A 59,129-nucleotide genomic window follows, 5' to 3' on the forward strand; every position below is an offset into this window, starting at 1 on the left:
CTCTTTCGTACTCCTGGACCACCCGGTATACTCCCTGTTTTTGGTGTGAGGGAGTGGAGTCAGTACCCAAATGCAGTTGCTGACACCAGTCCTCCATTTGTTTCTTAGAGCCGTTACCTTCCTCTGGTTGAGATGGAGGCAAGGGTTCCACGGCCTGTACAGAATTTTGGTTTATGGTGAACAATTTGGCTACCGGGGCAGGTGTACTTCTCTCTCCCCGATATTTACGATGCGGACAGGTACCCTACCATGGCGTACATCGACTACTCCCCGTGCTGTCAAAATGGTGGGCCTACTGTCTGAGTAGACGGGCTCTACCATGGCTTGGTAGTCTCTACCTCTTAGACCAATAGCTGCCCGGCACCATATCATCATCTCACTTTTCGGGGGCATGGCAATAGGGAACGGGTCACACATTCTCACTCTACCAATCTCACCACCAGATATTTCCACCTGTTGCCGTTTCATCAGTGCCCGGATCTCTTTTTGGAGGACACGCTGCTGGCTGGAACTGGCGTTCTTGGCAACCTGCTGTAAAATGAGAATCACCTCTGCAAGACAATTTTCAATCAGGTTAGTTCCCAAGGTTATTCTAGGGTGACTCTCAGGACGGTCAATGTCCACAATGATCAGTCCTTGTGCCGCCAGTTCGACTTTACCGATTTTAATGGTCACCTCTTTGAACCCCACCTGCGGCACGGGCTGACCATTGCTGGCGATGATACTCAGGTCGTCATCTGGGTAGCGGGTTATGTCCGAGTCATTCCAGTACCCCTTAAAGAGCACGTACGGGATGGTAGTCACCTGTGACCCAGTGTCTAGTAGGGCACTCATAGGAATGCCATCCAGTACCACAGGCAAGACCGGACGTCCCCTTACATATTTATCACGCCAGTTCGATGGGCCTGATGATCTTATGCCTGGGGGTTGGCCCTCTGCCCCAGGTTCTGCCCGTTTAAATGACAGTACCTTGCCATATTTCCAGGTTGATTGCAGCGGCAGCAGATGGGTTGTCCGTCCTCGTTGTATCTGTCGCTGGGTCTTCCTCTGGACGATGGGATCCTCCTCTGTCGGTGCCACGGGACGTCCTCCGGTCCGGATACCAGCTGGATCTTTCCTGGAGGAGAGACCTGTAAAGACTGTACAGTTCGGGTTAGCGCGGCTACGCTTTTAGTTAGCTCTTGGACCTGATGGTGCAGGTCTGTAGCCGGGTTATTGTCCAAAGCCTGCGCACCAGCTCCTACAGGCTCTGCAGACAAGGGCGCTGCCTCTTGATAATAGGTAATAGCAGGGCGCCGGTGGGTTACAGCGCTACCCGGTGCCGGTTCTCGGAGCACCCGGATGGCCCTGTCCTTGAACTTTGCAAAGTCTAAACCAGGGTTCTGCAAGGCCATTGCACGCAACTGGGTTCGGTGGGCGTTGGACAGCTGACCCTCAATGAATTGCTCAGTTAACAGTTCATCTGCGTTCCGCACACTGTCAGGGTCTGCCTGTTTAATGGCTCCCAGGGCCTCTTGCAAACTCAAAGCATAGTCTCTTATACAGTCTTGGGCCCGCTGCTTGCACCCATAAAATCTCATTTTGATCTCGGCTGAGGTGCGGTTATCAAAAGTGTCCTTCAGACGGGCTAAGATCTCCTTCACAGTCTCCTTGTCCCTGACTGACCAGGACTTTACTTCGCGTTGGGCTGCGCCAGTTAGCTGGCCTATCAATATGCTCACTTTCTGGCCCTCCGTCAGGGGGTATACCTCAAATAGGCTGTACAGTCTCTCTTTAAAGTCGCTTAGGGTATGCGACTCCCTTGAGTATTGGGGCAGCCAGGCCGCTCCGGGGATGTAAGGCATTGTAAATGGCATTACTGCGGCAGTGGCCGCGCTGGTGGTAGAGGGTCCCTCCGTGTCCGTCATCTTCCTCCCCCCTAGTTAAGGGTGGCCTACCTTCCGACGATCCTCTTCTGTAGGCCGCGGCTCCGCTGGTGCTTCTCCGGACGAGGATCTTGCGTCGCGTCCTGGTGACGTCAGTGTCGCTCTCTCTCCCTTCCAGGACCTTGCGCAGCGTCGGTGCGTGGGGCGGAGCTTCGGTTCTCGCGCGCTTTCGGCGTCCACGCCCCTCTTCTTCCCGTGTGGCGTCCCGAAGATGGCGTTCCTATGGCGGGAAAACGACTGCGGATGGCGGGAAAACAGCTGCTGATGGCGAGAAACTTCTGAAGATGGCGGGAAACGGCTCCGGATGGCGGGAACCTTCACCACGGCAGGTATGACAGTCTTTTGAAGGCGTGCAGTACCCGGTGGTTGCGGGCACGAACTTCTGCCGACTACGCCAAAGTTGACGCGCCCCCTGGGCCGTGTGTGCACGTGCGTGGGTTACCCGGAGCCGGGTCTCTGGGGGTTGTAGTCTCCGTGGCGGCGACCCGGTCCCGTGGCTCAGGGTGGTCAAACCAGTGGCAATCTTTATAGGGTTTTTGTGGTTTAATGTCCGACTACGCCACCCGTGGATTGCGGTCAGGGTATACCGCCGCTGCGAGGCAGTCCGCTGAGGCTGGTGTGCTGTGCGCAGCTAAAGATGGGATAACTCCCCACGGGAAGAGTATGGCCTCAGGACAGGGAATGTGGATGATGGGAGTGATGGTGTGCGGGCGTCCCAGTACTAGTAGTGCTGTATGCAGTGAGAAAGCAGGAACGACTCAGAGTCTTTGCAGTGCAGTTCAGGGTCTTTACTGATGATATTAAGGCAGACCCTCCCGGGAGTACTGGCTAGCATAAGGGGCCTGGTCAGTCTGCGAGCAAGCAGGAGTTCCCCTGGCCAGATGGAGTTGTAGGCCTCCCCGTCTATCTGCACTCTTCCTGGCTACCTTGCTGTAAGCGAGTGGAAGTAGCCCACGTCCCTGGGTATACCGTGTGGTGCTCACCCGTATGGCTGGTGACTTGGGGCCTTCTGATAGCCTCCGCTCCTCGATGGCGGTGCTGGTACCTTCCTTGTGACTGAGCCTCCAGGCTTCTATGGCCAGAGGACCTGGAATCCCCTGCCGACTGGGTTCTGCTGCTGGACTTAGAGGTTCCCACAGCCTCGGACTCCGTTGTCCGGTAGTAGTCTCTTCAGCCAGGACGAGCAATATATCTGCTTCCAGTCCCTGGCACTCAGCTCCTGCTCCTACAGAGCTCCTGCTGTTTCTTGCCCTGTGTCTGGAACTTCACTACAGGCTCTGTCTCTAATCCCACCCCAGACCCAGTTTATATAGGGCAGATTCCTCCCCTCCCAGGTCTGGGCAGGAGGTGTTGCATGCTTAAGCGCTCCTGACCAGAGAAACCTCCCACTTGCTCTCAGACGTAATATTTCTATTACTGTGGTAACCAGACCCCTGGGGTGCCACACCTTCCTACAAAACGCAGATCTCTGCTGTGAAAGAATATCTAGCTTGTAGTGTTTGCAAAAGGTAGTATGTCCTGACCATGTGGCTGCAGTACATATCTGTTCAATGGTAGCCCCTGCTCTAGTAGCCCATGAGATGGAAACTGCTCTGGTAGAATGGGCTTTAATAATTTCAAGGGGAGACTGTCCTTCTGAAAGGTACGCTAGTCATGGATGTGATCCATCTAGCTAAGGATGGTTTTGAAGCCTACCTGCCTCTATTTTCCCCCAAAACTGTATGAAAAGATTAGAGTCTAATCTCCAGTTCCGAGTGACTTCCAAATAGGCCAATACTGCTCTGCGGACATCGAGATGGTGGAATTCTTCCTCCCTCGGATTCCTAGGGTTTTCGCAGAATGATGGAAGAACCACTTCTTGGTTTAAGGTCATCGATGACACCACCTTCGGGGAGAAACTTGGATCCAGTTTGAGAATGATGCAATTGACGCGCCCCCTGGGTCTGTGTTGTGCAGGGGATACCCGGAGCCGGATCGCTGGGGGTTGTAGTCTCAGTGTGGCGGTGACCCGGTCCGTGCGCAGGGCGGTCAAACCAGTAACAGTCTTAGGTAATAACAATTTCCGACTACGCCACCCGTGGATTGCGGTCAGTGGGGACCGCCGCTGCGCTGCAGACAACTGAGGCTGATGTTGTATGCGCAGCCAAGTATGGGATAACTCCCCACGGGAGAAGTATTGCCTCATGGCAGCTAGTGTGGATGATGGGAGTGATGGTGTGAGCGTCCCAGTAGTAATGGTGCTGGTGCGGCGATGAAACACAGAGACATGTGGTGCAGTTCAGGGTCTTTACTGATGGTATAAAACAGACCCTCCCGGGAGTACTGGTTAGCAGTAGGGGTCTGGTCAGTCTGTGAGCAAGCAGGATCTCCCCTGGCCAGGTGGAGTTGTAGGCCTCCCCGACTATCTGCACTCTTTCCTGGCTACCTTGCTCTATGCGGGTAGAAGTAGCCCACGTCCCTGAGTATACCGTGTGGTGCTCACCCGTATGGCCGGTGACTTGGGGCCTTCCGTTAGCCTCCGCTTCACGATGGCGGTGCTGGTCCCTTGCTTGTGACCGTGCCTCCGGGCTTCTAAGGCCAGAGGACATGGAATCCCCTGCCGGTTGGATTCTGCTGCTGGACCTGGATGTCCTCACAGCCTCGGACTCCGTGTCCGGGTTTAGTGTCTTCAGCCAAGGCGAGCTATCTAGCTTCCAGCCTCTGGCACTCGCTCCTGCTCCTACAGCGCTCCTGTTGTCACTTTCCCTGTGTCTGCTGTCCTCCAGACCTGACTGCATCTCTGTCTGGGACTTCACTCCTCTGCTTGTTCTGCAGGCCCTGTCTGTCTTAATCCCGCCCCAGACCCAGTTTATAAGGGCAGATTCCTCCCCTCCCAGGTCTGGGTGGGCCGTGTTGCATGCTTAGGGCTCCTGACCAGAGAAACCTCCCACTTGCTCTCAGACATAATATTTCTATTACTGTGGTAACCAGACCCCTGGGGTGCCACATTCCCCCCTAGTAAATTTTAGTACTCCGGGACTAAACACATTTTTTTTTTTAAAGAAACATAAATGCAGGGTATAACAATAACACAATAACATATTTACAAGTAGCTTTAGTTCTTTAAAGGTCACGACGTGTCCGTAACCGGGTGTCCATATCACCCAAGGTGAAGTTTGTGAAACAAGAGGGCGTCCATGTCACCCAAGGTGAAGCTTTAAGCGAAGTAGGGGACCTGTCCAAAGCAAACCTCTTGCGTTGGCCCTGGGCGTGGCTGCAAGGCTGAAGCTAGCTACTTTGGGCCGCAAGTAGGCCACGCCAGACAGCTTTTCTCTTCCGCGGCCGTCTTCGCAAGAGGCACCAAGGTGCAACTATCTACAAGAATTGTTCCGGTTATCCAGTGTCCATAACCTGTTAGTCCAAAGAAATCTGCAGGGTAACTGAGAAACATAATTAATAACAGGCAACAAACATAAACCATAAACAGTTAAACAGATAAATTCACAGTGCATTAGTTTAGATTTTCCAGCGAGCGGGCATCTGACCTCTAGTGACTCTAGTGGACCTACGGAGCTCACTAACTGGTCTTGCACTACAGGGTGTAGGAGGTGTTATGGGCAAGCTGGGCAGCTGTCTGCGCACTCTTTGGCTCACTAGGGGCACGGCAGGCTCACTACTAGCAGAGGGTTGATTCTCCTGTCCTGCTGGTGTGGACTCTTCGGCCTCCTGGGCCGGCTGCTCTTCCAGCTCTACCTGGTCTTCTGTAGGCACTTGAGGGGCTGGCTGGAGAAAGGTGAGGAAGGGCACCACGATAGCGTTGTTTACTTGTGTCCAGGACCGGGGAAAGTCTCCGAGTACGGTGCTGATCATTTCCTCCTTTTCCTCTACGGGTTGAGGGTCTTCCTGATCTTCATCCGTGCTTTGCAACTTCTCGGGGCACTTTTTCAGGTGGTCTCTGGAGACAGTGGCTGTGGTCTCTCCTCCATCCTTGCTGATGACGTACACCTTTGGATTATTGTGGCTTGAGGGCAGTACGGTGTACGGGTCCTTTTCCCACTGGTCGTCCAACTTATGGAGCCGCCTTTTTCTTTTCAAGACCTGTTCTCCAGGTACCAGGGGAACAGCGGGAGCATGTTGGTTATAAGTCCTCTCCTGCCTTTCTCTTGATTGACAGAGACTTCGCTTGACGCTCTTCTGTACTTTCCGGTACTGCTGTTGCCGTTCTGTATCCCAGTCTGCCTCTGGCGAGGTGTCCTCAGGTGTCAGGACTCCCATATCCAGGTCAACAGGCAGCTTACCAGGTCTTGCTCGCATTAGGTAAGCCGGGGTACAGTTGGTGGAACCTACCGGGATGTGGTTGTACAGGTCCACCAGATCGGGCAGTTTCTCAGGCCACAGACTGCGTTCTTCCAGGGGCAATGTTTTTAGCAGATCTATCACCTCCTGGTTCATCTTCTCGCAGAGTCCATTGGTTTGGGGGTGATAGGGCGCTGTTCTTATCTTCTTGCAGCCATACAGGTTGCAGAACTCCTGGAAGACCTCCGCTTCGAAGGCTGGTCCTTGGTCCGTCAGCACTTGGTCCGGGTACCCGTGTGGGCGGCAGAAGTGCAGCTGGAAGGCTCTGGCTGCTGTCTGAGCCGTCAGGTCTTTGACAGGGACCACCACCAGGAACCGGGAGTAGTGATCCACGATGGTTAGGGCGTAGACATACCCGCTTCTGCTTGGAGCCAGTTTAACATGGTCCAGAGCGACCAGTTCCAGCGGCTGCCTGGTGATGATAGGCTGCAGGGGAGTCCTCTGGCTGGCACGGTCCCTTCTTCTTAGATTGCACGGGCCACAGTCTCTGCACCACCTCTCAATGGCTCCTCTCATGCCTATCCAGTAGAACCGTTCACGCAGCAGGAACTCCAGCTTCTTCCATCCGAAGTGCCCTGCCCCATTGTGGTAGGCCTCCAGCACCATAGCTGCGTCCCGTCTCGGTACCACCACCTGCCAGATCAGTTCATGTGTCCGGGAATTGACCATTCTGCGGCACAACTTCTCCTTGTAGAGAAACAGTCTGCTCTTCTCCGTCCACAGTTGCTTGGTCTCTTCCGGAGCGTCTGGGTCCAGGCGGGCGTCAGCCTGGGTCAGCATCTCCTTCACCAGACGGACTGCGGGGTCACTGGCTTGAGTCTCCGCCCAGTTGTAGTGGGGTAAGGGGTTGAACGTAGCGGATCGCTGGCCCCTCACACGGTGGGAATACTGCGTAATCCCATGACTGTGAAACGCAGGGAGTTCGATCTCTTCCAATTCTTCTGGGTCCTCCCCTTCGTCCGGTAGGTTTGGCATCCTGGACAGGGCGTCCGCATTGGTATTGGAGCGTCCTGCCCGGTATTTGATTGTGAACTCAAAATTGGACAGGCGGGCCATCCATCTCTGCTCCAGAGCACCCAGTCTTGCAGTGTCCAGGTGTGTCAACGGGTTGTTGTCCGTGTACATGGTGAACCTGGAAGAGGCAAGGTAATGCTTAAAACGTTCAGTTACTGCCCACACCACTGCCAGGAACTCTAGCTTGAACGAGCTGTAATTCTCAGGGTTTCTTTCCGTGGGTCGCAGTTTTTGGCTGGCGTAAGCAATTACCCGTTCTCTCCCCTGCTGGATCTGGGACAGTATGGCTCCTAGCCCGATGTTGCTTGCGTCCGTGTGGAGGATAAAGGGCTGGCTGTAATCAGGGTACGCCAGGATTTCATCCCCCGTGAGGGCCATCTTCAGCTGGCGGAAGGACTCCTCTTCCAGCTTCTCCCATTTGAAGGGTGGCTTCTGGTTTTTGGCCTTCCTGGACTGACCTATCAGGAGGTCCTGCATAGGAGCTGCCTTCTTGGTAAAACCGGGAATGAATCTTCGGTAGTAGCCTACCAACCCGAGGAACTGCCGCACTTCCTTTATGCTGGATGGTCTTGGCCAGTCCTTAATCACAGTGATCTTGTCAGGGTCGTGGGCTACTCCGTCAGCACTCACCACGTGTCCCAGGTACTGTACCTTTGGCTTCAGTAGAAGACACTTTGAGGGTTTTACCTTTAGGCCATAGTTTGCCAGGGCTTCAAACACTTCTGCCAGGTGTTCCAGATGGTCCTCATAGGTCTTGGAATAGACGATGACGTCGTCCAGGTATAATAGGACCGTCTCGAAGTTCCGGTGTCCCAGACAGCATTCCATTAACCGTTGGAAGGTTCCTGGTGCGTTGCAGAGCCCGAACGGCATACAGTTAAATTCGCTGAGTCCCATCGGGGTGGTGAATGCGGTCTTCTCCCGGTCCGCCTCTGCTACAGGAACCTGCCAGTACCCGCTAGTGAGATCCAAAGTAGAGAAGAAGTTAGCAGATTTTAATGCAGCTAAGGACTCTTCTATCTTTGGTAACAGGTACGCATCTTTGTGTGTGATACGGTTGACCTTCCTGTAGTCTACACACATTCTCATGGTGTTGTCTTTCTTTTTCACTAAGACTAGTGGAGCTGCCCAGGGGCTACAGCTGTCCCTAATTACCCCAGCCTCCTTCATGTCTTTTAGCATCCCCTTGGCGTGTTGATAGTGTGCAGGGGGTATGGGTCGGTATCTCTCCTTTATAGGAGGGTGGTCTCCCGTGGGGATGTGATGTTCTACCCCCTTTACTCGCCCGAAGTCTAGCGGGTGTTTGCTAAACACTCTCTCGTACTCTTGAACCACCCGGTAGACTCCCTGTTTTTGGTGTGAGGGAGTGGAGTCAGTACCCAAATGCAGTTGCTGACACCAGTCTTCCATTGCTTTCTTAGAGCCGTTACCTTCCTCTGGTTGAGATGGAGGCAAGGGTTCCACGGCCTGTGCAGAGTTCTGGTTGATGGTGAACAATTTGGCTAGCGTGGCATACCGGGGCAGGTATACTTCTCTCTCCCCAATATTGATGATGCGGACGGGCACCCTCCCATGGCGTACATCGACCACCCCCCGTGCTGTCAAAATGGTGAGCCTACTGTCTGAGTAGACGGGTTCTACCATTGCTTGGTAGTCTCTACCTCTTAGACCAATAGCTGCCCGGCACCAAATCATCATCTCACTTTTTGGGGGCATGGCAATAGGGAACGGGTCACACATACTCACGCTACCTATCTGACCACCAGATAGTTCCACTTGTTGCCGCTTCATCAGTGCCCGGATCTCTTTTTGGAGCACACGCTGCTGGCTGGAACTGGCGTTCTTTGCAACCTGCTGCAAAATAAGAATCACCTCTGCAAGACAGTTTTCAATTACGTTAGTACCTAGGGTTGTTTTTGGGTGACTCTCGCGACGGTCAATGTCCACAATGATAAGTCCTTGTGCCGGCAGTTCAACTTTACCGACCTTGATGGTCACCTCCTTAAATCCTATCTGTGGCACGGGCTGACCATTGCTGGCTATAATGCTCAGGTCGTCATCTGGGTAGCGGGTTATGTCCGAGTCATTCCAGCACCGCTTGAAGAGCACGTACGGGATGGTGGTGACCTGTGACTCGGTGTCTAGTAGGGCACTCATAGGAATGCCATCCAGTACCACAGGCAAGACCGGACGTCCCCCTACGTATTTGTCATGCCAGTTTGATGGGCCTGATGATCTTATGCCTGGGGATTGGCCCTCTACCCCAGGTTGTGCCCGTTTAAATGACAGTACCTTGCCATATGTCCGGGTTGATTGCAGCGGCGGCAGATGGGTCGTCCGTCCTCGTTGTATCGGTCACTGGGTCTTCCTCTGGCCGGTGGGGTCCTCCTCAGTCGGCGCCATGGGACATCCTCCGGTCCGGATGCCAGCTGGATCTTTCCTGAAGAAGAGACCTGTAAAGACTGCCCAGTTCTGGTTAGCGCGGCAACGCTCTTAGTCAGTTCTTGGACCTGATGGTGCAGGTCTGTTGCCGGGTAATTGTTCAAAGCCTGCGCATCAGCTCCCACAGGCCCTGCAGACAAGGGCGCCGTCTCCTGGTGATAAGTGATAGTAGGGCGCCTGTGGGTCACAGCGCCACCTGGTGCCAGTTCTCGGAGCACCCGGATGGCTCTGTCCTTGAACTGTGCAAAGTCCAGGTCAGGGTCCTGTAAGGCCATTGCCCGCAACTGGGTTCGGTGGGCATTGCACAGTAGACCGTCTATAAATTGTTCGGTCAACAGCTTGTCTTCATTTCCCACGCTGTCAGGGTCTGCCTGCTTAATGGCTCTCAGGGCCTCTTGTAGGTTTAGAGCATAGTCTCTTATACTTTCATGTGCCCGTTGTTTGCACCCATAAAATCTGAGCTTTATTTCGGCTGAGGTGCGGGTATCAAATGTGTCTTTCAGCCGGGCTAGTATCTCTCTGACAGTCCTCTTCTTCCCAGGTGACCAGGACTTTACCTCCCTTTGGGCTGCCCCGATTAACTGGGCCACCAGAATGCTCACTTTTTGCTCTTCTGTGAGGGGGTATATCTGGAAGAGGCTATCAAGTCTTTCCCTAAAGTCACTCAGGGTATGTGACTCCCCTGAGTACTGGGGTAGCCAGGTTGCCCCCGGGATATAGGGCATGGTGAATAGCATGACCGCTGCAGCGGTTGCGCTGGCGGTGGCTGTGGCAGTGGAGCTCCCCTCGGTGTCCGACATCCTTCTTCCCCCCTAGTGGACCGTGGCCTACCTTGCGATGCTCTTCTTCCGTAGGCCGCGGTTCCGCAGTCAATCGTCGGGGTCGAGGACCTGGCGTCGCGCTCCGATGACGTCAGCGTCGCTCTTTCTCCCTTCCAGGACCTTGCGCAGCGTCGGTGCATGGGGCGGAGCTTCGGATCTCGCGCGCTTTCGGCGTCCACGCACCTCTTCTTCCCACGCGGCGTCCTGAAGATGGCGTCCGATGGCGGGAAGCAGCCGCGGATGGCGGGAAGACGGCAGAAGACGGCGGGAAACGGTCCAAGATGGCGTCCGATGGCGGGAAACGACTCCGGACAGCGGGAAACTTCACCACAGGTAAGTATAAAAGTCTTTTTCAGGCACGCAGTACCCGGTGGTTGCGGGCACGAAATCCTGCCGACTACGCCAAAGTTGACGCGCTCCCTGGGTCTGTGTTGTGCAGGGGATACCCGGAGCTGGATCGCTGGGGGTTGTAGTCTCAGTGTGGCGGTGACCCGGTCCGTGCCCAGGGCGGTCAAACCAGTGGCAGTCTTAGGTAATAACAATGTCCGACTACGCCACCCGTGGATTGCGGTCAGTGGGGACCGCCGCTGCGCTGCAGACCGCTGAGGCTGATGTTGTATGCGCAGCTAAGTATGGGATAACTCCCCACGGGAGAAGTATTGCCTCAGGGCAGCTAGTGTGGATGATGGGAGTGATGGTGTGAGCGTCCCAGTAGTAATGGTGCTGGTGCGGCGATGAAACACAGAGACGTGTGGTGCAGTTCAGGGTCTTTACTGATGGTATAAAACAGACCCTCCCGGGAGTACTGGTTAGCAGTAGGGGTCTGGTCAGTCTGTGAGCAAGCAGGATCTCCCCTGGCCAGGTGGAGTTGTAGGCCTCCCCGACTATCTGCACTCTTTCCTGGCTACCTTGCTCTATGCGGGTAGAAGTAGCCCACGTTCCTGAGTATACCGTGTGGTGCTCACCCGTATGGCCGGTGACTTGGGGCCTTCCGTTAGCCTCCGCTTCACGATGGCGGTGCTGGTCCCTTGCTTGTGACCGTGCCTCCGGGCTTCTAAGGCCAGAGGACATGGAATCCCCTGCCGGTTGGATTCTGCTGCTGGACCTGGATGTCCTCACAGCCTCGGACTCCGTGTCCGGGTTTAGTGTCTTCAGCCAAGGCGAGCTATCTAGCTTCCAGCCTCTGGCACTCACTCCTGCTCCTACAGCGCTCCTGTTGTCACTTTCCCTGTGTCTGCTGTCCTCCAGACCTGACTGCGTCTCTGTCTGGGACTTCACTCCTCTGCTTGTTCTGCAGGCCCTGTCTGTCTTAATCCCGCCCCAGACCCAGTTTATAAGGGCAGATTCCTCCCCTCCCAGGTCTGGGTGGGCCGTGTTGCATGCTTAGGGCTCCTGACCAGAGAAACCTCCCACTTGCTCTCAGACATAATATTTCTATTACTGTGGTAACCAGACCCCTGGGGTGCCACATTATCATCCCTAATCTTCATACATGGCTCGACAACAGAGAGAACCTGGATTAAACCCAACTGTTTAGCCATGGCAATTGCCACCAAGAAGACTGTTTTCAGAGTCAAGTTCTTTATTTTTAATTCATGAACTGGGCCGAAGGCAGGTTTGCAAGGGACTTTCAGGACAAGACTAAGTCTCTGGATTGCCGTGACAAATCTGATTATCCAGGGATGCGAGGACAATGATGTATCGAAGAAAGCACTTAGTGCCGCAATCTGTACCTTCAAGGTACTAGGTCTAAGACCTGTGTCAAATCCCGCCTGCAAGAAATCAAGGATCGCAGGGATGTCTGGTTGAAAGATGTCTACCATCCTGTTGAACTGACAAAAGGTCCTCCAGACTTTTTTATATATGGCTTGGGTTACAGGTTTTCTACTAGCCTGCATAATCTGGATCACTCTGGCGGATAAGCCTTTGGTCTGCAGGAGCCAGGCTGAAAGCTGGAGTTGTTGAAGATTCCAATGCAACAGTGGAACTTGCGCCAGAAGATCTTCCTGTAGTGGTAAAATGATTGGGTCTTCTAACACTACATGACATAGAAGGGAGAACCAACTCCTTCTTGGCCAGAATGGGACAATTGCTATGACTGTCGCCCGATCTTCCTGAATCTTCCGCAGCACTCTCGGAATTAGGGGAACAGGTGGGAAGGCATATGCTAGACCCTCAATACTGTGAGAGAGCATCCACTGCCAGAGGATGATCTCCTGGGTCGCGAGAGAAGAAAGATGTCATCTTCGCATTCGTTCTGGATGCAAACAGGTCTAGGTGAGGCTGACCCCATCTGCGAGTCAGTTGTTGGAACACCTCTTCGTTCAGTTCCCATTCCGAAGCCTTCATTTGACGCCTGCTGAGGTAGTCTGCCTCTTGATTGTCGGATCCCCGAAGGCAAACTGCTGAAATGGAGCTCACTATCTTCTCTATGCCTAAGATTATCCTGTTGGCCAGAGACTGGAGAAGTAGATGTCTTGGTCCGCCCTGAAGTCTGATGAAGGAGACTGCCATGATGTTGCCATGACAGATCTTCACATGTCTGTCTCTCAAGACAGCCCGGCTTCTCTGTAGGGCTTCCCAAATCGCCTGTAGTTCCCGAAAATTCGATTATCGGGTCCGAATCTCTGTGGACCATGTTCCTTAAAGATAACAATCTCCCACTCGAGCTCTCCATCCTGAGAGACCTGCGTCTGTGGTCACTAAAAGACAAGGTTCCAGAATCCACTGCACTCCCTTCTGTAGATTCTTCTGGTCGAACCACCAGTGTAGATAGTCCTGGGTGTCTCTGAACAAAGACATCTTCATGTCTAGGTAATTCTGATGTCTGTCTGTCACTTCCAGGATGGATTTCTGTAGAGGCCTGGAATGGAACTGGCTCCATCTGACGCAGGTGATGCATGACGTCATGATTCCCAAAATACAAATTTCCTTTCGAATCTAAGGTTTTTTCTCTCTTGCAAAATAACGAATCCTTTGTGGGATTGAGAGCATCCTGTCTTCCGGGAGATAAGACATTCGCATTCGGGAGTCGAGATAGACTCCCAGGAAGATGCGTGAAGTACTTGGGACAAGACTCGATTTTTCTTTGTTCACAATCAAACCCAGGCTGGTTAATGTCTGTAGGACAAATTCCAGATGTTGAGTCATACATAGAGGGCATCCAGCCACCAACAGAAAGTCGTCCAAGTACAGAATGATGGTAATATCCCTGAGTCGGATATAGGCTACCACCTCTGCCATGATCTTCTTAAAGATTCTGGGAGCAGATGACAGGACAAAGGGAAGACATTGGAATTGGTAGTGTAGAATCTGACTGCCTGATGGTAGTGCAAGCCTCAGATATGGCTGACTTGAGGAATGTATCGGCAGGTGGTAATATACATCCCTGAGGTCCAGGGTGCACATTACCGCATCTGTGTCTATTAGAGGAATGGCTGATCTCACTGATTCCATGCGGAATTTTTTGTAGCGGACCCATAGGTTTAGGGGTTTCAGATTGATAATTGAACGGAACTCCCCTGATGGTTTTTTTTACTGAAAACAGAGAGGAGTAATGGCCCCAATGTTGGTCGTGTTCTGGAATTGGAACAATAACCTTCTGTTGTAGAAGCTTCTCTATGACTGCATGTAGGCGGGAAAGTGAGGTAGGGGAACCCTTTGTCAGGCGGAATTTTTGAGGGGGATTTTGAGAAAACTCTATCCTGTAACCCTGCGCTATAGTTGTTAATATCCAGGGATTTTGAGTGACCCGATGCCAACTGTTTTTGAAAAACCTTAATCGCCCCCCTACTCTGACATAGTCATTGCCGTTTTGAACGGGAGCTAGTACTGAGCTGGTATTTTTTATCTTTGTTCCCCTTATTAAAACTCCAGCTCGTGGACCCCCCTTTTTTCTGAGTGTTATGTTTTCGGAAGGGGAAAGGTTTGCGAAAGGGCTGCTCCTTCTTTTTCTCCTCAGGGAAGCCCTTCTTTTTATCGGACGCTTTTTCTAGTATGTCATCTAACACTGGTCCGAATACTCTGAGCCCTGAAAATGGAATGTAGCACAGCTTGTTCTTAGAAGCGGTATCCCCAGACCATGTCTTTAACCAAACAGCTCTTTGGGCTGAGTTGGAAAGCGCATTATTTATGGCAGCAAATCTGACCCATTCTGCCGAAGCGTCGGCCATAAAATTCGTTGTAATTTTTAATAGGGGCAATGATTGAAGGAGAGATTCCCTCAGGGTGCCATCCCGTAGGTGACCCTCTAGCTCCTCTAGCCAGACTTTCATGGATCTGGCAATAGATGTAGCAGCGACATTAGACTTAATAACTGCCACCAAGGCTTCCCAGGCTTCCATCCACCTTTCGATCCATAGGATCTTTAAGTCCTGATGAATTCTCAAAGGGGATAGAGGTTTTCTTGACCACTGGGATGTCAATCTTAGGAATGGTGTCCCAAACATTGGTGTCTTCGGGATCAAAGGAGAGTCGGGTGCAGAAGTCTTGTGGAATAGAGAGCCTCTTCTCCGCATCCTCCCATTCCTCCAGTATCATGTCTTTCACATGAGCATTAACAGGGAAAACCATGGAACTCTGGGTTCTAAGTCCACCAAACATCTCATCTTGAATGTTTCTGCTCTTCTCCGTCTCTTCTACCTGCATCGTGTTTCGGACGGCTCATAGAAGAATATCCATACCATCTGAGTGGAACATATACTTTTTCCGTTCCCCGCCCTGAGGTGGACTAATGGTCTCACGGTTGCCAGAGTCGCCAGATGGGTCGATTTCACCCTCAGAAGATGGTGCTATATCTTCTCTGGGTCTTTTGGGTCCCCGGACATCCAGGACCTCTGAACCTGGGGGCTGCAGAGACGTAAGAGAGGCCTGAACTTCTTCTTTGATTATATAACCCCTGGCAAAAATTATGGAATCACCGGGCTCGGAGGATGTTCATTCAGTTGTTTAAAAAAAGCAGATCACAGACATGGCACAAAACTAAAGTCATTTCAAATGGCAACTTTAGGGCTTTAAGAAACGCTAAAAGAAATCAAGATAAAAAATGTGGTACTCAGGGTAATTTTTTTCAGACCAAGCAGAGGGAAAAAATTATGGAATCACTCAATTCGGAGGAAAAAATTATGGAATCATGAAAAATAAACACACAAAAGAACACTCCAATACATCACTAGTATTTTGTTGCACCACCTCTGGCTTTAATAACAGTCTCTGAGGCATGGACTTAATGAGTGACAAACAGTACTCTTCATCAATCTGGCTCCAACTTTCTCTGATTGCTGTTGCCAGATCAGCATTGCAGGTTGGAGCCTTGTCATGGACCATTTTCTTCAACTTCCACCAAAGATTTTCAATTGGATTGAGATCCGAACTATTTGCAGGCCATGACATTGACCTTATGTGTCTTCTTTGAAGGAATGTTTTCACAGTTTTTTCTCTGTAGCAGGATGCATTATCATCTTGAAAAATGATGTCATCATCCCCAAACATCCTTTCAATTGATGGGATAAGAAAACTGTCCAAAATATCAATGTAAACTTGGGCATTTATTGAAGATGTAATGACAGCTATCTCCCCAGTGCCTCTACCTGACATGCAGCCCCATATCATCAATGACTGTGGAAATTTGCATGTTCTCTTCATGTAGTCATCTTTATAAATCTCATTGGAACGGCACCAAACAAAAGTTCCGGCATCATCACCTCGCCCAATGCAGATTCACGACTCATCACTGAATATGACTTTCATCCAGTCATCCACAGTCCACGACTGCTTTTCCTTAGCCCATTGTAACCTTGTTTTTTTCTGTTTAGGTGTTAATGATGGCTTATGTTTAGCTTTTCTGTACGTAAATCCCATTTCCTTTCGGCGGTTTCTTACAGTTCGGTCACAGACATGGACTCCAGTTTCCTACCATTCATTCCTCATTTGTTTTGTTGTGCATTTCCTGTTTTGGAGACATATTGCTTTAAGTTTCCGGTCTTGACGCTTTGATGTCTTCCTTGGTCTACCAGTATGTTTGCCTTTAACAACCTTCCCATGTTGTTTGTATTTGGTCCAGATTTTAGACACAGCTGACTATGAACAACCAACATCTTTTGCAAAATTGCGTGATGATTTACCTTCTTTTAAGAGCTTGATAATCCTCTCCTTTGTTACAATTGACATCTCTCATGTTGGAGCCATGATTCATGTCAGTCCACTTGGTGCAACAACTCTCCAAGGTGTGATCACTCCTTTTTAGATGCAGACTAACGAGCAGATCTAATTTGACACAGGTGTTAGTTTTGGAAATGAAAATTTACAGGGTGATTCCATAATTTTTTCCTCAGAATTGAGCGATTCCATAATTTTTTTCCCTCTGCTTGGTCTGAAAAAAAATTACCCTTACGCAGTACCACATTTTTTATCTTGATTTCTTTTAGTGTTTCTTAACCCCTTAACCCCCGAGGGTGGTTTGCACGTTAATGACCAGGCCAATTTTTACAATTCTGACCACTGTCATTTTATGAGGTAATTACTCTTCAACGCTTCAACGGATCCCCCTGATTCTGAGATTGTTTTTTCGTGACATACTGTACTTCATGATTGTGGTAAAATTTCTTCGATATCACTTGCATTTATTTGTGAAAAAAACAGAAATTTGGCGAAAATGTTGAAAATTTTGCAATTTTCAAACTTTTAATTTTTATGCCCTTAAATCAGAGAGATATGTCACACAAAATAGTTAATAAATAACATTTCCCACATGTCTACTTTACATCAGCACAATATTGGAACCAAAATTTTTTTTTGTTAGGGAGCTAAAAGGGTTAAAAGTTGACCAGCGATTTCTCATTTTTCCAACAAAATTTACAAAACCATTTTTTTAGGGACCACATCACATTTGAAGTCACTTTGAGAGGTCTTTATGACAGAAAATATCCAAAAGTGACACCATTCTAAAAACTGCACCCCTCAAGGTGCTCAAAACCACATTCAAGAACTTTATTAACCCTTCAGGTGCTTCACAGGAATTTTTGGAATGTGGAAGAAAAAAAATGAACATTTAACTTTTTCACAAAAAAGTTACTTTAGACCCAATTTTTTTTACTTTCACAGGGGTAACAAGAAAAAAATGTACCCCAACATTTGTTGTGCAATTTCCCCTGGGCACGCAGATACCCCATATGTGGGGAAAAAACACTGTTTGGGCGCACGGCAGGGCTCGGAAGGGAAGGAGCGCCATTTGACTTTTTGATTGTAAAATTTGCTTGAATAATTAGTGGACACCATGTTGCGTTTGGAGAGCCCCTGATGTGCCTAAACATTGGAGCTCCCCCACAAGTGACCCTATTTTGGAAACTAGACCCCCCAAGGCACCTATCTAGATGCATAGTGAGCACTTGGAACCCCCAGGTGCTTCACAAATTGAAAGTGTTTTTTTTTCACTTTTTCATTTTTACGAATCAATTTGTGAAGCACCTGGGGGTTCCAAGTGCCGTGCAGGCTGTCAGCGCTGGACAGGGAGAAGATAGTTTGGAGATGCACTGCAAATGTCCAAACAATCTTCCTGTTGTCTGGTGACCCGGATGTTGTCATGAAGACATCGGGTCATCATGGCAACATCCTGGAAGCCACGGCAGACAGCGCTGGAGGCCGGAAGAGGAGGTGAGTATCTGCGATCACCTCCCCTTGCCACAACAATGCTGCGATCGACTTTGATCGCAGCATTGCGGGGGTTAATGTGCTGGGAGCGGTGCGGGACCGCTCCCTGCACATAGTACCAGGTGTCAGCTGTGTCAATCAGCTGACACCCGGCGGCGATCGAGCCCGCACAGCCTGTGTGCACGCGCGATCGCGATGACGTACTAATACAGGTCTGGCTCTTAAGTCCCAGGGCACAGACGCGTATTAGTAAGTCTAATGTTGTTAAGGGTTTAAAGTCCTAAAGTTGCCATTTGAAATGACTTTAGTTTTGTGCCATGTCTGTGATCTGCTTTTTTTCAACATTAAACAACTGAATGAACATCCTCCGAGCCCGGTGATTCCATAATTTTTGCCAGGGGTTGTAATAAGCATCTCGTTTAATAAAGCTCCGTGCGCCTCCTTTAACATGGAGGCTCTACATTCAGCACATAGACGCTTTGTATACAAGTCGGGAAGTCTGATGTTACAATCCAGGCACCTCTTGGATTTCTATGTGGCCTTTTTCCCTGCATCCTCCTTTTTTTCAGAATGAGGTGGTAACTGCACAGAGATATCCTATAAAAAATATGGAAGGCCTGGTAAGGGCAAGTTCCATTAACCATATGAAAGGTAATGGTACACTTACATGACTGTGGGGCAATCCAGGGAGGGTATCAGGGTGTATCAGCCATTGTACTGCCAGGGGTGCCAAAGCTGTAAGCCTGCTTTTGATGCTCCCCAGCTCCCTTTTTATACATTGAGGTGGTTGGCGGTTTGAGGGCTTTTAACCTCTTGTGCTTCCTGTCCCTACAAAGGATATGGGATTACTCCTCCTATGGTGCTGTCATGGGGACGTACTGGAAAAACTTGTTGCATCATTCCCAAGAAGACTCATGGCTGTACTAGCTCAGAAGGGGGCTTCTACTCAATACTGAGCAAAGGGTCTGAATACTTATGACCATGTGATATTTCAGTTTTTCTTTTTTAATCAATTTGCAAAAATGTCTACATTTCTGTTTTTTTTTTCAGTCAGGATGGGGTGCAGAGTGTACTTTAATGAGAAAAAATGAACTTTTTAGAATTTACAAAATGGCTGATATATATATATATATATCTCTTTACAAAATCCATTGCATGAACTTGTTATAGCAGTAAGTAATTGTTTTCTGCAAGCTCCTTTCAGATCCAGGGCCTTTTTACACAGTGGTGCAGTAAATGCTAGACGTCAAGGCAAATTTCTTTACTTAATTTTTCACAAAAGGCAAAAAAGGAGGCGATGAGCTGTGACATCACATATTGAGAATGGTGGATCCGGTGTTATCCATGTCTACTTGTCATTACAAACCTACATTTGATCACAATGAGAAGATTGCTCAAAAGTCACCTCAACTGAAGAGCAGTCAGCACCCAGTGACTGCAAACGGCACAGTTTCAGGATATTTTTTATTCTTAGATTGGGATGGTAAGAATTATGCCGTTGCCTTACTTTCTTTTCCCATCGTTGTGTCCAGGGCTGTGGAGTCGGAGCCCATTTTGGTGGAGTCAGTATAAAATGGACCGCCTCAGACCATATATAATAAATTGGGTACAGTAGTTCAATGTAGTTTGTGGGGAATATTTTGCTCTTAAGAATTTGGGAAAGTTATGAAATGTCCTATAAATGTCTGTCCTATTCCTGATCTAAGGGTCTAGACTTTTAGCGGAGATGATTCTGAGCTACAGTAAATTTATCACTTAAACATGAGCCGTGTATGAGGGAGTCGGAGTCATGGAAATGGAGGAGTCGGAGGTTTGGCTTACCGACTCCACAGCCCTGGTTGTGTCTGCACAGCAGTTCATGTCATCAGTAGTGAGGACTAGTGTTGAGCAAGTATGTTTTGTTAACCCTTTCGCCGAGTACGCTTGGGCCGAGCTCCGAGTATTTATAGCTGCTCGGTGATATGGTTGAATCGCTCCCGTGTGCTTGATTTGCAACTGTTTGACAGCTTTATTACATGTGAGGAATGTCTATTTCTTACACATTCCTCACATGTAATAAAGCTGTCAAACAGTCACAAATCATGCACACGGGAGCGATTCAAATACATCACCGAGCAGCTGTAAATACTCGGAGCTCGGCCCGAGCATACTCGCGCATCACTAGCGAGGACTCTTCCACATGCTCAGCGAGCGTTAGGCGTTAGGAGTCCTCAGTTTTCACTGTGGCTGAAATACACTATAGAGGTAGCGAGTGACCTCTGAACAAACAATGGCTGTACAAGCTCCGGTGCAAGCGCAGTCCGGCTCCTACTGTATATACCGGCAAAGGCAGTCTGCGTTTTGGCTCAGTATGATGTACGGATTCACTGTTAAATCAAAGCTTAAAGGGTTAAATTAAAGTCATATTTATTAGCACAAACATATAAAGAGACAAAACAGTGACAATTAAAAATATACAAGAGTGCTGCACATCAGATCTTCTCCATCTTTAAGATTAGGTCGTCGCAGATTTTCGTCAGTTCATCGTTTTCTTTTGTCTGAAATAAAATATAATGATTTAATAAAACAGAAAAAAAAAAAAAAGTCACTAAAAATCAAGGGTTAATAGCAGTCACTCTACAGAACTTAGATCTGTGGGAGTCGCATCCAGACGTCTGCACCCCGCGGTCCGAGAACATAGCGCGATATTCCTGAGGTCCGTGCTCTGCCCGAATTCATGCGTCCATATGTCACAAAGCGGCAGATCATGCACTGAGAGCTGGTGTCCACCGTTATCAGCCACATGCAAGTCATGGCAGTTATATCCATGCTTTTACATTGCACATTTGTTGTGCTTTACTATAAAGAGCAGTCAGGAGCCCACGCCAAGATGGGGGAAGAGGTCCAGCATGTGAAAGACAGCACCGCCTTCAGTTAATGCCCCCAAGAAGTAGCCAGGACTATAATCAAAATCAGGAGGGCCGAAGGCGCTGCCCAGATGACCCTTATTAATTCCCAAGGTATAGCTGAGAAAGTCTTCATTTTGCACTAGAACCTTAAGGTATGGTCATTTTCTTCAACATGTTGCTGTGACACTACAAGTCCCAGCAATGCATGGTAGAACTTAGCCTTAATATCCAGCAACTTGAGCATAACGCTGCTGCAATGGATGGATTGGTCTAAGAAAATTTACACCATTAGAGGGCGCCATAACCAGCAGTCATCAGAAGTACAATAAGGGGCTGTCCGGGGATAAGAAAACCTCGCCCGGGGGAGGATGGGGACGGACCGGACGTGTAAAACGTAATATTAATCCTTAACTACCAGCGCCCACATGGTACCAGTACAGGCAGCTCAGATGTCTGTGCCGCCGCACGAAATGAAGACATTGTTAAACTAGGGTGCGGACTGTGATTGGCTGCAGTGGTCAGGTGAGTGAACAGCACTTCATTAATAGAAAGAAAAACATCCATTGACCACTGCACCTGATCACAGGCCTGGCAGCTTTCTGACCCGAGTGATCTCCACTTCCTGTGTCTGTGCAGACCTCAAGACAGCCTGCGCTGGATCCAGGTGGGTGCTGGTGAGCATAAAAGAGGTACTTATTACACACACACAGTCATAACATTCCACAACATTCCACAACATTCCACAACATTCCACAACATTCCACAACATTCCACAACATTCCACAACATTCCACAACATTCCACAACATTCCACAACATTCCACAACATTCCACAACATTCCACAACATTCCCACCCGGCAGGCATCATTAGTGAGCCCTCACCTTCTGCTCCAGGCTGCGTTCTAGGGACTGCGTCTTCATCTGCTCCTTGCGTAGTGTGGCCTGCAGAGCTGTCGCTTCAGCTTTGGCTTTGCTTCGTACTTGAGCAATTTCCTCATTAGCCCTATAAAAGATTGAGACCATGGATACAATTCCAATATATCTGAATGTGTAGGATCTGGACTTTACAACCGTGAGACATTAAGACAAATCCATTAAAAAAAAAATAATGGAAGAGCCAAAATGTCCTTTAACCCCTTCCCGATGAGATGTAATCGTACATCATGAGTGGGATTAGGCATTCGGAAAGGAAAAAAATAAATAAATCTGACATGTGCATGGCCCCACAAACTAACATTGGTCCAGGTGCGATCTGATGTTTTTTTTGCACAGAAAATAGTCATCTGCACGAGCCCCAAACTGATCACTTACCGGTTCAGCTTCTCTTCTGCGTGGGCCTTAAGGGCCTGATAGCGCTGCTCCTCTTTCTTTATCCTTACAAGATAATCTTCAACACATTTCTTCAGGGCCTCTTCATTCTATTAAAAAAAAGTGGAATAAAACCAGATCAAAAAGACAAATGTACTGCTGAAAAAGTCATCGGGTCCCAAAATAAACAAAAAAAAAAAAACAAGCCGCCATAAAGCTCCGTCAGTGTAGAAATAGTTACAGCTCTCAGAATAAACCAATGCAAATATAATAGATTTTTTTAAATTATGTAAAAGCGCAAAAGTAAATAAAAAGATACCAGTGCGGCATCTATGCAATTACAGACCAAGAATAAAGTTGTCAGAACACTTACCACACAGCAAAAGGCATGTAATAAAAAATTCTGAGCTGCTGGTTCTTGTTCATTCTGTCTTCCAAAGAGCTCAGTAGCTCACATTTATCCTGTGCTCTGCGCTGAGCGCTTACACCGGGGTTTCCGTGAAATCTCTGAAATATGCGATTCAGATGGAACTACTGGCGGAAGATTCCCTATAATCAGGGAGATTGAGACACTGGACGATGTCTGCCCCATGATCCGGTGGTGTCAGTCTTTTTATTAGGTATGCATAAAAGTGCCGTCTGCCACAGTTTTGTGCACTTCTGAAAAGGACAATGCTGAACTGAGGCCAGATGGAGTCCAGAGTAACTCTGCTGCCTCAGTGAATGGATCTGTCGGGGGTTTCATATGAATCACGTCACCAGGAAATTTCGATGGAAACCCAGATATCAGCGCAGAATAAATGTGATCCAAAATGCTATGTAAAGTGTTACCAATAAAAGCTTCAACCCAATCATATCATCATATCTATATCTATGACAGACCACTCAGGTTTGTGATCTGTTAATGGAAATCTAGGGGGCTTCCACATTACTGGTAGCACAAAGGCTCTGGAAATGCGAAATGGCTCCTTGCCCTCCAAAAGAAATTCAGCAAACTCTGCGCTCCCAAATCCAAATGCCCTCTCCCTTCTGATTCCCAGTGTGCCTAAACCACACTTAGTGTACACGTTTGGCATTTCTGTAGCGATGAGAGCCCGCCTAATTTACAGGTGCATGTCTCCAGAAGCACGAGCTGGGCATAATGTACTGGGCACTACAATGGCAGATTTGCAATCTTCACTCCGCAACATCCGCTGCTGCTTGTTTCTGGAAAACACCCATGGAGTCAAAACAGTCACTACACCTGTAGATAAATTCACAAAGGAGTATAATTTCCAAAATGGGGTAATTTAAGGGGGGATTCTGCTCTTCTAGCACTTAGGGACTCTGTATATGAAGTCCGCAAACTAGTCTAGTAAAATGTGCTTCAAGAGTTCAATAGCGCTCCGTACCTCCCGAGTCTTGTCGTGTGGCTAAGCAGTACTGTACTGCCACATATGGGGTATTGCCACATTCAGTAAAAATTGGGGGACAAATCTGATCCATTTTCCTGAGCGAAAAATGTAAAATCTGGGGCCAAAGAAATATTTTGGTGGTAAAAATGAAATTCTCTCATCACTGCCCAATGGTATAAAATTCTGTGAAAACCTGTGGTGTCAATATGATCACTGCACCCCTAGATGAATTCATTAAGACGTGTAGTTTGCAAAATGGGGTCGCCTATTCTGGCACCTCATGGGCTCTGCCAATGTGACATGGCACCCTCAAACCAGTCCAGCAAAATCTGACCACCAATATGGTGTTTCTTCCCTTTTGAGCTTTGCACTAAATTTTTTAATGACTCAGTTTACTGTTATACAATTCTGTGAATCGCCTGAGGCTCAAAAATGGCCACTACAAACCTAGATTAAATTCCTCCAGAGGTATAGTTTCCAAAATGGGGTCACTTGTGGGGGTTTCTGCCGTTTTGGCATGTCAGGGGCTCTTCTGCAAACTATTCCAGCCAAAATTGCATTCCAAAAATCAATGGGCTCTCCTTCCCTTCCGAGCCATGCGCCCAAACAGTAGTTTTCCCCCCCATATATGTGGCATCTGCGTGCTCTTGTATGGTTTGTTGGGGGGAAAAAAAAAAAAAAAAAAAAATCAGCAGTTTTCTCAAAAGTTAGGGTTAAAAGTTTAGGTTTCAAAAATGACGCTGATGTAAAGTAGACTTGTGGGAAATGTTAAGTATTTTGTGTGATCTTGCCCTCTGGTTTAAGGGCATAAATACTGCAAATTTTTTTTAAAAATTTTGGCCAATATTTTCACACTAAAAAAAAAAAAAAAAAAAATTTAACTAAAATTTACCACTACCATAAAGTACAAGGTCACAAAAGAAAAAAAAAAAAAAAAAAAAAAAAAAAAAAAACTCAGAATCACCGGGATCCACTGAAACATTCCATAGTTATCACCACAAGTGACACTGGTCAGAAATGTAAAATTTGGCCAGGTCATGAATGTGAGAACAGACTTGGGGGTGAATGAATTCAGGATCTCTTAACCCACCGCTCCCTCCTTCATTAAGACTGGAGGGTCTTAATGAATTGGCCCCATTGTCTTTTAAGGGGAGGAGTGTATGGTGCCACGCAAGAATTGGGCCTTAATGCAAATTTATGGCGCATTATATCATTGCGGGATATTACTGCTGACAGAGGAGGCTCAGGAGTTACCTTGCGATATCCTTCCAGAAAGTCCTTCTGCTTCTCAAATCTTTTGAAGAGCTCTGAGAAGGATTTCTCCATGGAGTTGAGGTCCATCTGCACCTGCTGCTTCTCCTCCACCACTTTGTGTAGTTCTTGTTTGCTCAGCTCCTTCTGTCTTTGTGAATCCACTGTAGAACAGAAGACGTCATTTCCAAAAGTGGTTAAAATGTAAAGCCCTAAAGAAGGAGCAACTAATGTTGGAGGGAAAAAAAGTGGCATCAGAAGGGGCTGGCTGGAATTTTCTATACATGATTGCTTGGAGTTTGCAGGGTCCAGACTGCACCAATCAATACAACCAAGGGCCGAGTCACAGAACCAGGTACAGCTACATCTGTACATACACTGCATGGTCCGTCCTAACACAATGTTGTCATAAGAGGAATTATCTCTGACCATATGAAATCCACCATACATTCGTACGCACCCAGCATCTGTGTGATTGTGCTCTCAAACTCTGCAACAATTTTCCTAAAGAAAAAAAAAAAAAAAAGTGAAACAAAATTTAGATATAAAAAAATAAAAATACAAAAAAAAAAACAAACAAAAAAGCACTGAATAATCTTGCTTGCTCCTAGGCTGGACTAAGATTTGTCCAAGCCTGGCTTAAAAGGGGTTGTCCAGTTTAGAAAAACTATTTTTATCTACTTCTATTAGAAGACAGTCCTAGTCTCTTGGCTAGAAATCCCCCCCTCTCTGGAGGACCTGTACTGTTTTACCATGCACAGACCATCCATTAGTATGAATGGCCACAGTGTAATGTTTTATTTCCCCTGTGATGGCACTGCAGGGAAAAATGAAAAAATAAATAAAATAAAAACATTTTGGCCTCTAGCTAGTGATTACATGTTGGAAAAAGCTAGTGGCGTATACTATAGGTAAACTGCAGCAGTGGAGCTCTGGCTGTCAACCATTTAGCTGCTGCTGTCAACCATTTAGCTGCTGCTGTCAACTGCTGACTGCAACATTTACATAGAATGCTGGAAGGTGAGAGCAGCGTCTCACAATCGTGCCTGTCCCTTGAGATGCACTTACAGGGCACCAACGGGTTATCATGGCGGCTGGGGGATCATGGTGAAGACCCTCGTAGTTGCCATCTTGGTATTCCTGTAAGGCCAAGCCACAGGCTGAGCTTTATAAATAGACCATGATTTCCTCTATCTCTAGATTAGATTTTTTTTTTTTTGATTTCCATAAGGGGTTTGAACCAGATTGCTTGCATCAATTATGTATTTCATGCAGTGGTGCACGGAATCTGGAAGTGCGTATAAAGCGCCAATCTTGATGAATTGGGGGACCTTCGGCTTCTTCTCCTGAAAACGTACCCCATTTCTAAATATTCCAAGTAGAGTTTCTCATGTTTATTCTTCCACTCCAAAACTTCTAAATCTTTTTCTTTAACCTAAATCCATGAAATGACAGAAAGAAAAAATATATTATAAAAAGAGATAGAAATACACAAATCTACAGCAGTTTACACTGTAGTGTATAGTCACAGTGCATCCTGGTTACCCGAATTGAAGGGTCTCTGCCAGATCCAGTCACACGAGTCTGCAGCAGAAATTTAAGAAAAAAAAAAAAAACCCTATCATATGATAATATACTCAAAACATTGATGCCTGGTACATTCCAAGAGCAATAAAAAATGTGTGGGAAAAAAGTTAAGATTTGATATCTTTCCATTTACAGAGTAGTGTCGGGGATGGAATTGTGTGGTCACATGTAGGTTACTACAACAAATTTGGAGGTACACGTCATTTTAATCATTCACTGCATTTTTTTTTTTTTTTCCTACATATATATATTTTTTTAAATAAAGTGTATGCATATATCATCATTTTATGTGAAATTCCTTTAATCTGGGATTCTATAATAAACAGCTCATAGTCCAGCAAAAGACCGCAATAAAATGTGCAGTTTTCTGCTGGATTGCATCTGGCACTGTGGTATGTACTATGCATTTTGATGCATAGGTCTGCGCTATAAAATACCAGAAAATCTATGGACAAGAAATATATATTATAATGTACAGCTACATGGGACTGAAAAAAACCAAAAACAAAACAAAAAAAAAAACTTGCAGCGAGCAATCACCGAAATCTGAATATTCAGTAAAAATCGCGATTTTTGATCTGCACGCATTTCAGGTCAGTAGGACACAGGTGTCTGATCCAGACATGGGACCTGGCCACCGCCTCCTCCATAAATCAGGCACAGTCACTCACCTCCAGCCTGACTTGCTCTATAGCGGCGTCCATGTCTATCTGGCTGTATTTCAGCACTTCCACGATGGCCCCCACATCAGACGGCAGCAGGAAAGGGTCAGGAGCCGGCACGATGTTTGTGGGGTCTGGAATTAAGGGAGCGTTGTCCTGTGGAGTAAGAAGACTATTGAGCCGGCTGTGGAGTGTAACCGGATACCATGGTGCGGTGACTGCTGCTATAGTGACAGGAGGAGACGGCTGCACCCAGGAGGGAAGCTGCAGGTACACGGACGCTGAAGACATGGGCAGTGTCACTGCTTCCTTCCTGTGCAGGCAGTGTGCAGGACACTGGAGCTCCAGCAAGCGTACAGGAACAGCTTTCATGGGCTGTTCTGTGAGCGGTGACTGTAGCAGCTCTGTGCACGCCTCTAGGACTGAAAGCCGGCGGCTCCTGGGAGGAAAGAAATTAATTTTCTACCAGTAGCTGCACTTTCAGTATAGAGGCCAGGAAGAGTTGTAAGGCTATATACCTGCAGGTTAGAGTTGTCCCAAGGTGACAGGTCCCATTAAGATATAGAGGACCTACCCTTAGGATATCAGATTGGGTACAAACACCCAGCACCTCCACCGATCAGCTCTGGATTAAAAGTAAACGGGGGCCATACAGCACAGCCATGTATTGTAGTCATTCCCAGGTACCGCTCAGATCATGTTCACTTCAATGGGAGCTGAGCCACAGTACGCAGGAGTGACCACATCATAATTTATGGAGATGTGGTGGGATGCCAGACCCTATTCCGATGGATATCGATATGTCCCATGGACAGATCAATGGCAAACCTAGAAATACATTTAAAAAGGGGTATACCCATCTCCAAGATCCTATCCCAATATGTAGTAGGCTTAATATTAGCAAATACCTCCAATTAGAAATGTAGTATAATAGTTCTGTTTCGCTATGTCGCTTACCCTATGTGCAGGGCATTGCAGGACCTTAGATATCCATGGTTATGGCCATTAACAACTAAAGGTCACTGTATGAGTGGTCGTAACCATGGATACCCAAGCTACTGCAATGTCCTGCACAAGGGGTAAGCAACGTAGCCAATCAGAAGAACTATCCTACATTTCTAATTAGACGTATTTAATAATGTTACTACTACACCTACTACATATTGGGATAGGATCTTAGAGATGGGAATACCCCTATAATGTCTGAGAAGAGAACACTTTAAAGTCTGCAATAAACTTGTTTAACAGGACTGACGCTGGCATAACTTACTTGCAGGCACAAAAAAAAAAAAAAAGTGTTACTTACAGAGATGGTAAAAGTCCCCAGGAGATCGAGTCCTTTAGGCTTTTCCTCGTTTTCAAGGCACAGAGTCAAAGGAAACGATGATTCAGGAAAAGATCCGAAGAGCTCTGTCCTGAAAGGGTTGAGTAACGTTACGTGTCGGCCTCACCTTAGACGTCTGCCACCACCTGGCGCCGTGCCCCTTACCCGCTCCGTAGCGGCACATCGCACACTATGGCTGTGCTGGGAGCCGCAGACTTCTTGGGTGACTCTCTGAGCAGGGGGTCGAATTTCAGGTACAGGGACTGCTTTCGGAGAGCAGATTCTTTGAACTACAAAAGACCAGAAAGGGCGAAGGATTTTTTTTTTTGTAAATTCCATGTCAGGACGGACAGACAGACAATAGCCGGGACAGGTCATAAATAATTCACTGACAATGGGAACAGAGATGTGAAAGTGGAGGAGACTTACTGAAGTGGAGCCGAAGTTCTCCAAATAGTCAATTTCAATTGGTTGGCCAAAGCCTTCCACTGTAAGAAAGGAAGACAACAACGGTTACCCCGAGAAGTAAAATAAGCAGAAAGCGTTCATCTCGATGGACCAACCGCCACTCCTTACATTCAGTCGCGGGCTTGAAGTCAAACTCCTCTGCAGGCCTGAAGTCAGTCTGAAGGGCGGCACCGAAATCTGTGTCCACTAATCCCACGTTAGCGGGTAGCGCAGTATATTCTGGGGTCATAAGGGTCTTAGAGGATTGGTCTTCAGTCTGTGCAGCAGCAATTTCTTCAGTTGCCATCTTCACATCATCATCAACCTGAGGAGGTAACACAGGAACATGTCAGGACGCTGTTATAAGGTGATTAGCAGACAATCCCACCAGAGCATTACTCCACATCAAGATCTCTGGAGATGACTTGTTACCTTGAGATTGTTGATTATTGTTCAACAATTTTGGTTCTCAAGTCCTCAGACAGTTCTCTTCTCCTCTTTCTGTTCTCCATGCTTAGTGTGGCACGCACAGACACACAATGCAAAGATTGAGTCAACTTCTCCCCTTTTTATCTGGCTTCAGGTTTTTATATTTCCCACACCTGTTACTTGCCACAGGCGAGTTTGAACGAGCATGACATGCTTGAAACAGTTTACCCACAATTTTGGAAAGGTGCCAACAAATTGTCTGACTCATTTTTCAGGTTTTGTGAGATTATGTCCAAGTTGCCTGTTTTTTTCTTTTTTAGATGCGTTGTTCCAATACACAGAGGAGATGAATATGTAAGCAGAGCACCAGATGGTGTGCCCCCCCCCCCTTCCTCAGGCTGACACGAAGCACGGGCATATCATTATCTCCAAATTGAAAGTAAAGATTACACAAGAACCACAGGACAGATTTCATCAACCAAGATATCATTTTAATCAGTGTAATGTCACCCACCTCACAGTATATGTGGTTTACTGAGCACAATCCTACTGACAGGTGCGCTTTATATGGGTAAAATTGCAAAGTGCTTGTAAAGAACAAGAAACTTTTCAATATTCTTATTAAAAGAAAAAAAATCCCTCAATTATTGAGCATACAGTAGTTTTATTTTTGCAGTTACTGCTAGTTATTTAGGTTACAGGCCACCTCTGCGGTCCATCAGCAGAGGCCGGTCTCTGTGGCAAGGAGCGCTCAGCTGCAAGCTCTTTGCATTACAATTTAGAAGTGCAGCTAGCCAGATGGCTGGTATCTGACTGGCCTCAGTGCCCCTGCACTCCTCCCATTCTGCTGATCTGAACTGTCAATCATTAGGAGCGCACTGCCCCCTGACAAGCAGCAAGCCAGCAGACAATGGAGCGATGCACTCCTGAAGAAAGGAGCCTAGACAATCACTTGGATATTAGTCCTCCTCCCAGGCAACCAACTAATCAAGCGCCTCAGCGGTCAAGTGTTGTACAGAAGTCACAGTAGAGTGCAGCGATTGGCTGCAGCGGTCACAAACAAATTAGGAGATCTTGTTACTTCCAGGACACGCATGGGCCACGAGCGACAGCAATGAAGCAGTAGGGATTAAGTCATTCTTAGATAAATGAAGACTTCTCACCTTGTTCTCCTGTGTGACATCTCCAGTCTTGTCTTCAGCTGCACCGGGCTGCTCGACAGTTCTACAATACAGAAGCAAGGCTTAGGCTGCACTGTAAAGTCACAACTAGATTTCATGCAGAAACTACTTGAGATATTTTCATAACATCTTCTGCTTAAACCCTGAAGACCAGAGTCAGACCTCTGCCCCCTGAGCCGTGGTAGTGGCTGACTTATTGGTCTGACTTTTTGCCCTCCAGCCCCCATACATAGTCTAATTCACAAAGGTCTTACATCTCAGTGTTTCCCGATGTATCACCATCAGCCTTCTTACTCGACTCCAAGTCTTCACCAGCGTCTGCTTTAGGTGGACTGTCCTCCATCTTCACGCATAGGGCATTGCCGGCCACTTTCATCGCTTCGGGGGAACCGGTAATCTTTGTCCCTCCGCTTCCGAACGGATTGAAGTTGGGATCGTCAAACTTGTCCCAGTCAAAGTTATAAGAAGCTTTGGGAACAATGATGTCTTCTTCAGGTTCTGACAGCTGAGGAGGAGCTTGTTCCTTAGGTTTCTCTGGCACGGTTACCTTGGGTGCAGCTTTTTTCTTGGGCAACGATTTGACACCAAGACGCTTTCCCAACAATTTGGGTGGTGGCTTTTTGACAGCAGCATCACCTCCTTCTGCAAAGTCAAACTCCAGTTTTAACGGCTCACCTTTAGGATCGTCCGTATTTGCAGAAACTGGTTTCTTAGGGGAATTTTGCAGCTTTGACCCACCAGTATTAAAGGGATCAATACAATCAGTTTGGTCAGGGTCAAATTTGTAGGCAGCTTTTGGGAGTGGGGGAGAACTTGGCACATCTGGTGGTGATGTATAGTCATCCACACCATTAGGGTTTTGTACCACTCCTGCAGCAATGGTGTCCACACTAACACCTTCTGCCTCTTTTAGAGGACTACTCTTATCTACAGTGTCACCTGCTGCCATATGTGATGGCTCCTCTGGGGCAGGGTTAGACTCCTCAGTTAGAGGAACTGTATCATCTAGAGAAGCTTTACTGGACACCTCATCACTTCCAGGGCAGAGCTGTACCGTGACTGGAGAATCTGGATTTAATTGGGTAGCCCGCAATACAGACATCGTTTGATCAACGAGAGTAGCGTCAACAGGAGCCTCTGACACGCTCTTCACCTCCAAGTGTGGGGGAGGCTCGGCCAGGAGACCGGCAGCAGGCTCGGCCAGGAGACCGGCAGCAGGCTCGGCCAGGAGACCGGCAGCAGGCTCGGCCAGGAGACCGGCAGCAGGCTCGGCCAGGAGACCGGCAGCAGGCTCGGCCAGGAGACCGGCAGCAGGCTCGGCCAGGAGACCGGCAGCAGGCTCGGCCAGGAGACCGGCAGCAGGCTCGGCCAGGAGACCGGCAGCAGGCTCGGCTTTCGCAGGCGAATCCATCATTTTATTCCCGCTTTTGAAAGGATTGATATCACCTAGGTTGTCAAAATCAATTGTGTACGCTCCCATGCTCATCAACTGAATCTCATCTTCAGGAAGGGTGGTGAGCTCACTTGTAATATTGGGGTCTCCTGAATTCAAACTGGGAAGGGAATGGAAATAAAAAATAGTAAGTCAGTAATTAGTAATACATGAAAATCTTGTCTTTTAAAAAAAAACACACAACTACGCACACCGTAATTTACCATCTTTAAAGGGTTTGCTCACTATATTGAAAATCGGTGGCCAATTCTTAGGATGTCCTCAATATCAGATCATTGAGGGAGGGGGGGGGGGGGGGATGGGTGGTGGGATCTGACACCCAGCATCCCCACCGATCAAGTCTTACAAGCTCCAGTACTTGACAATGACCACCAGAGTGTCCTGGCTCTGTACAATGTATTTTCAGCCGCCACTGGACCCGTTATCAGCTGATCGGTCATCCTGGACCCCCCCCCCCCTTTAAAAACCTGACTGTAAATACTGCCGTGACTAAGTGTTCGCTCTTCTCTTTATGCCAGCAGTTTGACAGCCTCCTAGTTAGGGCACATTAATCGGATGACAGGAAGTGTTATGTGAGTCACTTTAGCATTTTTTAGTGAATTAGGACTCAAAAACTTGGGCAAAAAAAACAACCAGAACCCATATACTGTCCAAGTAAAATATCATGGGGGAGGCACTTGTGCCCAGAGCATTGCCGGCATCACTGATCTTACTGCCGCCTAAAATTAACCCCTTATTTAAAAAAAAAAAAAAAAAAAAAAAAGATTGTCCAAACCATTTAAAACAAAAAACTTTGAAAACTGAGAAACACTTCACTGATCGCCTTTCTATTTAAAAGGGTGCTCTGATCTTTATTACATCTTGACAGGAAGTGAAGAAGCCTTAGAAGAGCAGGACTGCTAATGTTCTAGAGGAAACTCACCGGGTGGAGGAGAGCTGCAGCTTCTCCAGCGCCTGAGCGCAGTCGTCCAGCGTGAAGACGCCGTCCTGCTTGTTGGCCACGCTGGGAGTTACAATCCTGTGAGTCTGTGGATCCCTCATCGGCGTCTGAAACGTCACCTAGAAAATCACAAAACACGCGGTGACTACCGGAAACATGTGGCCATAGATAACGCTTCCTGTGCTCGCCGGCCAGGCTCCGCAGCACAGCTGGGATCAGAGCGGCCGCGCACAGCGTACCTTCATGCCTTTCACCGCACTCTTCGGAGGCAGATTGTCCCTCTGTGAAGGACGCAAGATGGAGGGGCGGCCGGTGCCCTGAGGAGGGGTGAACAGGAAGTCGCACGACTCTGCCACTATGTCGCACCCAAAATTCTCATCATTTAATATCGGCAGACTCATCCTACAGGGAAACAAAGGACGGAGTGAGAAGGCAGACAGCAAAGCAGTCACCTACAGGACCCCCGTCACAGCTCTGTGCTGCTGCCCATGTCCCCCGGCTTCATCTAACTGAGGAGACGGAACATGACCGATGCAGACAATCAGTGGCTGCAGCGGTCCACCAGAAGAGGAAGCTTGTGGATAAACTGGAGAAGTGGCGGGGGTCCCATAGGTATGTGTGACCCATTTTTAAATCACACTAATACCCGGCATTCCTGCTGGATTTGTCCACTGGGTGGCACTGTATATTAACGTATTCTGTTGGTCAGATGGGAGAAGCCGCGAGCCCACATTTCCCCTGCAGCTCCATGACTTGGGTCACCATGATGGCATTGCCTCCATTTAGACAGAGGAAAGTAAGAAGCACCGGAGCGCAGCATCCCGACGCCTCCACAACAAGCTGCGCAATTTAAAGGGGCCCTTCCATCTCAGCGTGTGATAAATCTCTAGGATATGCGGTCACTTTGAAGGGGTTATAATTATTATTGCAGCGTTTTCCATGATAAGTGGGGCACCAATTTTTATGTCATTAGCAAAATAAAAGAATGAAAATAATAACAGTGGAAAAATAAAGGAAATACTGTACATGACTGATTTTAACCCCTTAACCACCTTAATGCATGTTCACAGGGGCAGTAAGGGTACTTTGCCTCAGCGCAGTGAATATGCGAAGCTGAGGAATAAGGCTGTAGTGCCCCCCAGAGTCAAACTCTCCGAGGTCTCAGCTATTAGGAGTAGCTGAGACCCTGGAGAATATGATCAGGGCCGGTTTTTACGGTCCCCTGTCACGTGATCGGCGATTACAAAAAAAAAAAAAAGTGAGCCTCTGACAAGATAGACATGTCAGAGGAGAGAAATGAAGTCCCCACCTGCATGTTTCACGGTTGTCAGCCACAAAAAAAACACACGGGGATTGCCTGCCATGCACGACGATCCCCGTATGTTTTTCTTGGGTGTCTCGAGCACCCGCAATACTTAGAGCATACCCGAGTACTTGATGCAAACTCCAGTAGCGAGCACTTGCATTCAAGACAAATGACAACTTATTCAATATGATGACCTAATGTTATCAAATTCAGTGTCGTACCTCTGGGTTCAAAATGTTCATTATACACCTTGATAAAATCATTGAGGGGTGTAGTTTCCAAAATGGTGTCACTTGTACGGGGTTTCCACTGTTTAGGCACATCAGGGGCTCTCCAAACGCGACATGGGGCCGCTAATTATTCAAGCAAATTTTACATTTAAAAAGTCAAATGGAGCTCCTTCCCCTCAGCGCTTTGCCGTGCGCCCAAACAGTGGTTTTCCCCCCACATATGAGGTATCAGCTTAATCAGGAGGAATTGTACAACAAATTTAGTGGACCATTTTCTGTTACTATTGAGAAAATTAAAAAAATATCTAAAAGTAAAAAAAATCGGGGCTTGAAGTAAAAATGTGTGAAAAAAGGTGAAAATGTTTATTTTTCCTTCCACGTTTCTTCAGTTAATGTGAAGGGTTAATAAACTTCTTGAATGTGGTTTTGAGCACCTTGAGGGGTTCAGTTTTTAGAATGGTGTCACTTTTGGGTATTTTCTGTCATAAAGGCCCCTCAAAGTCAAGTCAAATGTGATGTGGTCTAAAAAAAATTGTTTTGTAAAAATGAGAAATCGCCGGTCAACTTTAAACCCTTATAACTTCCTAACAAAAAAAACTTTTTTTTTTTGCAAAAATGGTGCTGATGTAAAGTAGACGTGTGGGAAATGTTATTTATTAACTAACTATTTTGTGTGACATTTCTCTGAGTTAGGCTATGTGCCCACGATGCAGAAATTTTCCGGATTTTTCCTGAGCGTTTCCGCATCTCCCTGGCAGAAAAAACACATGCAGATTGTACATGCAGATTGTACATGCAGATTGTACATGCAGATTGTACATGCAGATTGTACATGCAGATTGTACATGCATTTTCCTGCCAGGGACATGCGGATGTGAAGGGTTCTTCACATGCATTTTCGCATGTGGGTTGACAAGTTCTTTCCAAGCAATTTTAGCATCACTTGGAAAAGTGCTTGACAACTTGGTCACACTATATAAATCCCTGCAACCGGCATGGATTTATATTAGTGTGACCAAGTTAATCGTTAAAAAAAAAAAAAAAATGGTAAAAAAAAAAATATATAAAAACAAACAGGATGTAACTCAAGATCAGCACAGGATCAGTAATGTAATGTATGTACACAGTGACTGCACCAGCAGAATAGTGAGTGCAGCTCTGGGGTATAATACAGGTTGTAACTCAGGATCTGTAATGTATGTGATGCGTCCCCTGGGCCGTGTGTGTTGGGGAATACCCGGAGCCGGGTCTCCATTTGATGCTGGGGGTTGTAGTCTCCGTGGCGGCGACCCGGTCCGTGCCCAGGGCGGTCAAACCAAAGGGATAGTTTATATGTTGAATGTCCGACTACGCCACCCGTGGATTGCGGTCACTGGGAACCGCCGCTGCGGGCAGACCGCTGAGGCTGATGTTGTGTTTGCAGCAGAGGGGTAGGATAACTCCCCACGGGAGGAGTATAGCCTCAGGGCAGTGAGTACAGATGATGGGGGTGATGGTGCGCGGGAGCAACAGTAATGACTCAGAGTCCAGTGATGCAGTCCAGGGTCTTTACTCAGTTTTACACTCCAAGCCACTTCTGCAGGTAATGGCTGCCCACGTCGTACTGTGCTCACCAGGTGAGGGGCTCGGCCAACTCCCAGCTACATTTGGAATGCTTTTCAGGACCCACTTCGTGTGTCCTTTCTCTGACCTGTCGTACCCCACAAGTGACCACGTTTCTGTCCAGCTGCCTCGGGCCTTGGCGGGCAAACGTATGTTCCGTTTCCCTGGGTCCTATGTGGTGCCTTCCTAACGGGTGTAGTGAGGGGAAGTAACACGTGCAGTGCCACGGCTTCCGGTTACTAGCTGAGGGTAGTTGCTCTCCTCCACTAGATGAGGGATCCGGTTCCCTTTCTTGGCCTGACCCTCCTACTCTGGTAGCGGCGGGCGTACGGTGGCAACTGGCCGGTCCGCACCCCTGGGGTCCCTTCACTCCACTCCTGGAGCCTTTCCTGCTCTCCTTCTCCTCCAGGCTCAGGCCTCCTTACTGGGCACACCTCTGGAGCAGAGCTCATGCAGAGCCCCTGCTCTCCGTCACTTCTCCTCAGACTGACCACCGAACCTAAGATGGCTCCTCCCTTTTATATGCTCCTACTCAGTGCACCCAGGATCTACTCTCCCCACCCACACACTACCAGGTTCCCCCTTTCTAGGTGTTGCCTCCCCCCACTCCAGCCAGGGACAGTTGTGCTCACTCTTGGGAGCATTGTTGCCCTGTCCCCCCGGAAATGTGGTGTAATGCATGTGGGTGTTAGGGTCCTGAGCCAGTCTCCGTCCTTACCTGGAAGTGAGATATCACACCTCTGGGTGAGATGCAATACCTCTGTAGCGACCGAACCCTCGGGGCGCTACATATGTACACAGTGACTGCACCAGTAGAATAGTGAGTACAGCTCTGGAGTATAATACAGGATGTAACTCAGGATCCGTACAGGATCAGTAATGTAATATATGTACACAGTGACTGCACAAGTAGAATAGTGAGTGCAGCTCTGGAGTATAATACAGGATGTAACTCAGGATCCGTACAGGATCAGTAATGTAATATATGTACACAGTGACTGCACAAGCAGAATAGTGAGTGCAGCTCTGGAGTATAATACAGGATGTAACTCAGGATCCGTACAGGATCAGTAATGTAATATATGTACACAGTGACTGCACCAGCAGAATAGTGAGTGCAGCTCTGGAGTATAATACAGGATGTAACTCAGGATCAGTAATGTAATGTATGTACACAGTGACTGCACAAGCAGAATAGTGAGTGCAGCTCTGGAGTATAATACAGGATGTAACTCAGGATCAGTAATGTAATGTATGTACACAGTGACTGCACAAGCAGAATAGTGAGTGCAGCTCTGGAGTATAATACAGGATGTAACTCAGGATCAGTAATGTAATGTATGTACACAGTGACTGCACAAGCAGAATAGTGAGTGCAGCTCTGGAGTATAATACAGGATGTAACTCAGGATCAGTAATGTAATGTATGTACACAGTGACTGCACCAGCAGAATAGTGAGTGCAGCTCTGGAGTATATTGCAGGATGTAACTCAGGATCAGTAATGTAATATATGTACACAGTGACTGCGCAAGCAGAATAGTGAGTGCAGCTCTGGAGTATAATACAGGATGTAACTCAGGATCCATACAGGATCAGTAATGTAATGTATGTACACAGTGACTGCACCAGCAGAATAGTGAGTGCAGCTCTGGAGTATAATACAGGATGTAACTCAGGATCAGTAATGTAATGTATGTACACAGTGACTGCACAAGCAGAATAGTGAGTGCAGCTCTGGAGTAGAATACATGATGTAACTCCTCCATAGTAGTGATGCAGGGAGATCCCCGAACCCCGCATAACTACTACATAACGCTGCCACACATTCACTTCCATGTTCCGCTCACACAACGCCCACCCTGCCCCAGTACCAGCGGCCACTCACAGCACCACGTCCTCTCCGCCGCACGTTACCTGCTGCGCTGCTCGGTGCCGCTATTTAACCCCACGCTTCGCTTTCCTCTGCCGTACACCGACCTGCTGCAGAGTCTGTTTGAATTTCGGCAGTTCGTGAGATATGACCAATCAGAAGCCAGGGAGGGTGACAGCGTCATGACGCAAATACGAACCCACCAATCAGAGGCCCGGAAAGCGCTTCAGCCGACGTAGGCGCGGCCAATGGACTCGGGAGCGAGAGTAGTATTCAGCGCATGCGTGCTTCGTCAGAGGGCTGTAGCTCTGTAATGACGTCAGTCCTTGACAACAGGGCAGATATTTACAGCTGAGGCAGAAAGCGCTTTACGGTCACAGAACTGCGCTATAGCGATATAATCACTGTGATGTAATTAGGGTGAAATTGCCGAAAAAATGAGCAATATCTATCTTATTGTTAGGTTTACTTGTGAATTATTCATCTACGTCCCCAATCCATTGCGATGGGACTGAACAGGAGACTAGTTTCGTCAACTATTATATATATTATACCTAACTGGGCTGGTCATCCTCATATATGACTTGCTGAGCTTCTATTTATGTAACTATAGGGGAAATCAATTGATGTCACCATAAGAAAGAGCAGCTATATATATGTTGGAATCTATAGTATAACAAAAAATACCCCTCCCCCTCTTCTCACTCCCCACTATTCCCTTTCCTCTCCCCTTTTAACATTTATTTTTATTCACTTTTTATATTTATATTCATTATATATTACATTCACGATTGCATTTATATTTATTATATTATACATTATACCAGGGTGGGGGACATTATGCTAATAAAGGACCCAGGATGGAGGACATTGTACCAGGGTGGGGGACATTATTACTGGAAGGGGCCCAGGATGGAGGACATTGTTATTACTGGAAGGGGCTCAGGATGGAGGACATTATTCCAGGATGGAGGACATTATGCTAAGATAGGGCCCGGGATGAAGGACATTGTACCAAGGTGGGAGACATTATTACTGGAAGGCGCCCAGGATGGAGGATATTATACAAGGGGCCCAGGATGAAGGACATTGTACCAGGGTGGGGGACATTATTACTGGAAGGGGCCCAGGATGGAGGACATTGTTATTACTGGAAGGGGCTCAGGATGGAGGACATTATTCCAGGATTGAGGACATTATGCTAAGATAGGGCCCGGGATGAAGGACATTGTACCAAGGTGGGAGACATTATTACTGGAAGGCGCCCAGGATGGAGGACATTATACAAGGGGCCCAGGATGAAGGACATTATACCTGGAAGGGGCCCAGCATAGAGGACATTGTACCAGGGTGGGGACATTATTACTGGAAGGCGCCCAGGATGGAGGACATTATACAAGGAAGGGACCCAAGATGAAGGACATTATACTTGGAAGGTGCTCAGGATGGTGGACATTATACTAGGAAGGTGAACATTATACTAGGAAGGGGCCCAGGATAGAGGACACTATACCAGGATGGGGGAAATTAGAACTAAAAGGGGAACAGGATGGGGAACATTATTACAGGAAGGGGCCAGGATTGGGGACATTATGTGGGGGGGGTGGGGGCAACATGTATGTCTACACAGTATCTAGAATGCTACAAGGGCCAAAACATCTGATCAACATGCAGGTGAGAGACCCGATCCAAATTTGCACTGGGGCCCATTTGACTCTAGTTATGCCACTGATTGAGTCTTCGCATGAACTTGATGCATTTGTCAATAAAAGTTTTAAAAAAGTTATGAAATGCTTCTAATTGTACATCAGTAACCAGAGAAACATCCGACCAAAAGATCTAAGAAGAGTGAAGCAGCAAAATGTGTAAAAGCCAAAATGTGTGTCATTCTCAAAACTTTTGGCCACGATTGTAAATTTAGGCTGGAGGCAGCAAAACTAAGAAGGGGCCCGCATGGGAAACAAACCTGGCTGTGATCAGAGTATAAGGGGGTTCTCTGAGGTGTCTCAGGTGTAACACATGCTCTGGCTTGTTTCACATGTTTCTTTACACTTTGTTTCCTTTGTAGTTTTGCTGCCTTCCGCCTGAATCTATAATGTGCACATTCCAATAAGAATGAGGCCTGAGTGGTTCCGGCCGCCGGTCAGACTGATGCCCTATCCTGGGAACAGATGATGGGTGGGGGTGCCGGGTGTCGCACCCCACCGGTCAGACTGATGCCCTATCCTAAGGGTGGGATATCAATGTAAAGTCCTAGACAACCCCGGGACTTTAACAGCGAAGCTGCTGGAGAAATAACCAACGAAGAGGAGGAAAATAAAGATGGAGATGACTGGCGGCTTCTCCAGACGGCGTCACTGGAATTCTGGTAAAGAAACAAATGATAACTTTATTTCTGTATTTAGTGTTTTCTGGGTCAGGTTCTTCCCACCCAGGACTTATAGTAGGGTCTGTTGGGTGTCACTATAGCGTCACCACCGATGGTGTGAACAGGCTGTATAAAGAAGACATCTGTCATCTCAGATGTAGGGGAACAACAGGCCAGTGCGCAGCTGTGGAGACCCAAAGTACACGAGGGGCTGGGGTCTGATAACGCCTCAGCTGCACACAGCTGCAGGTCCGTTACACTGGATTGTGACAGCGCAGCCGCCAGTGTCTGATCCACTACACAATGCGCAGCACAGCTGGCCCACGTCACGTGACTCTGAGCACCGCCATATAACTACACTTCCCGGCATTCCATGCGATCTGTTTGGCCGGAAGTGTGCCCTGTTCTTGTGGTGGCCGGAAGTGTCCGCTGTTCTCCGGGTTCCCGCCTCTCCTCGGTGTAATGGATAGTCCGGCTGTCACGTTTACTTTGGCTTACGTGGTGTTCTCCGTGTGTTTTGTGTTCACCCCCAATGAGTTCCACTCGGCCGGTATCACCGTGCAGAACCTGCTGTCCGGCTGGCTGGGGAGTGAGGACGTGGCCTTCATCCAGTACCATGTGCGGAGAACCACGGCCACTGCGGTGGTGCACTCCCTGCTGCCCCTGGGTGAGTGGCTGCCTCCTCCCGACTGCACCTCCTTGATCTGCCGCCTGTGCCTCCTCTGCCTGTGCCCCCCCCTCCCATACGCCGCCTGCGCCTCCTTTGCCTGTGCCCCCCCTCCCATACGCCGCCTGCGCCTCCTCTGCCTGTGCCCCCCCTCCCATACGCCGCCTGCGCCTCCTCTGCCTGTGCCCCCCCCCCTCCCATACGCCGCCTGCGCCTCCTCTGCCTGTGCCCCCCCTCCCATACGCCGCCTGCGCCTCCTCTGCCTGTGCCCCCCCCCCCTCCCATACGCCGCCTGCGCCTCCTCTGCCTGTGCCCCCCCCCCTCCCATACACCGCCTGCGCCTCCTCTGCCTCTGCCTGTGGGCCCCCCTCCCATACGCCGCCTGCGCCTCCTCTGCCTGTGGGCCCCCCCCCCCATACGCCGCCTGCGCCTCCTCTGCCTGTGCCCCCCCCCCTCCCATACGCCGCCTGCGCCTCCTCTGCCTGTGCCCCCCCCCTCCCATACGCCGCCTGCGCCTCCTCTGCCTGTGCCCCCCCCTCCCATACGCCGCCTGCGCCTCCTCTGCCTGTGCCCCCCCCCTCCCATACGCCGCCTGCGCCTCCTCTGCCTGTGCCCCCCCCCCCATACGCCGCCTGCGCCTCCTCTGCCTGTGCCCCCCCCCTCCCATACGCCGCCTGCGCCTCCTCTGCCTGTGCCCCCCCCCCTCCCATACGCCGCCTGCGCCTCCTCTGCCTGTGCCCCCCCCCCCCTCCCATACGCCGCCTGCGCCTCCTCTGCCTGTGGGGCCCCCCCCTCCCATACGCCGCCTGCGCCTCCTCTGCCTGTGGCCCCCCCCCTCCCATACGCCGCCTGCGCCTCCTCTGCCTGTGGCCCCCCCCCCTCCCATACGCTGCCTGCGCCTCCTCTGCCTGTGGCCCCCCCCCTCCCATACGCCGCCTGCGCCTCCTCTGCCTGTGCCCCCCCCCTCCCATACGCCGCCTGCGCCTCCTCTGCCTGTGCCCCCCCCCTCCCATACGCCGCCTGCGCCTCCTCTGCCTGTGCCCCCCCCCCTCCCATAGACCGCCTGCGCCTCCTCTGCCTGTGGGGGCCCCCCATACGCCGCCTGTGCCTCCTCTGCCTGTGCCCCCCCTCCCATAGACCGCCTGCGCCTCCTCTGCCTGTGGGGGCCCCCCATACGCCTCTGCCCGTCAGGATTGTGACTTCTCCCTCTTCTCATTCTCAGGTTATTATATAGGAATGTGCTTCGCTGCCCCGGAGAAGCAGCTGTATTACTTCTCCTCTGCCAGTGAAGGCTGGAGGATCTTTGCTGTATTTGTGGTCATCCTCCCGACCATCACCGGCTGCCTCGCCCTCTACTGGTCTCAGAAGAAGTGGCAGAACCACCCTCTGGCGCAGATCCTGTCCCACCACGCGCTGCCTCAGTCTGACTGGAGGATTGTTGCTTCCTCCATCAACAGGGAGTTTAGAAGAATTGACAAGTTTGCAACTGGGGCGACGGGTGCCCGGGTCATCGTCACAGACACGTGGGTGATGAAGGTCACCACCTACAAGATTTACGTGGCACAGCAGCAAGACATTCATCTGACAGTGACAGAGTCCAGGCAGCACGAGCTCTCCCCAGACTCCAACACGCCCGTGCAGTTCATCACCATACTGGTCGCCAGCGTCAACCCCAACGTCAAGTCTTTCGATATCAGGTAGTGTATGAGCTTCTGGTAAGTCTCCCATACACAGTACATGTCCAGCTGACTCTTGTACTGTATATGGGGGCTCTTCTAGTCACTGATAATGGATGATGTCATCTCTGATGTTTTGGAGACTCCTTCATGTAAATTGTGCCTCCAGCAAAAAAGACATTCAGGCGTCTGATTTAAAGGGCTATTTGTGTGAATATAAACCCCTTTAAAAGAATAGAATTTTTAATTCAGATATATAAAAAAAAAACACCAACACATCCCAGGTGTATAGGGAGGAAAGGCCACCATGTAAATGGTGTTATCAGGGCACATAAACATCGCATAGACAGGGAGGTATATATAGATCCTGCCAATGGGAATTGTCCTTACAACAGCCAATTATTGTGGTTGGAAAGATAATAAACTCCACAGTATGAATGTCTGATCAGAATACACATAAACAGCGAAGTGTATATAAATCCGAACCATGGGAATTGCCCTTGGATCATCCAATTGCAGTTAGATATATCATAACGACCAAACTGTGAATGTCTGATCGAACGCTCAAAGCCAAGGAATGATGTGATCAGAACAAGGATCTCTATCGATAGAGATCTTTGTTTGGATAGACCATGATACAATAATATCCTTATTACATCCCAGGTCATAACACACATTAGGCCTGTGTCTCCCTAGGGTGGACACTAGGCTGTATGTGCCTAGCAGTGGAGGTTGGCACCCTAGTAATGCGGGAGTTGGCTCCTCGGCTGCTCGCCCTAATCGTCCCTGCTAGATACACCAGTATACTAGTCTAGACAACATGGTTCCTATACTAGAAGATATGTAAGCACGCCAGAAAATAATAGAAAATGAAGACTTATGTCAGTAGATAGTTATACATGATATGCTGCGCCTCTACGCGTTTTACCATATGCTGGATCATCAGGAGGCTTTTTCATGATATTGGTATGACACCAGAGTGGTGTGACAAGACAGTCGCTCTGGATCCGGCTGTAGAAGGTCACTGCTCATGGCATTGCAGATGCCTTCTTGATCCCCTTCCCCCCTCATATCTGTAGTATAGTTATATCTTTCTCCCTTTAGGACCCAGCAATGACCTCTACGTTCTGCTACTAATTGACACACCCTTGCTAGGTAGTTAAAAACTCAGTGTCTCCAGAGAGTCGCTGGTGATGGCTGTATGTTCCTCTGTCCATGCGTGGAGTAATAGTAGTCAGCTAGTTTCTTCTTGTGGACTTCCCTTGGAGGACAGTTGACGTTATCTCTCTGGTGTCTTCTCAAGCTAAGTGTATCCCCTCTGTTTGTTTACCTTGTCTTTAGTTACAGTGGGGCCTGACTAGTGTTCACCCCGTCCCCTCCCTACCTAGGGCCTAGCTCTAGGGACATTCGGGGCTTAGGTTCCTGCTTGGCAATAGGTGTGGAACCTCTATAGGGATGATAGGATAGTCAGGGTCATATTAGATCTGCCTAGGGGTCTCAACTGCCCCTTTCCCCTCTTCCCGTTGTTGTACACTTATGCCTTCCCTCACGTCGTGTGACGTGGGGTAGTCAAAGGCCCATTGTGGTATTTGTCTTATGACCTGTGATGTTATAAGAATATTATCAGTCTATCCAAACCACAATAATTGGCTGCTGTAGGGACAATTCCCTATGGAAGGATCTATATACGCCCCCCTGTCTATCCGATGTTTGTGCTCTGATCACACCATTTTCTGCCTCTGAGCATTTGATCAGACATTTACATAGTGGCCTTTTTCTTCATTGTACACCTGAGATGTGTTGGTGTGTGTTTTTTTTTTTTTTTTTCTTTTCTTTTCTTTTTAATGTATCTAAATAAAATTGTATTCAAGGGTTTATATTCACACATACTCTATTCCCCTTTTTTGGTAAATCAAACTTTACTCTGATATTAAAGTGGTATTCACATCGTATGTATTCATTCTCAAAACCTACTAAATCAAAGTGTGTCTCACATATAGACATCAGACATCGTACATCAAATGAATTTACAACATGCCTCCCAGAGTGTTCTACACGTGGTCACCACACTGAGGCCGTCCCTAACGCGCGTTTCGGCGCTCTGCCTTTCTCAAGGGGCAGTACCACTTGTCACACACCTGGTGTGTGTGTGTGTGTGTGTGTGTGTGTGTGTGTGTGTATGTATATATAGGGGGGCCAATTGCCTCCTAATCACCACCTCTTTATACATGTCTACACCTCCCCCCTACACACGTGACCACGCCAACCCTACCCCACCGCCAATTATACACAGACCGACGCGCCTTGCGTCCCCAAAGAGGGGCGGAATTGACCACAGACGTTTCCCCGGTATAGCGGAAGTGACGTTCCTTATGTGACGAGTTTGGGCGGAACCTACGTCATACGTGTCATCATTAAGGGCGGAAGTGACGTTGTTCACATAGCGTGGTTGGGCGGAACTTGCATCATACACAGCGTCGTTAAGGGCTTAAATGCACCCAAGTACATTCACCATGCCCATAGATGACGCAGAGAAGTCACCGTTACCAGGATACACGGCAGCCACGTCCAGGACGTTTGAGGACTCCGTAAGCCAGCGTATACACCAGGACCGCGACCCCACTGCGTTCAGGCATAGCCCATTTGACCAAAGGTTCACTGTAAATCACATCGGACTCGCACACAAGTGAAAACAGCAAGAGATCCTATACACAACTATGGGACCTCATTATCACAAAACAATGATAGATACAGACATAGCTTTCTTATTTTCTTTTATATTTATAAAGAGGTACCCAGAATACATACTAAGATATAGTAAATAAGTATAGGGTCACATTATATATGGGACCAATAACACGATAGATATGAAATACTCTATATCATGTCATGTGCACATTAACCCATATCTCTCCCCAAATTATCTCTTATAATACCAAATACTTTGAAAAAAATATTGCAATACTTTCGTCATATATAAATAAAAATTCACAATCATTAGCATTACAATAATATCATGGTATAATTGGCGCATATGTACACAGATGCAAAAAAAAAAAGGGAAATATCGGGTATTTTCCTCCACTGTACATAATACACTTAAGAACGAATGGGTCAGGGAAGAGGAGTCTTTCATCCACATATATGGGGGACACCACAGAGCTCCATAGCCTCTCACTATTCTCCATTATGGTATCTGTGGTACGGTGTGAAGAGAACCTTCACGTTGCATCAATGGGTGGATGTATATTGCCGTAATTATCCACAACAGGTAAGCGACAAACAGACACATAAAAACCTAGAAATTAAAACAACAATTAGATATACAAACATAAAAGGGATTCTTTTCATTTAGATTTGTTGGTTATACAGAGGACAGCAGACTATAAAAATGGGGCGAAACTGATATTTTCATTGAGTCCAGTAGGATGTAGAGTGTTTAAGGTCCACATCCACCTAGACTCCAGTCGAGCTAATCGTTGAGAAATCGGACCACCACGTATCCCTGCCTCGATAGTATCGATACCCCGAACCCTCAATAGGCTTGGGTTACTTTGATGGTAACGTTTAAAATGTCGGGGAGTGGTTTTCAGCGTGGATGCGTCCACGTGGTCCGCTGAGGCTGCAATCCCCAGTATCAGTCCTCTCTTTTGAGCAGCAACATATATATTTATAAATATAATATCATTCACCAATGTACTATATTTGGTTGCTGTGGTGTTCTTTCAGTCATATTGCAGTTAAAAACTTAGTATAGTCTTTCTGATTCGCTATGTCTTTCTTCATGTGCAGGGCATTGCTGTAGCTTAGGTATCCATGGTTACGACCACCAGCAACTAGCTAACTGTCACTATATCAATGGTCACAACCATGGATACCTAAGGTCCTGCACATGAGGAAAGACATAGCAAATCAGAAGAACTATACTACATTTCTAATTGGAGGGATTTACTATTACACTTACTACATATTAGGATCTTGGAGATGGGAATACCCCTTAAGGGCTGTAGGGCATGGAAGAGAAATGAAGGATCTGTCATTTATTCCTTGTTTATATATTTGCAGATTGAACTCTACAGAATACGGCGACCTGAAGGAGAAGCTTCGCGCCCCCATACGAAACGCAGCCAACGTGGTGATACATCAGACGCTGAGCGACATGTTCCTGGATACGTTCCGCTCCCTGGTGGAAGCCAATCAGGTGTACGAGCTGCAGAGCAACCGGGTAATTCCTGCAGGGCAAGGGGCTGACGTCCATTACCACAGTACACTGTGTCCATGTGTCAGGGATAGAAAAGCTGGGCTCGCGTGTCTGCCCATATCCTACTTGTATCAGATGGTTGGGACATTTGGAGTATCTTCCCATATCTGTTTTATCCCCCTCCTCCACCATTTTACTCCCCTTTTTTGCTAATTCTCCACTTTTCCTAGGCCTGTACCTTTTGGTCAGGAAGAGCAATCACTTTATGAATGGTGGATCTGGAAAAAAAATAATTCTTGTTTTGTTAAATCTGAATTTTTATATATTTTTTTTTTAAAACCAGTTTTGACTTTTTTGAGACTTTAGAGGGTATTCCCATCTCTAAGATCCTGTCCAAATGTGAAGTAATTGCAAGTATCTCCAATTAGAAATGTAGTGTAGTTCTTCTGATTCACTATGCCTCTTTGCAGGGCATTGCAGTAGCTTGGGTATCCATGGTTACCACTACTAATAATGACTGTTAGTTAACTAATGGTCATAACCATAACTAGCTAAGCTATGGTTATGACCAGTAGCTAACTGTCATTATTAGTGGTTGTAACCATGGATACCCAAGCTACTGCAATGCCCTGCAAAGAGGCATAGTGAATCAGAAGAACTATACTATGCTTCTAATTGGAGGTATTTGCTGTCATTATTAAACTTGCTACATATTGGGATATGGGAATAGCCCTGTACCTTTTTAATGAGGGGGCTCACTTTTAGTAGTACATACAACAATTTGGGGGGACGTGCAGTAACTGAGCAACTTTAATTCTGGTGAAGTCAGTGGGGACCCCACGATTGTCTGCAGCAGAACCATTTAAATGCTGCTGTCAGATTGTTAGCGGCATGTAAATGGTTAAATGGCAGCAAGCTTCCATAGTGGTGGCTGCCAACAGCCTTTGCGGATATGTGGTTGGGTTTTCTAGGGGTCTTCTTAAGGAGACTCATGGGTAATACATTGCTTCCTGCTTGCCACCTGCAGACGTGGCACCTACTATCTCCGGGGGGCTATAATGGCGGCCATGTTGGTTGTCCTTCAGCTTTTCCTAGGGACAGATCTGAGTCTAGAGTAAGACTGGACCTATTTCCTCTCTTTTCAGGAGCTGGAGCCCTGCATTGGCTGCATGCAGACTATTGCCAACATCAAGCTGGTGAAGTATTGCCACGAGGCAATCGAAGGAGAGTGTCGGCAGTGTTACTGCCGGCCCATGTGGTGCCTAACCTGTATGGGCAAGTGGTTCGCAAGCCGCCAGGACCAGCAGCATCCGGAGACCTGGCTGTCCAGCCAAGTGCCTTGCCCCACCTGCCGAGCCAAGTTCTGTATAGTGGACGTGTGCCTAATCCGGTGACCGCGCCTTCAGGCTGTGCATACGGTTTTGTATCTTGGACCTTTTTTCTACAATCCAGACTTTCTTTTTCTATGGAAATGTAGCAGGAGCGGATCCCGTTCAGTCGGGGCTGCTGCTCGTCCATGTGGCTAGATGGAAGGAGCATAATGCAAATGCTTCTGTCCAGACTCCTCGCAGTGCGGCGGTCGCCATTATCTTGTACCGGTGTGTGACCTCTCCCATCGCCATCAGGGCAGCATTACAGGTATGGTATACACTACTGACCACTCCGGGAGTGAAGGCATTTCTTTATTTTAATTTTTATAATTATTTTTACTTTTATTTCCGAAGTAAAGTGTAAAAATCAACAAGTCAGCACTATTTACCCTGTGCTGCTCCTCTGCTCCTGCCCCGACACTTTTTTTTTTTTTTTTTTTTTTTTTTTTTTTTTGCAGTGGTGATGGCACAACAGTTTTTGACCGCTGCTGACCATCACTGGGCTCAGCAGCTCTGTCCACATAGACCACTGAGCCTAGCAATTAGCCAACCTCGCCGCTGCACCCATGTCAACAAAGAGCGGGGGCAGAGAGGCGGTGCAGGAGCCATGGTGGAGAGGAGGCATGACAAAGTGCGGCCTACAAATTCATCCTAATGTATACACTTTAAAATTATTATAATCCACGACCGACATGTATACCGGTCCCTGGCTGTAATGTTTCTTACTCTGATGCACAGCAGCTGAAAGAGGCCATGGTCATTAAGATGTACATCTCTTACCTGATGTTAGTGCACCTTAGTCCGGTGCATGTCTCATCAAGACTGGTGGGAAAAGTGCCCCCTATATTTTTCTTTTTTTTTTAAGAATAATATTGAACATGTTACTGCTTATAGAAACTCTTTAAAAAAAAAAAAATAACCTTTTTGAAGAATTTAGTGCAAAAACTCAAATTAATAATGCCATTTATAAATCAAAGGCTTGTTTATTTTTACTGTATTCTCATTTTTACAGAAGTGTGTGCTTTTATATTGTTTTTTTTCTTTCCCCCTACTGCTGTCTCACACTACGGCCCTTTGGATGTGTTTTGTGATGTACACACTAAATTTGGAGCAGAAATGTAATATGAAGACGGCCATCTCCTTATGTAAAGCATCCATTGCTTACATGTTAGTATTTGGGAAGAGGGCAGTGAGGACCTCCTTTGGGGGGCGCTGTTCATACAAGCAGTCTTCAGGCCTCTTAATATCTACTATATGCCTATACGGATGTGAAGGCCCATACCTGCTTATCTTGGTGCGATGCTCTGCCGCTGCTGCAGGGAGGACGTCCTCTCTTCTACGTTCCACTTATTGCTTTTGTATGAAGTATTTCCTCCAGTGATTTACATTCGTGCCAAATGGGGCTTTTCCTGGTTTGTTATGGAACTACAAGTCCCAGCATGCCACGGTAAAGTACAGCTTATGTGGCAGGCCGGGACGAGCAGTTTCACAGCAGATGGAGGGTCACAGGTAGCAGATGACGGGTTTACAGTGTTTTTTGTTTTATTGGATCTTATGTAGCAAATCTATAGATCGGGGTGACAGATTCTGTATTCAGGGTGTGATCGAGCATTACTGATCCAAAGTGTTACTGAAGGTTTTATTACAGTGTGTAAATTTTAATAAAATGACTTCCATACATTATTGTTGTGGCTTTTTTTTTTATATATATCTACCTTCTCCCAGTCGTCTGTTGGTATTAATATGGAGTTGTCCCCTGCTGCAGGTATAATGACCCCCCTGATCTTTGGGGAAGGATTTTTGAGGGGTCTGTGGGAATTGCTGCCCCCTCATTCAGAAGAGCATTTGTGTGGTTGAGCTCAAACCTCCATTATAGGTGTTGGGGATCTGTGCAACCGGTCATGTTCTTCTACAAAACTCCCCCAGCTTTGTTTGTATGGAGCTTGTGCACTGGACAGAAAAGCCCCCACCCCCCCAAAGTCTGAAGAATTAAGATGTCCATTCATTGAACCCAGTATTCTCCTCCACAAAACTGTACATTGCAGTCAAGCAGGAAACGTTCTCCTTCAACAACCCCAGACTCGTCCATCAAACACCAGATAGAGAAGTGAGATCCATCACTGAACAGAACACTTTTCCTCCAGAGTCCAGTGGTGACTGCTTTACACCACTGCATCCGACGCTCGGCATTGTGCTTGGTGATATAAGGCTGAAGGAAGCTCCCTGCTTGGGTGCAGTGTTTGTGCTGATGTTATACCAGAGGAGGTCTGGACTCTGCAGTTATGGAGGCAGCAAACTGAGAGGTGGGGACTTTTCTGCCCTCTGCTCCTCAGCACTCAGCCCCACCACTCTGTAATGTTTCTGGGTCTCCACTTCGTGTGGTTCCTTCCACTTCTCAATAATATCACTAACTGGTGATGGGGGAAGATTTAAGAGGAAGAAATGACAAGAATAAACTTGTTACACAGGGGCCGCGCTGGTATCAGTGAGCTCTGCACCACCACCTGTTCTGCCACATGTTAGTAAAGGCAGCTGGCATAGCAAGGGGGGCCGATGTTATCCACAGAGGGTGAGGGGCTTGATGTTATCCACAGGGGGGCGAGGTTATATACAGAGGGCGAGGGGCTTGATGTTATACACCAGGGAGGGGATAGGGGGGCTAAGGTTAGACACGGTGGGGGCTTGATGTTATACACCGAGGGGGTGGCTTTTATTCGCCGGGAGGCGAGGGGCCAGATGTTATACGCCAAGGGGCTGGTAAAAGAAACCAAAATTCAGTGTTTAAGATCTATGTACGATACTTTGGACGAAAGATGTGTATGGTAGAAATTTACACTATAAAGACTCAAGGCAAAAAAACAGAGGTCTAATTCTACATTGTCGCTGGATTATTTAGAAATTGGTGCGAGACGTCTGCCTCCCGCCCTCTCAGGGCCATGATCACGTCATGGTCCAGTTCAGACCTGCATATCCTTACATGGCCTTTAGCCACCTCACACATGGTTTGGAAGCAGATGCCCCCAGGGTCTTGTCCTGATTTTCCGCCACCTCCTATTATACGGACTTCCTAATCTCCATTTCATGGTCCTTCTCTAGGCTGGGAAAATTACAAAGCCCCTCATTTAAGGAGTACCGCCGCTCCTGTGTGTATATACATTTGACCGTACAATAGGCATAGACTCTCCCCTCCATGTTTCTTATCTGTGTACAGCGGTTTCCTATTCAGGTTGATGTTTAGTGACAAACAAGTTGGTAAAATGTCCCCCGCATGGGGTAAAGATGGCCATTCACATGCGCTGGTTTGGCCCTCAGCCATTTCTCCCTGCCCCACCATATATATGAGCCCTCAACTTGGGAAAGAGGAGGAGAAAATGATTGCTAGACCACTTTGGCGACCGACCGTTATCTCCCCTGACAGCTGAGTTGGGAGAGACCCCCATACATAGTAGATTGGCAGCTTTATAAGAGGACTATGCTGATGTGAGACACCTCTGGTGGAAATCCAACATGGCCACTACTGTATTTCCCATAAGGGGAAAGTTTGGACACCCCAAAACATATTAAAACATGCTAAAATCATCAAACTGTGTATGCCGCAGTCTATGTCTGTGAATCTGTGCTCAGCTTGCAATACTCGGCCCTGTTGTCGGGTCGCCTGCCCCCATCTAACCATGCCCATGTCTGGAGAACAGGCCGGGTGTTGTGATCTGATCACGGTCAGGGTTTCCCGGATGGGTGAAAACGACCTTATTAGTCAGCAAAAATATCTGATGGAACTTAATACTTTTGTAGCTGTACAGTGTCTACAGCTCCAATGTAGATCTATAAGTTTCCATGGTAACAGACTACAAACAAACCCTGCGTAGTCTGATCCTGTGGTCACATTCTCATCCACCTTCTCCCCCTAACTGCTGATATATCGAATACAATGATTGTCCAAGACCTACGGGACGGACTGAAGGGCGGTTATACAACCGCAGGATCAGACTTCACACCATTTGTTATCATGGAGACAGACAGGTCTGAATAGAAGCCATAGATACCGGACGGTCGGATGTTATCGATCGTTGCTTAATTTATTTATTTTAGAAGCATTGAGTGAAAATGGACGTAACCTTGAAGCTTGCTATAGGTTAATGTTGGCTGGACCTGAGTGATTTCAACATGCCTGATCTCGTGTGTCGGGATCCTGTTGGCTTTAGGCCTCGTTCAGACATCAGTGATTTTTCTTTTTTTTTTTCGGTCTGGGTTTCATTTTGTTTTTCTCGGATTAGAAAGAATAAAAAAAAAAGTTTCTTTCTCTTTTTCTATCTAGCAGCCCATGAAAAATGTATTTGTTCTTGGACCCCTACACTTGCTTTGATGATTTTGATGGATCAACGTTGGACGTTTCTCTGTGAAAAATCACGGCCTGATCCACGATCATGGACACAAGTACTGTCCATGAAAAACAAGAATAGCACTCGTATGCAAAAAAAAAAACTGAGGTGTGAATGAGCCCTTATTCCAGAGACAAAGCAATGTGCTTAGAAGCTGATGGATTGAGGAATATCTGTATGTGCAATTCCCTAATATTCATGTTATGGGTCCTCCTATTACTTGCCAAACAAGTAAAATCTCTCACCCCACCTTGCAAACATCATTTACATGTCTAAGGATTCTTTGTAAATCACGTTACCCCCCCAAGGGTGAGAACCTCCTGGGTTTTTAGTTTGCATTTGTTTTGTCAGGGGAAGTTGTTTTTTTTTTAATAGGACAATGGATCCTTCATATATCTCAAAAATAAGCTTTAAAGGGTTATTCCCATCTGCATTGATGGCTATTGTCAGATAGAGCTCCTACTTATAAGCACTTTTGCAATTTACTGCTTATTAAAATTTGCAACCGTTCTTGAGATATTAGCATTTTTCTTTTGTTTACAGCTTGTTTCCTAGGAGACCGACCACTGCTGCGATCTGGCTTGTAAACGCTGAGATGACGCTGTCTGGGATTAGGAGATAACTGTGCACTTTAGCGATTCTGGACAGCTTAAAAAAATACTGCTTACAAGTTTAATAGAAAAGAATAATCAATGCGCATGTTTTGCTCCTGCTGTCTAGCGGCAGTGGTCGGTCTCCAAGGCAACGAGGTGAAAACAAAAAAGGAAAATGTTATTAATATCTCAAGAATGGATGGAAATTTTACTAAGAAGTAAATTACAAAATTGCTTGTTTTTTTTTTTTTCACCAGCACGATCTGACAAAACCCATTTCAGAAGATGGGAATGAGACTTATCTGCACACAGTCGCTGCTAACGGCAGGGGGTCCTCGCATACAATAGTGGCCCCTTTTTATGCCGAAAATAGATTATACAGATCCAATTTACAAACCATTTTTCATCAGTGTACTTGGTCTAACTTACAGACTGTTTTCAGTGAATGCCCTAGATCCGATTTATAGACCGTTTTTCATCAGAGCGCTGAATCTGATTTATAGACTGTTTTTTCATCAGTGTGCTTAATCTGAATTACAGAACGTTTTTCATCATTATGCTGGATCTGATTTATGGACCGGCTTCCATCAATGTATAGGATCTGATTTATGGACTGTTTTTCATCCATGCACTTATTTTCATCCATATTTGGGTCTCTGTGTCCATTTTCACCATCAGTGTCGCATCTGGTTTTCTTGAGTGCAATTAAAAAAAAATCATTAAGCACATCAGTGTGCTTAATCCGAATTACAGACCATTTTTAATTAGTGCGCTGGATCCGATTAACAGACCATTTTATATTAGTGCGCTGGATCCTATTTACAGACCATTTTACATCACTGCTCTGGATCTGATTCATGGACCGTTTTCCATCAGTGCGCTGGATCCAATTTATGGACTGTTTTTCATTAGTATGCTGGATCTGATTTACAGACCATTTTATAGCAGTGCGCTGGATCCGATTTAGAGACCATTTTATATCAGTGCGCTTAATCCGAATTACGGACCGTTTTTCATCAGTGCTTAATCCAAATTACGGACTGTTTTTCATCAGTGTGCTTAATCCAAATTACGGACCGTTTTTCATCAGTGTGCTTAATCCAAATTACGGACCGTTTTTCATCAGTGTGCTTAATCCAAATTACGGACCGTTTTTCATCAGTGTGCTTAATCCAAATTACAGACCGTTTTTCATCAGTGTGCTTAATCCAAATTACGGACCGTTTTTCATCAGTGTGCTTAATCCAAATTACGGACCGTTTTTCATCAGTGTGCTGGATCTGATTCATGGATCGGTTTCCATCAATGCATTGGATCTGATTCATGGATCGGTTTCCATCAATGCATTGGATCTGATTCATGGATCGGTTTCCATCAATGCATTGGATCTGATTCATGGATCGGTTTCCATCAATGCATTGGATCTGATTTACAGACTGTTTTTCATCGGTGCACTGAATCTGATTTTCATCCATCTTTGGTCTCTGTGTCCATTTTCACCATCAGTGTGACATCTGGTTTTCTGGTGTTCAATTAAAAAAAAAAAAAAAAACTTCCAAGCTTCTCCTATCCATCACACAACAAAAAATGGATGACATCCATCTGCTGTCCATTTTTTTCACACATCCATTGATATGAATTGGGCGAGTGTGATCAGAGACTTGGATCAAAACCGGACATGTCTCTGTTTATATTTGTAGACAGTCGGCCCTCAAAAATAACATGGACATGTGAACAGCCCCCTAGGCTATAATGGGTATGTGTACTGTCCATGAAAAAAAATCCCATGTGAATGAGGCCTTAGGGAGCAGGATAGCAGCAGCTGGGCCTCCACCTATCCATGACATGTCATCCATTACTTCAGGAAATGTGGATGGTGTGGATTTCCTGTGTTAGGGGCAGGAGGAGGTGGGGGACACACAGCTGCCATTGTGTGAAGCCGGTTTCACACACCCAGCAGTACAGTCTGTGATGGGTCGGACCGGCTGAGGGTCTCTTGACCCAAACTCAACTGTTGAGTTTAGGTCCGGAGATCCGTGGCTGCCGGTGTGGACAATGTGGTCTCGGACCGTGAAGGTCAGATGGAGGGATTTACGTTCAGTATATTGGCGAGATACGTTAACATGGCTGCCGTATCCCTCTGTTCTACTGGCGCTCACCACTTTAGTAGCGCCATCGACAAGTGTCCCAGTCATAGGCCCCAATTGGCATTGACTCTATTTCTCTAGGCTCGACACAACATGACTGCCCGCAGGAAAGACCTCGTACAGCATCATTAATGTACCGTCAAGCGTTGGCAAGATATCCATAGTGCCACGTGGCAACTGACTGAAATTCATCTCTCTTTCCAATACAACGCCGTATCAAAAATACGGAAATGCGCAATCCAATATGGCCGCCATTACAATTCACACGGGGGGTCGCTATTTCCTTAGCTTTTATAAACACATTACAAGCAGAAGGTAGCCATTTTGTGCGTTCTATTGTATACATTACAAGCACGAGGTAGCCATTTTGTGAGCTTCTCCACGCACATTACAAGCACAAGGTAGCCATTTTGTGCACTCTATTGCACACATTACAAGCACGAGGTAGCCATTATGTGAGCTCCACCACACACATTATAAGCATGAGGTAGCCATTTTGTGATCTTTTAAATTCATTGCTAGCACAAGGTAGGCATTTTGTGAGCTCTACTACATATATTAAAATCACAAGGGAGCCATTTTGTGAGCTCCACACACATTACAAGCACGAGGTAGCCATTTTATGAGATCCACCACACACATTACAAGCACGAGGTAGAAATTATGTGAGCTCAACCACACACATTACAAGCACGAGGTAGCCATTTTGTGATCTTTTACACTCATTGCTAGCACGAGGTAGCCATTTTGTGAGCTCCATCACATATATTAGAAGCACGAGGTAGCCATTTTGTGCACTCTATTGCACACATTACAAGCACGATGTAGCCATTATGTGAGCTTCACCACACACATTATAAGCACGAGGTAGCCATTTTGTGATCTTTTAAATTCATTGCTAGCACGAGGTAGCCATTTTGTGAGCTCTACTGCATATATTACAATCACAGGCTAGCCATTTTGTTAGCTCCACACACATTACAAGCACGAGGTAGCCATTTTGTGAGATCCACCACACACATTACAAGCACGAGGTAGTCATTTTGTGATGTTTTACACTCCTTGCTAGCACGAAGTAACCATTTTGTGAGCTTGTACGCTCATTGCTAGCACGAGGTAGCCATTTTGTGAGCTTCTCCATACACATTACAAGCACGAGGTACCTATTTAGTGATATCCACCGCACACATTACAAGCACGAGGTAGCTATTTTGTGAGCTCCACCACATATATTAGAAGCACGAGGTAGCCATTTTGTGCACTCTATTGCACACATTACAAGCACGAGGTAGCCATTATGTGAGATCCATCACACACATTATAAGCATGAGGTAGCCATTTTGTGAGCTTTTCCACACACATTACAAGCATGAGGTAGCCATTTTGTGAGCTCTACTACATATATTACAATCACAGGGTAACCATTTTGTGAGCTCCACACACATTACAAGCACGAGGTAGCCATTATGTGAGCTCCACACACATTACAAGCACGAGGTAGCCATTATGTGAGCTCCACACACATTACAAGCATGAGGTAGCCATTATGTGAGCTCCACATACATAACAAGCACGAGGTAGCCATTTTGTGAGCTCTGCCAGAATTCATTGCATTCTGGCAAATAATTGGAGACATTGTCCCTGAAAAACATAGACAGTGAGGTGATTGGCTCCTGGAAAAATGAGAGGCTTAAATCACAAAATGGCTGCTGTCAAAGGAATTTCATTCAAAAGCGGTATTCTAATAGAAGTGAATGGGGACCAAGAGATTTGGAAAAAAATGTTGCATGGCGTTTACCATTCACTTCGATTTAATGGGTTGTTCGGACAAATGATATTGATCCTTAAAAATGGTCATCAATATCATGTCTACAGGGGTCCGACACCCAACACCCGGCCCCACAGATCAGCCGTTGTCAGCTAACTTGCAATGGAGCCATCCGCAGATCTTTGCAGCAGCTACTACACAGTTTTCGGACTGTTTCGGCTCTGTTCACTGTCTACATCCTGCCGTAGCTGGTGATGGCTGATCAGTGGAGGTGCCAGGTGTTGGACTACCACCAATCTTATATTAATCACATATCCAAAAGATGGATCATCAATATAATGAGGTTGGTCAACCCCTTTAAATGGCTCAATACACATTGAAGCCAATGGGTGCAGTCCAGCTGTCCCCAAAAATGTCTGTCAGGGAACACGTAGAGTAAAAAGAAAGTTCAATTCTAATATTGTCAAGGCTACCAACTGTCCTGGGTCCAGAAAGACAGTCCCGGATTTGGGGAGCTGTGTGTGGAGGATATCATAATGAGTGACGAGGCACTATAATATGGAGGAGGCACTGCGGGGCATCATTTTTGGGGAGTGCTATGGGGAATACACTATGGGGGCATCATTCACTGTGAGGAGATCACACTGTGTGGGGGGCTCTGTGGGGCATCATACTGTATGGTGGGTACTGTCGGGGCATCATACTGTGTAGAAGGAAACTATAAAATGGAGGAGGCATAATTTATGGAGAGTACCATGGGGTACATGCAGGGGCATTATACAGTGAGTGTGAGGGGTATCATACTGTATGGTGGGCCTTATAATGTGTGGCAGTTACCATAATATGGGGTAGGCACAGCAGAAGCATCATTTATGGTGAGTACTATGGAGGAGCACTGCAGAAGCTTCATACTATGGGGGGGAGCATTGCGGGGGCATCATACTGTATGTAGGGCACTGGAGGCATCTTAATGTGTGGAGAGGCACCATAATATGGAAGAGGCAGAGTGGAGCATTATTTATGGGAAACACTGTGGGGGAGCATACTATGTGGATGGTACTGTGGGGGGCATCATACTGTCTGGGGGGAATATACTGTGGGTACATCATACTGTATTTGGGGAGCACTGTGGAAGCACCATACTGAGTGAGGGGCATAACACTGTGTGTGGGGGGGGGGGGTGCATCACACTGTGTAGATAGAACTGCAGCACGGTGGCTCAGTGGTTAGCACTGCAGCCTTGCAGCGCTGGGGTCCTCGGTTAACAATCCCACCAAGGACAACATCTACAAGGAGTTTGTATTTTCTCCCCATATTTGCGTGGGTTTCCTCCGGGTTCTCCGGTTTCCTCCCACACTCCAAAGACATACTGATAGGGAATCTAGGTTTTGAGCCCCAATGGGGACAGTGCTCATAATGTCAGTAAAGCGCTGTGGAATTAATGGCGCTATATAAGGAAGTAAAATAAATAAATAAAATAAATAAACTGTGGGGGCATCATACAGTGTGAGGAGCACTGTGGAGCCACCATAATATGGAGGAGGCACTGTGGGGGCATTATTTGTGGGGAGTACCATGAGGGACACACTGTGGGGGCATCCTACTGTGTGTGAGGGAATGTACTATGTGAGGGAATCATACCGTATAGCATGCACTGTGGGGGCATCATACTGTGTGAGGAGCACCATACTGTGTGGGGGGAATGGCACCATAATATGGAGGAGGCACTGTGGGGGGAATTATTTATGGGGAGTACCATGAGGGATACACTGTGGGGGTGTCATACTGTTTGGGGGAATGAGCACCATAATATGGAGGAGGCACAGTGGGGGCATTGTTCTGTGTAAGGGAATGTACTATGTGGGGGCATCATACTGTGTGGGGGGAAGGGCACCATAATA

At 47.4% G+C, this 59,129-nt stretch overlaps 2 protein-coding genes across 3 annotated transcripts; one reads left to right on the plus strand and one right to left on the minus strand.

Annotated features, from left to right (window-relative positions):
* Positions 1-20,565: 20,565 nt before the first annotated feature.
* On the minus strand, positions 20,566-38,229 carry TACC3 (transforming acidic coiled-coil containing protein 3). 2 transcript variants are annotated; one of them, XM_073649100.1, is made up of 16 exons: positions 38,104-38,229; positions 33,289-33,451; positions 33,032-33,168; positions 30,911-32,209; positions 30,639-30,699; positions 29,176-29,371; positions 29,029-29,087; positions 28,765-28,889; positions 28,582-28,690; positions 27,285-27,431; positions 26,385-26,461; positions 25,487-25,530; positions 25,030-25,190; positions 22,385-22,491; positions 21,956-22,076; positions 20,566-20,721 (listed from the first exon to the last, which is right to left on the minus strand). In XM_073649100.1, exons 2-16 carry the CDS (start codon positions 33,448-33,450, stop codon positions 20,656-20,658), a joined length of 2,871 nt encoding a protein of 956 aa, XP_073505201.1. In that variant the 5' UTR covers position 33,451; positions 38,104-38,229; the 3' UTR covers positions 20,566-20,655. The 2 variants fall into 2 exon arrangements, with proteins under 2 accessions (XP_073505201.1, XP_073505202.1); XM_073649101.1 differs by having other exon boundaries at positions 38,075-38,128.
* Positions 38,230-40,787: 2,558 nt separating this feature from the next.
* On the plus strand, positions 40,788-49,993 carry TMEM129 (transmembrane protein 129, E3 ubiquitin ligase). Its single transcript, XM_073649102.1, has 4 exons — positions 40,788-41,094; positions 42,317-42,791; positions 46,836-46,995; positions 48,117-49,993. The coding sequence occupies exons 1-4, from the start codon at positions 40,890-40,892 to the stop codon at positions 48,363-48,365; spliced, it is 1,089 nt and encodes a 362-aa protein (XP_073505203.1). The 5' UTR covers positions 40,788-40,889; the 3' UTR covers positions 48,366-49,993.
* The last annotated feature ends 9,136 nt before the right edge of the window (positions 49,994-59,129 follow it).

Source organism: Phyllobates terribilis, unplaced genomic scaffold (genome assembly GCF_046119375.1).
Source record: "Phyllobates terribilis strain yellow unplaced genomic scaffold, ASM4611937v1 Scaffold_1__5_contigs__length_1240528914, whole genome shotgun sequence".
NCBI classification, from domain to species: Eukaryota; Metazoa; Chordata; class Amphibia; order Anura; family Dendrobatidae; genus Phyllobates; species Phyllobates terribilis.

Excerpts from the sequence above, each read along its gene's own strand:
- TACC3 (XM_073649100.1), bottom strand. The coding sequence starts at position 33,450 with ATGAGTCTGCCGATATTAAATGATGAGAATTTTGGGTGCGACATAGTG. Across the intron at positions 30,700-30,910 it reads ACATCGGGAAACACTGAGAT|AACTGTCGAGCAGCCCGGTG; the intron begins GTAAGACCTTTG and ends TCTGTATTGTAG. Across the intron at positions 25,531-26,384 it reads TTGGAATATTTAGAAATGGG|GAAAATTGTTGCAGAGTTTG; the intron begins GTACGTTTTCAG and ends TTTTTTCTTTAG.
- TMEM129 (XM_073649102.1), top strand. The coding sequence starts at position 40,890 with ATGGATAGTCCGGCTGTCACGTTTACTTTGGCTTACGTGGTGTTCTCC. Across the intron at positions 41,095-42,316 it reads GCACTCCCTGCTGCCCCTGG|GTTATTATATAGGAATGTGC; the intron begins GTGAGTGGCTGC and ends TCTCATTCTCAG. Across the intron at positions 42,792-46,835 it reads GTCAAGTCTTTCGATATCAG|ATTGAACTCTACAGAATACG; the intron begins GTAGTGTATGAG and ends ATATATTTGCAG.